The sequence below is a fragment of the Podarcis melisellensis genome (genome assembly GCF_964234715.1).
Source record: "Podarcis melisellensis genome assembly, chromosome: 3".
Classification (NCBI taxonomy): domain Eukaryota; kingdom Metazoa; phylum Chordata; class Lepidosauria; order Squamata; family Lacertidae; genus Podarcis; species Podarcis melisellensis.
Genome location: NC_138530.1, coordinates 56,780,008 through 56,850,482, shown reverse-complemented (window position 1 = coordinate 56,850,482; position 70,475 = coordinate 56,780,008). Strand labels below are relative to the sequence as shown.

At 41.5% G+C, this 70,475-nt stretch overlaps 4 protein-coding genes and 1 long non-coding RNA gene across 14 annotated transcripts in view; 3 read left to right on the top strand and 2 right to left on the bottom strand.

The window, feature by feature from the left end:
• Window positions 1-8,008, top strand: part of TAB2 (TGF-beta activated kinase 1 (MAP3K7) binding protein 2) — a 53,090-nt gene extending 45,082 nt beyond the window's left edge. For 3 of the 4 annotated variants that reach the window (XM_081905160.1, XM_081905162.1, XM_081905161.1), the window contains exons 4-7: window positions 3,375-3,535; window positions 4,361-4,454; window positions 5,793-5,873; window positions 6,308-8,008. In XM_081905160.1, coding sequence (XP_081761286.1) covers window positions 3,375-3,535; window positions 4,361-4,454; window positions 5,793-5,873; window positions 6,308-6,456 — 485 coding nt within the window. In that variant the 3' untranslated portion in view covers window positions 6,457-8,008. The remainder of the gene's footprint in view (window positions 1-3,374; window positions 3,536-4,360; window positions 4,455-5,792; window positions 5,874-6,307) is intronic. The other variant, XM_081905163.1, reaches the window with a different exon arrangement.
• An 8,342-nt stretch (window positions 8,009-16,350) lies between these two features.
• On the top strand, window positions 16,351-32,652 carry LOC309366553. Of its 5 annotated transcripts, none has more exons than XR_014166763.1 (4): window positions 16,351-16,682; window positions 25,084-25,205; window positions 26,549-26,625; window positions 32,278-32,652. It is a non-coding gene; the product is annotated as an uncharacterized lncRNA (long non-coding RNA). The 5 variants fall into 5 exon arrangements; XR_014166765.1 differs by lacking the exon at window positions 16,351-16,682 and adding an exon at window positions 16,699-17,318; XR_014166762.1 differs by lacking the exon at window positions 25,084-25,205.
• On the bottom strand, window positions 18,698-32,788 carry ZC3H12D (zinc finger CCCH-type containing 12D). Of its 2 annotated transcripts, none has more exons than XM_081905179.1 (6): window positions 29,287-29,509; window positions 28,256-28,676; window positions 25,520-25,659; window positions 23,731-23,965; window positions 23,253-23,359; window positions 18,698-21,692 (listed from the first exon to the last, which is right to left on the bottom strand). In XM_081905179.1, the coding sequence occupies exons 2-6, from the start codon at window positions 28,555-28,557 to the stop codon at window positions 20,662-20,664; spliced, it is 1,815 nt and encodes a 604-aa protein (XP_081761305.1). In that variant the 5' UTR covers window positions 28,558-28,676; window positions 29,287-29,509; the 3' UTR covers window positions 18,698-20,661. The 2 variants fall into 2 exon arrangements, with proteins under 2 accessions (XP_081761305.1, XP_081761304.1); XM_081905178.1 differs by lacking the exon at window positions 29,287-29,509 and adding an exon at window positions 32,651-32,788 and having other exon boundaries at window positions 20,064-21,692.
• Window positions 32,789-35,651: 2,863 nt separating this feature from the next.
• PPIL4 (peptidylprolyl isomerase like 4) lies at window positions 35,652-51,038 on the bottom strand. Of its 2 annotated transcripts, none has more exons than XM_081905193.1 (13): window positions 50,288-51,038; window positions 47,836-47,903; window positions 47,420-47,484; window positions 46,185-46,302; window positions 45,213-45,355; window positions 44,285-44,381; window positions 42,659-42,775; window positions 42,210-42,334; window positions 41,059-41,125; window positions 39,962-40,073; window positions 38,931-39,027; window positions 37,854-37,989; window positions 35,652-36,496 (listed from the first exon to the last, which is right to left on the bottom strand). In XM_081905193.1, exons 1-13 carry the CDS (start codon window positions 50,355-50,357, stop codon window positions 36,302-36,304), a joined length of 1,410 nt encoding a protein of 469 aa, XP_081761319.1. In that variant the 5' UTR covers window positions 50,358-51,038; the 3' UTR covers window positions 35,652-36,301. The 2 variants fall into 2 exon arrangements, with proteins under 2 accessions (XP_081761319.1, XP_081761320.1); XM_081905194.1 differs by having other exon boundaries at window positions 35,652-36,493; window positions 50,288-51,030.
• Window positions 51,039-53,103: 2,065 nt separating this feature from the next.
• Window positions 53,104-69,262, top strand: GINM1 (glycosylated integral membrane protein 1). The gene is made up of 8 exons (XM_081905226.1): window positions 53,104-53,262; window positions 57,420-57,470; window positions 58,040-58,136; window positions 60,463-60,614; window positions 64,564-64,720; window positions 65,260-65,390; window positions 67,775-67,938; window positions 68,362-69,262. Exons 1-8 carry the CDS (start codon window positions 53,143-53,145, stop codon window positions 68,462-68,464), a joined length of 975 nt encoding a protein of 324 aa, XP_081761352.1. The 5' UTR covers window positions 53,104-53,142; the 3' UTR covers window positions 68,465-69,262.
• The last annotated feature ends 1,213 nt before the right edge of the window (window positions 69,263-70,475 follow it).

The window sequence follows — 70,475 nt, the reverse complement described above, 5'->3', positions numbered from 1 at the left end:
CTCAACTATTTGCACTCTCCCTCTGCCCCCCCCTTCTCTTTTGCGCTCTGGCCCCACCTTACTTGGAGATGGATTTGCACCCCACTGGCCCTGGGCGGCACAGCTAGTAAGGCACTGGGTCGCTCATCCTCTGGTGTGTCCTTGGGAGGTGCTTTAGGACCCAGCAGCACAGCAGGCAGGCACTGATCCCATATGTGGTGGTAGCCCGCAGGGATGCATGGCTTGTGCAGCACATGGGTGAGTGCACACAGAGGGGATGGTGATGCTGACTGACTGCCTGCAGCTGGGACCAAGCTGGCATGTGGTGGGAGAGACACACACCCCACAGTGCTGTGAGTGGGGATCTGATTCGCAGGTAAAAGTGGCCAATTGATTGATTTCCTGGTGCTGCATGTATATGTAGTTGTGCATAAGTTTGGGCTTGGGGTGAGTGCCTGTGTTGAAAGAAATTGTCTGCTTGACACTCCATTTGTGGGTAGTTTGGAAAGCCATTTTGGTGATTTTTCAGAGGCAATTTTTTTCTTCCTCAAAGGATTCATTAGCCAACAACGGGGTGGTGGCCACCCATGCACAGTGGTGGCCTTTCATTCTTTTAAAATACTTATGTGGTGTTTCTCTCAGTGGCCACCATTTCTCTACAATGCCCCAAGCATTGTTCAGGCTTTCCATAATGCTCCCAGCACAGAACAGTACTGCATTCGAGGTGTCCTAGTGAAGGAAACAGGCACCTGCTGAAAAGAGGTCTGTCAAATTTTAATTAAAAAAAGAGAGTAAGAGGGCCTTGTCCTGCCTTGAAGCTAGCAATAAGCCTTCCATGAATCTTTTTTTTTTTTTTTAAGAAATGCTCTTCCCCTTACATAAAAAATGCTCCCAGTTTTTTTTTTTAGTCCTATCTTTTCTCTCCCATCCCAATTTAATTCCAGATATTGATTCTGGCATTGATGTCAACCCAATTCCCAGTGGTTGAGACCTAACCCCAAATTCTATAGCATCCTATCAAAAACCATGAGAAAGCTTTGAAATCTATCAAACTAGACATATTTGAGTCTTAAGATCTTTCCCATCTTATTTTCAAGCTCCGTATGTTTCTATGTATCTGTAAGAGCAAGAATGTTTCTTTATTCAAATAAAAGTTGAGAAGGACAGACATTTTAATGAGCTTTTAATCTGCATTGAATTGCTTGTGGCAGTATTTCTGGTACAGAAAGGCTTGAGCAAAATGTTTCCTGTTTAACTGAGGTATTTAGATAAGCTTTAAAATAAGTTGTGGACCTAGGAGCAATAAAATATATTCCTTAAGTATGTTGTTATTTATGCCACTTAAAGAGAATGTATGTCTCAAATAGACTTGATTGCTAATGTGGTCTTATGCAGAAAGCTGTATAAAACATTTTCAAAGCTTTATTTAGTAATCCGGTATATGTGTTTAGTACAGGTTTGACTTTCATTATATCTCCTGGAACGTCTTCCCCTGCTACACTGCATCTTGATTTGTATGGCCATGATTCTGAACCATGGCATACAAAGCAATCAGAATGTGCTGTTTCTACAATAAATGTCTTTATAAGATTCTGGCCAGATTCCATCTAGTTGCAATTTGAGCTTCAGTTTTTCATCATTAAGCCATAATTGCTGAATAACCAAGTTTTATATCTATAATTATGATGTTATCTATTCTAAACTTGGTTTGTGTATACAGTTATTTTTACAATATATTCTGAAATGACATTTGAAGTCAAAAGCAACAACCATTCAGTAGAATAAAAAATTATCAGGTTTCATCTTAACCTTTTTTTTTTAATGAAACCCATGGAGCTAATGAGTTGACATACCAATTCATTTTGGATTATTTCAAACTTTAATAAAATTGAATTTTAAATTGTCTAGATCTGTGATTGAAAGCATTTGATAGGTCTAATTCTGAAGCCTTAACTAGGATATGATTCTCGAAGCTGTATGTATTTCACCCAAGGCTTGGACTGCTGCTTTAAACCAGAAGTAGTTTAAAACTAAATGCCAGTATTTCTTTGAAACTAATTTAACATGGTTTTGAATAAATTGTTTTCCTTTAAATCTCTCTGTTCCACCAAATGAATGAATTTGCTGGACATCTTACCATATATAATGTAAGAATAGCACAAGAAAATAGTGTCTACATGTAATAAGTTTAAGAACAACCTGTCACCTGCAATGCTACCTTTGGCTGTAACTAAATCTGACGGTTTACGGGAAAGAGTGTAAGATTATTGAAAATCAGTTTTATTTCTGTATGCAGAATTCATAGGCCATTTTGACTGAGAGGCCTTTGCAAAAACAGTTCTGAGCTGTGGATAGGATTGGGATTGGGCAGGTGGAGAGAGAGAGAGAGATTGTAGGCTTAGAAACATAGTGGGAACACTATTAGATGGTATAGTTAAGGGACATTGGGCTCATGAAGAGTGGATAGACTCAGAAACTGAATAAGGAAGCAAGGGTGGAAGATGCAGAAAACTGAAAGGAATGTCAGGAATTTAAGAAAATAAGAGGGGTGTAGAGAAAAAGGACTTACAAAGGCTGATTACAGTGTTTGAAACTCCCATTCTAGACACATTTTGTGACAGGGAATTTCATTAGTGCAAGCAGTTTCTGAGCTCAGCGCAGTACTGCGCCTAAGATTTCAGATTAAAACCACAGAGTGGAAGGAAAGGAGCAGGTTCTTTTGCCTCCCCACTTCCAGCTACTCTCTGAAGACTGGAGAAGAGACCCTCTTAAGAATATTAGGGGAGTGAGCAGGGGAAGGACTAGACCATGTGTAAAATGAACATAATATTTTAGCTGCAGTTCATTCATTTTCAGCTTTGTATTCTTGTTATAAAAAAGCAAGGTTAGACATTCCATTGTGCGTCCATAGCCTAGGTTTGAGGTGCCATTTAGCTTCTAGCTTTCATCTTTCAGTTTCTAACACTGTCTGATTATCAGAAGATAAGGCAATTGTAGCCTGTGTGGTTCCTTAAAGATGTTGTGGGCTGCAGTTCCCATCAGCCTCAACCAGTATGGCCAATGGTCAGGGATGATGGGCAATCCTTGACCTAGGGAGTGGGGAGGGAGTGAGCCAGGAAGTGAACTAAGGAGGCCACATGGGAGGCGTCTAAACTTCACATGTCAATTTTCAGACCTTTAGCTGCACATCTGTCATACAGGTATGACTATTATAGGCAATCATCTGAATTCATGTTTCAAAGCAACTGTATGGTACACACAATCTTTATATAATTCAGTTTTGGTAAAGTGGGAGTTCTCATGAAATTGTTTGACCTGGGGTGCCCTATATTATATCAAATGATGCTGTGAAGAGAACAATACACTGATTAAAGAGATACCTTTATGTCCTTCAGCTTTGCTAGTACATCAGAAGGCTAGAATGGAACGGCTTCAACGAGAACTTGAGATTCAGAAGAAAAAGCTAGATAAACTAAAAACAGAAGTCAATGAAATGGAGAATAATCTAACACGAAGGCGCCTGAAAAGATCAAATTCTGCTTCCCAAATTCCTTCAGTAAGTCATAATTTCTGGAGGTTTTAGACATGTATAAGTCTGAAATAGAATTTCAGTTTAAAAATGGTAATGATACGTAAAATATACTTTGCTTACCTGTCACCTGGTTCATACATCATGGTAAGGCAAACTATGGCTCACTGGAAATGTGCAGGGACATGGAGGTGAGCTTACAGCCACTTTGCTCCTCCCTGTGCTGAGCTAAGATAAAGTTCGTTTTTGTGTTTCCAAACCTGAGTTTGTGGTTACATTATCTCCTCTCTAAAACCCAAGCTGTAACCAGGACTTAACTATGAGCCCAGGTTTGGATAAAACTTTGACTTAGCTCAGTGTGGCACAAAAGTTAAAACAAAAAGCCAGGGAGGAACAATGTGAACCCGTTTAGCTTACCATGATGCATGAACCAGGAGACCGAGAAGACAATTTTAAAAACGCAGTCATCTGTTCTGAATGGTCTTAAAAAGTACTGACTCTGGCAAGCCAGTTCTTTGCTTGACTGTGCTTATGTGATACACTTAGAATTATTTCCCAAAAGTATTTCCAAAATGATTTTTTTTTAAGGACTATCAACAAGGAAAAGTTATCACTGATTTCTGTGTATCAGCTGGTGCTTTTGTAATTTCAGTAATAATTTGAATTCAAAATTCAGTGACTAGACACCTCATGGGAATAAATACCCTCCTCTCAAGATCTGATGGGATTGTTCTTTAACAGTTTTGGGTTGAAGATGGCATGATTACGCTTAAATCACAGTCATCACTAAGTTTTGTTGTCCCACGTATAAAGTTAGTAATCTAATAGACAGCATTGTTCTGTGTTTTTCAGCTTGAAGAAATGCAACAGTTAAGAAGTTGTAACAGACAACTTCAGATAGACATAGATTGCCTAACCAAAGAGATTGATCTTTTTCAAGCAAGAGGTACTGTACTATCAGTATAAATAATAATTTTGCCCATTTAGCTAAACATTGAAGGTTTGAGGTTTATAGAACATGTAAATATTTGATTAATGCATTGTGTAATTCAGTTGTTGCTAACATTTTATTGAGCATTTTCATAGCAAACAAAATGCCCAACCTTGTCACTGTTTATCTGGGATTCTTTGTTTGTAAAAGATCAAGTCTACATATTTTCAGATAATGATGAAAATAAAACAAGGATTTAGATAAGCTTACATACAAAATATAATTTCTAAAGTTACTCTCTCACCCTACAAATAAAAGCCTTTAAGTTTAGCATAGAATAGAAAGCAGGAAGACAATGCAAAATCAGCCCTTTCCCCCATTCCTGATTCAGAATGGCTGGGGTTGTGGTGGCTGTTATTCCATTTCCTCTTCTTCAAAGCCTAAAAGCTATGTTTAGTTCTTCAGAAGAATAGGGCAGGGCTAGGTTTGAAAAAAAGACATGTTAAAAGACTTGTTCTTATCATTTTAGCAACCGGAGCACAAATAGACAAACATTAGCTTGGTGTTTTTCATATTTGTAGTTCAAAATAATACAAAAAAAATTCATGGTTCAGGGATTACGAACAGTTCTGAATATCCAGCTGAGCTCTCACCAGGTAAACATTATTTGAAAAAAATAATTCTTAAAATCAGTAGACCAAATTAAACCTGAATAAGACAAACAAGACAGCTGTTGGGCACTTAGGGTAAGACTTCCTATTGCTATATCTATATTCTGGATTACTTAGAGAGCTAAGCTTGTTTTAATCTAGTTATATAATTCTATGGTTCTATGATAAAATCCACCATATTCTATATGAACACAAACATATTTTAGTTTAGTTTGCATCCTATTGGTGAACTTCAATGTTAGTCATGTCTGAGTACACCCACTAAAATCAATGAATTTAAGTCCATTGATTTCAGTGGGTGTACTTTGGGTGATATCCAAAACATGTTTATTGTCTTGATTTAGCAAAGCAAAACCTAATATTATTGACGCTTCACCTGAGGTTTAATGTAAAACCTGAAGGTTGCTGCAGCCTGGCTCATCTTTCCATTGGACTGTTTTGACTGTCTTCAGCTTTCCCTGCCCCCACTCCATATTTTCAATTAGAAAATGGCACCTTTGAATGCTTTTTAGTGAGCCATATATGGAGGCACAAAATTGGTAGATTGCATTAGGTGACCTCAGAATTTTTCCTTCAACATCAGTGAATATCTTGTCTTACACATTCTGTAATGCTTCTGCTTTAGCTGCCTTTTTGTACTAACTCTTCCTTTCATTGTGTTGTGTTTTTTTCTGTTTTCCAGGACCACATTTTAATCCCAGTGCCATTCATAATTTTTATGATAATATTGGATTTCTAGGTCCTGTGGCACCAAAGCCTAAAGGTACTGCTGCTAAATTTTCTGTCTGTTAGCATCCCTGAAATTGAAACATTGAGCCCATTTATTGTAATATATACTGTCAGTTCTTCATCATAAAGTTACTTGAGGTCTGCAGCATACATGTAATCACTGTATCCATTTACTGTTCTCTGTTGCATGCAGACAGGTGGATCAGTTCTGCTCTGTCCATGTGCTGAAATTGCTTAATTTTTGTTCATTTTTAGAGATTGAGAGGATTGTCTAGCCTTAAGCATATGGAAGAGGAGGCCTTTTTTGCAATTGAGTAGTGGACTGAACTTTTAATAACACAGCAGTGGAAATAATCAACTTAATTCTACTGTGTAATACCGAATACTGCAGGGGGTGGGTGGGGAAAGCTTCACAGAATTTAATCTCTCCTGTTATTTGTATTTAAAAATTGTTCTCTTTCTCCTCAGCAGATCAGAGGTCCATTGTCAAAACACCAAAGACTGTACCTGATACGGAGGAATACGAGGGGAATCATTGGAGTTGTACTGCTTGTACTTTTTTAAATCACCCAGCCTTAAACCGTTGTGAACAGTGTGAGATGCCCAGGCATTTCTGAGCCAGGGAGGCTCACTTATCTTCTGTAAATCCAACCTTTTGACTATTGTGTCATTTCCTTGGGATAAATAATCATTTATGCATAGGATTTTGTAAAATTGAACGTGTGACAAGGTTTATTACTAATGTTAAATGTCATGCTACAGAGATAATACCTCAGTGTTGTGCTGCAGGCAGCTGAAATTCATCAGCTGGAAGGTAATCTCCTGAAAGACTTGGTTGCCAGCTGCCTGAATCATGTACAGTATTACCAGAACCCCAGTAAGAATAACTCTCATCATGTTCAGTGCTTGGGTGTTCCCCAACCGCCTTCCTCCACAGATGTCACTACTGAATTTTGACAGGGGAAGGGATTAGATTGATGGCTTTTGGGTTGTTTGTAAAGCTTTCAGTGAAACACTACATTCACCGAGGAAATGGAAAGGAACAAGCTGAAAGTGTGTTAAACTGTTTGCTGCCGCATAGGGATCGTGAATTGTAGAACTTCACAAATCAGTGGTACTCTTCGCCTTGTCTTTCCAGCAAAAACACAGCTCTGCTCTGTGAAGACGCAAATCAGTACAATCACGTCTGAAGATGAAAAAGAAACTGCATGCTTTGTCTGTACAATACTCACAGTGAATACCCCCAAAGCTTTTCCTACTGTACATAGCTCTAGAGCTGCTTTAAGTGCCTTTCTTTTCTTCACCTTTTATTATTTCTTGTACTTCTTAATGTATAGTGTAATAGTTTTTGTTAACTTTCTTTTTCCCTTTAAGTGATTATGCACGATCATGACCCTTTTTTAAAAAGCTTTTGATCTGAGAGAAGCGGTGCCTTAAAATAAGAGCAATAATAAACAATGCACAAATAGCTCTCCACTGCCTGTTCTGTACGTTGCTCTTGTAAATGCTGATGATCTGTGAAGATCTGCAGATGCAGCATGGTGAAAATGCAGGAAAAGTTGGAGTATATGCATATAGTTCACTCTGTACACTGATTTTTACGGTGGGTGACACAATGTAATATTTTTGTCTGGCACAAGGAAACAGAAGTTTAAAGTATGTTCAACCCACCAATGGATCAGCATCTTAATATGCTTGCTTCATCTGCTGGATATCTTGCAAATTCTTTAAGGGATTATTACTGGGGAAGTACATACAGTACACAAAACAGTAGCAGTAGCATAAAACATCAATGCTATCAATATCTTGGCAGCCAGTTTCTAAACCCGATTTGGTAGAGAATAGCAATAGTGTGAAATACAGGAAAAAAGAAATCAAGCAGACTTGAACACTGAAGCAATACTAAGCATCTCTCTTATTTTCATAGTCCTTGCTCTTTGATCTAAAGGAAAGCATTCAGGTGACAAGGAGACATAACTGAAACCACAAATGGTTTTTTTTTAATGCTCTCTTGCATACCACAAAAAAGATGTAGCATCTCTTAGGATAAGACAGGAGAGAGTGCTTAAATGTAGCAAGAGACAAAGTAGACTGTCACCCACTGTAAATAATTTCCAGTGGACATTTTTAACAGGAATTTTACAAGTGATCTATGAATACAAAGGCCTTTGTTTTAAAGGCTTTTAATTTTTTAAAATATGGGAATAAAATGACTGTCCCAAGTAATTAGTCAGTAGAACCAAAGTACTTGCATTGAATGCATTTTGTTTATTAAAAAAAAGAAGCCTTGTTTTTCAGCTTCATCTGCAGTTCTATGTGAAGATTGACAAATCAATTTTTACCTGTTTTATTAATAAAACCTAATTTGGATATCTTGAGTTGATGGTTTTGTGATTTAGCTGGGTAAACTGTCTTTGTAACAGATAAGTTATTTATAAAAATTAAAAAAAAATATATTGTAACCTATGGTTTTGTGTCTTTTTAACCTAGTAGTCAGGCTATAAATTCAGCCAAATAATAATTGAAGAGTGTAAACATCTTGTGAAGATAGGAACCTCTGAGATACACTTAACATTTCTGCTTCTGAGAAGAGGAATGCATAGATGATGATGAGACAGCTGTTGCTTTTCTTCAAAGAATTTATAGACTATTTATGACCAATGCAAGATTTTCCGTTTTGCTACTGCAATCCCTTAAGCTTTCCTCTGGATATTAGGTAATATTGCCCTTTAATGCTAGAATCTGGAATGACACCTTTAACTTGCAGTTTGAAATCAGTTCTACTATAGGACCCATAGTGAGGTTTGTCCAAACCACTTCAGGAGTTTTAGCACTTTTAAAATGAAGCACAAATCTCCATGTTTCTTTAAAAAAAAATAGAAGTGGTACGCTAAACAACTGAATCTGGTGCAAAATGAACTGCTGCTTTGTGTAACTGAGGGTAGCAAACTGATGCAAATGGACATCCTGAACAAACCCCAAGATAATCCTTTGGCTCACCATTGATCCTTCAATCTGGACTCTGTTTATCTTTGGAGTTGCCAACTTTTACAGCACAAACATATATGCATGGGTATCCAAAAGCCTTTCTGTGCAAAATAGTGGTCTTTCATGTAGGCAAGGATTTTCCTCAGACAGGGTCAGGCCCAGCCTTGTGGTAAGTGTTAGCAGAGTCCTAATTAGCGTGACTTTCAAGTGCTGAGAAGAAGCTCAATAGAATTGCAAACATGTAGCTTATATAGACAATATAACTCCCTAAACTAAAAGCGTTTGGAAGTATTGTGAATGAAATGTTGTAATGGCACTACTAATGCACTGAAAGCTTACATCTTCTGTCAAATGATGTTTCTGTGAATTCTACCTACTGTGAGTGTATTTTCCCTTCTGTAGGGTGGGGAATACGATCTTGTGTGGGTTGTCCCTGCCCATCTCACCACTGGCAGAAAATAACTTTTTTGAGAGAGAGTGTATACCTGGGGCAGGGACAACCCCTTTATCTCCAGTTCCAGCTTCCTGGCAGCCACTGGTGTGATGTCTTGCCAGCTTCTCTAGACACAGCAAAAGAGAAGAGGCAGGAACGCCATATTGGAAGGGATTTTTCTTTTGTTTACTCCTTGATCCCACTTCCGCTTCCTTCTGCTACTCCTACAGGGTTTTTGTTTTCTCCAGGCTGTATAGATCTCCTGCATGGTATCCATTGTCTGGGCCTTTTGTTTTGGGCCTACAGCCTGGGAGTCTTTCTGGATGTTCTTGGATGGGTGGGGAGCATTGGAAAGAGCTTAAACAGATGAAAAGGACTTCTCTCAGGAGGAGAGTTGTTTTTGGAGATGGAGTTACTGGGTGCCTGAGTAAGAGCTCCTGCAATCACCCTGACTCCAGTAGCAGCGAGTTCCTCAGCCATGCAGGTATGAGGGACCTGAAAAGCCTGCTCCAGCACTCCCAGAGGTTCTGGTAAGCTGGGGGAAGGGGACCACTCATGCCTACCCACCCCTTGCAGGATGCCTCCCTTTTGCTCTTGAAGGGCTGGCCTGTCTGGGACAGGCTCTGGGCATACCTGCAGCCTTCCTCCACCTGCCGCAGGCCCATCAGGGGCAGCAGCAGGGGAAGGGCCTAAGGAAAGCAGCCATGGGGTGGGTAAACAGAGGCCCAGGAGGCTCAGGGGACCTGGTTCAAGGAGGAAGCCATCCAATCCATCAACTGGTTGGAGCTCAGAGTAATCAGAAGGGTCTTTCATCACTTCAGGAGGCTGATGCCTATCCGCCCTGGCAACCGAGGCATATAGATGCAAGGAGGGTGGCAGCAAGGCTCAGACCCTCATGTAGGAGGCCACCATTCTTCTGCCTTGGATGCCCAGAATCCCTGTCAGCAGAGCCTCCAACACTTGAGCAGTTGGATAACCAATGTTTAGGCCAAGGGTCTGCCACTGATAGGGCCATGAGTTCTGCAAACCATGTCCTCCTTAACCAGAAGGGACTCCCTACAGTGATCTGACCTGGGGTCAATCTGACCCACTTGACAAATCTCTGAATAGGTACTGTGGAAGTAAAGGCTTACAGCCCCCCCCCCGACCAGGTAGGAGTCAGGGAACCTTAGCCCATCGCTCCACCCTTGGCCTAAACATTGCAGGAGCTACCTGTGGTGGCAGGCAACAATTGGACCTTCGCCTTCCACATTCATGAGTCATTACAAGCTAGATACTTACGCCTCAGCGGAGGTATCCTTGGGAGACAAGTGGTTCAAAAGGTGTTTAACACCAAAGAGGTAGGGCCCACAGCGACTCTCACTCGATTTGAGAACTGCTGAGATACATCCCACACAAGATCATATTTCCCTCCCTACAGGAGAAGTGTACATCGGTACTTGCCATGAAAGTTCCTTCTCTGTAGGGAGAAATATGATCCGGTCCTCCCAGGTACTGCTGTGTGCATGGGAGAGGTAATCAGACACAGAGCATGGGGGGGTGCCCAGGGGGCCAGGCATGCCTTCCCCCAATGCTCAGGGGCTTCCTATCTCCCTGCCCCTCTTGCTCTTTAGCACATAACAGGGGGTTCCCCCTTCTCCCCTCCACCTGTACTATCTAAAGGGGCCATTAGGGCAAGCTTGGGGGTCCAGGGAACAGAGAGGCATGCCCCACTGGGACCGCTGAATTTCCAGCTCATAACTATTTGGTTTCCTTCTGTTCATTCATTCCTGACTGTACAGTTACTTGTTTAAGCACAAATTGAACTGGAGATAAATGGGTTGTCCCAGCCCCAGGTATATGCTTTAAAACAAAAAAGTTACTTCCTGTCAGTGGTGAGATGGGCAGTGATAACCCACACAGGATTGTATTTCTCCCAACAGAGAAGGAACTTATCACAGTAAGTACCAACATACACTTTTATCCCCTGCAACCTCCCAGATCTTTTCCCCAACCCTCTGAGGGGGTGCAAAGGGGAGGAGAAGGGGAAGTCCCATGAGGCAAGCAGAAGTCCCAAATGGGTATCACTTCCTGAATTTAGTTTATTAAAGTTTAGTTTAAACTTTATTTATTTTGCTATTCATACTAGTGTTTGAAACGCACCATTTATTTGTAGCATGGCTTGTTTGTTTATTTTTTAAAATTAGCTTACACATTGAAGTTTGTCAAATTGTTGCACTTGGCAAATAGTTAATTTGCTCTTCTTAGGCTTCTCATAGCCTAGTCCTTTGTTTCTTTACTCTGAAAGGTAAGCCCTGCTGAACCCCTGCTTCCCTTTAAGTAGGCACATGACTGTAGCCATTGTCTTCAAAGGGTATATACATTGTTTTATATAGCATTTGAAATGTGTTTTCAAAGATTTTCAGGCTTTGGGAATGCCTGTGCAAGATGAGGGAGGGAGGTGTTTCTTCCAGGTGCCAGGCTGATATTTCTGGCTGTGGAGTGTCAACACTAACTCTGGCCTCCCCTCCCTTCCCCTCCCCTCCATGTTGGCACCATCTGTTTCTGACTGAGGTAGGGCCGCCAAAGAAAACCTGGCCTTGCATTCCCTTGCTGCCAGATCAGCCAGCTGAAAGGCTGGGAAAGGAGAGGTGGGGGGACGACACATTCAAATTCCTGGCTCTTGGAACCTGGGAACGCCTTGGCTCCATGCTACTTCCCACTCCACCCCATGAAAACTACAACCTGCAGTCACAGTTCAAAGACTGGTGTGGCTTAAGATCAGGATCACCAGTTCCATACAACAGTAAACCAGGAGATGGGTCTAGCTTGAGGTGGCTCGCTGTGCTTTTTGCCCATTTATTTTCATAAGCTCACGTGATTGGTTTATCTGTATTCAATAAAGTGATCAGGTCCCACAATTAGGCAGTTTCTGCTGAATGGGGAGCATCAGTAAGGTAAATGTACCATGTGGCCTGTCATGCAGCCATTACTTTACGTGTGGTGTAAAGACACTGGCATTTCAAGAGTTGAAGTAAAATTCAGCTGCCTGTCTGGTCCCCTCTTGTATGCAGAATGAGGTGGGGACACCATTATCAGCCAACAAAATGTCTTGGGCCATCTCCGAAACTTAACAACCCACTTTCTCCCAAGATTAGCTTCTGTCAGAAGCTTCTTTTCTGTTCTGGCGCAGATACCAACCAAGGGCTGTTTCACATGCCACTTGACAGTCAACGTGGTTTTGTCAGCCTTTTTCTTAACCCGTTCACCCCACTTAAATTAATGAGAAGGTGCCACAGCACTGCACTGGGGTCACTGCAGTGCTAGAGCAAGCAAAACAGAAGAGGAGTCCCACTGTGGGATGCTCTCTCCAAGAGAGATTGGCCTCACATCTTCCTTATCTTTTTGGCATCATCCCAACATTGTTGTTATTTAACCCTGCTGAATGTTCTGTGTGGCTTTTATTATTTTGTGGCCTCTTGGTTTATTAGATTTACATTTTAATTTATATATATATATTTAAGTCATTCTAGGAATATAATTGAAGGATGGCATAATAACAGATGGATAAATATAGCGGCTATTCACTAATAGGTAAAGGTAAAGGTACCCCTTACCGTTAGGTTCAGTCGCGAACGACTCTGGGGTTGCACGCTAATCTCACTCTATAGGCCAAGGGAACCATGTGGCCAGCAGGACTAAACTGCTTCTGGTGAGCAAGAGCACGGAAACATCGTTTACCTTCCCGCCAGAGCAGTACCTATTTATCTACTTGACTCTGATGTGCTTTCGAACTGCTAGGTTGGCAGGAGCAGGGACCGAGCAACGGGAGCTCACCCCATCGCGGGGATTCGAACTGCCGACCTTCTGATTAGCAAGCCCTAGGCTCTGTGGTTTAACCCACAGTGCCACCCGTTTCCCTTACAGAAAGTCTGCTCTATGACGTGTACTTCCAGGAATATGTCTAGATCCAGAGCCATTTTAGATGACTGATCTGCACCTTTGACAGAAAATCCCTTCCACTGCACGTAACTCTTTAGCACTAATTTAGCATGCAAGGGCCACAGCAACCATGTTCTCTTTAAAAATACTTTCACCAAAACTCATTAATGCTTAGTTTGCACACAATGGAGTATCTCCTAGCATACAGATGGTCTATCTGAGAACTGCTATATATTAAAGCCACATAGGTTTCTGCCTTACATTGACACAGACCATTGGTCAATCTAGCTCAGTACAGTGGTACCTCGGGTTAAGTACTTAATTCGTTCCAGAGGTCTGTACTTAACCTGAAACTGTTCTTAACCTGAAGCACCACTTTAGCTAATGGGGCCTCCTGCTGCCGCCACGCCGCCAGAGCGCGATTTCTGTTCTCATCCTGAAGCAAAGTTCTTAACCTGAAGCACTTTTTCTGGCTTAGTGGAGTGTGTAACCTGAAGCGTATGCAACCTGAAGCGTATGTAACCTGAGGTACCACTGTATTGTCTTTGCTTACTGGTAGTAGCTGAAGGTGGAACCAAGGGCTTTCTAAATGCAAAGCAGATGCTCTACCACTGAGCTACAGCACTCTCCTGGCAAAGTTGTGTGAGCAGAGCTTCATACTTTGCAGAGGTGATACTGTGTTTTTAAGCATCTGTTTTGCTCAGTTATGTAACTGGTAGTCCAGAACTACTGTCTTTATAGCTATTCAGATAAGCCTTTGGAAACTACGTAAGTTGCAGACATTGGCTGCTGTCAGGGCAAACTGCATTTCAATGATGCTTCAAAATGTGTTTTGATGTATTTTAAGAATTATTTTTAAGCAGCTTGCTTCTATTATTTTGTATTTTATGTTTTTAAATGTTGTAAACTGTCTTAAATACCACCTTGAGAGAAAGGCAGGCTTTAAGTGTGACTACTGCTAAAATATATTTATTCATGTTGAATTGCTACAGCCTCAACAGCTTTTTGCAATAGTGGGGGGGTTTTCTATCAAATGTATTAAGTTTGATGCCTTCACCCCCACAAAAACAAAAAGTTAAAATACACACAGGCCAAATATTAGATCCTGCCTTTGGCACTACTAGATACCTCCTGCCTTGCAGCTTCTGGTTTCTATATTGTAAGCTAGGGTGACACCACGTGGTTTTATGTGTGTACTCCACTTTAAATTTTATACTAACTAAATCACATATTGCTGTATGCTACTCGCACAAAGTAGGCTTCCAACATGCTTTTGGTCTTATATGCACAAAGTAGGAAGTGAATAAACACAGAGACTCTGTAAGCCAACTCTTCTAGTACTCCTTATCTACAAACTCATAATCTTGTCCTCCAGTTGTGAACTGGATGTGACCTTCATCTCAATACCCTTGTCACCTGTGACACATCATTTGATGGCAGAAAGAGGCTGTTGGTTTCTTTTCACCATCAGTGCATTCTAAAAACAGTTTGCATCTCATCAGTTATTGGTTGTTCATACCTGTAGAAAAGCAAAGTCCTGGGCCTTGAGCAAGTGTACATTTTTATAGCAACCTGGATGGAGGTCTAGGGAGGTTGGGGCAAATAGACAAGAAGCAGGCAAGTCACAAATACTGTATTGTAGTCTGCAGTGGATTCTACAGTCATCAAGTCCTCTGATCACTTATGTATTAGACCAGCCTTCTCCAACCTGATGCTCTCCAGATGTTTTGTACTACCACCTAAATGGGGATGATGGGGGTTGTAACCAAAACATCTGGAGGGCACCAGGATGGCAGAGGCCGTATTAGACAGGGTCAGATTTGCCAGCTATAAATCAACTGTTCTCTGTTGCTGATTTTCATTCCTTCTTCTTGTACAGCTTTTAAATTTGTAACTTTAACATGGAATTCATCCCATTGGTTAGAAAAGGAGTTCTGCATGTCACATAATGTACAATTATAATTGCATAGTGAATTAGGGGTTTTGTGGTTCCAAGTTCTTATCAAGACTATGTTTGCTTTACTGGAATAATATTTTTACTCGTTTCTGTAGCTTCTAAAATTGTATTATCTCATCCTTAGATGACCTCCTGTGGGAAGCACACACTTCTCATCTGATGTTGTTTCTGGTGCCAATAGTTCTGTGTATTTTGGCAATGTTGAACCATATCTTCCAAGTTCTCTTCCCCACTGTAATTTCTCCACCGCTGCTTGTGTGGTAGTAAATTATGGATCACAGTCTTCCATTTGTATTGAGTTTCCATACAGTAGCAGAGCCATCATCACTCTTTCTGAAGCACTGAATGATCTCAGTTCTCTGTTTGAGGGGGAAATTGACTTCAATTGTTTTTCCTTTAGTCTAGTTTCTCTACATAAGACAAATGCTCCACCTTTTTTCAATTACTCTAAAAATTTTGAAATGTCAACTGTTGAAGTGCCGTGATTCCTCTCTTACTGCAGTTCAAAAAAAGTATTAACACCTGGCTAGTTGTATGAGAATATGGATGGGAAGCCGGATTCAAATGCAACATGCTGCAAGGCACTGCCTACAAATACTGTTCAAATAAAGATTAAATACTTCAAAACTGAAAACTGTTTGGGTTTTTTTGTTCATACTTTTATAACTCTCTAAAATAAATGAAATAAAATTGGCCAGAACCCTTTTTGAACAGTTTAATTGACCATCTTTGGTCAAACAAGTTCCCAGATGTTAGCAAACACATAAAAAGCCAGTGGCACCTTTGCAGTAACAGTCTTACAAATATATGCAAAGGGTTGCTTATTTATTAGAACATTTTTTAAATGGCCAGTGATCCTGTCCTGTTAAAATCAATGAGAAATATATACTTGGAATTCTGCCCATGAAATGTTACTGGATTGTGGTTTATGGATATCAATAGTCTAATGTTGAATCAAATGCAAAAGTAATGAACCAGAAATGCTACCCTACACAGAGGGTCATATATTAGAATCCTATGAGAAATGGGTATCAAACATTCTATAGTTCAGTAGTTGCGTGGCGAATTCCCGCCCCCCCACCAAGGATAAATAAAGACACCAGACACCAGAATCTTTCTCGCGGGGCTGAAACCAGCCCCCACTCACGTGGGCTGGGCGTGAAGCCCGCAACCCCACCTCTTGGCCAGGTCCGGAAGTGGCTTTCCCAACAATACAGGACGCAGCATTTTACAGTGAAATATGGGATGATCCTGTATTATACAGGACAGGTGCCAACCCTAGCTGGGAAGAGCGAGACAAACTTAACAGTTTGACTGCAATAAGCGAAGAGCAATTAGTTGAGCTGGCAATCAACTGAATAAGGACTGGCGGAGGGAAAGAAGCAATTACGGGTGTAGTCAAGATTAATTTAGTAACTGAGCGCCAAAATGGGATCCGCTAAGCTAAAACGGCTCCCAAGAGAGCAGGCAGGAAAGCTCGCAAGAGACTGGCGCCCCAAGAACTCCCAGACCCGCGCGCAGGCGCAGAAATGCAGCACGCCTCTGTGAGTAGACCGAACACAAGGGAAAAGGGCGGGGAGGCGGGAAAGACATGCTGCTGCTACTGAAAGGCCTTTTGCAAAGTTGTGGAAATGGGCAGAAATTGGGGGAGGGGGCGGGGCAGAGGAGTCTTCCCGCTGAGTTCACGTGCTTGTTCCTGAAGCATGAAAGTGTAGGCCTGGCCATGCCTGCCCTCCCTGTCAGGGCGCCTCCTCTGCTCCTCCCAGACAAGAGAAAAATTGAAACCCTTAAACCTAAGAGGAGCAGCGAAGAATAACAAGCGCCCTTCCCCAATCGCCACCCTTCTCCTTTCGAAGCACACCCCCCCCCCGCCCTGTACCTACTATATTAATGTGAATATTTTGTGGAAGTGGGGCCTATAGTCAGGTCAATATAGTACATACCTGTCTGTAACACGCTAGATGAGAACAAAAGGCATCTGCAGCCCCTGCCGAGAGGGGCGAGGCCTCGCTGCAGCTCTCCGGCAGGTGGCAGGAACCTGGGCTTGTGGGGATGTAGATCCGCTGCTCCTTCCCTTCCCAAACTTCCCTTTTTAAGGCAAGCGTCTGGCAGGCAGTGTTGTACCAGTGCCTGTGACCCAAGGCCAGATTTAGGTTTGATGAGGCCCTAAGCTACTGAAGGTAATGGGGCCCTTTATATGTCCAGCTGTCCTTTGTCAACAACAAATTGTCGCTGTTTTTTGTGTTTAATATATGCTATATGGTAGATAGATAATTGATTACGGTCAAAGACCAGCTCACATAACATAACACAATAAAAAGAGTGTTCATAAAGATAAACTATACAATTGGAGCAGATTGCAGCAATAGCTCATGAGTTAAAATTGAAAGAAATACATACACCTATACAACTGAGATTTGGGCTACTATAAAAAAATTGACCCTTAGGCGCCCCAAAGGGCAACTTCAGCATTTCCCTTAAGATAAATACTATGGTAATTTATGGGCCTAATAGGTATCTAAAGCCGTTTGCACATAACAAAATATGTATTTTATCAAAGTAATTGTTGAACTGAAATACAATTAAGAAGAAGTATATAAATACTGAAATACAATTAAGAAGTATGTTAATAGTGAAAGAATTATTAAGCTCTAACTTAAAATGATTGGGGGCCCATTGCTTACATCATTGGAGCCTACACAACACAAAACACTGTTGCTGTATGTAGGTTTTATTTTATTTGTTTTTTATCTTATATTTTGGAAATGTACATCCAGTTTTGTTTTTCTTTAATTTTTTGGGGGCCCCCCAAGAGACTGGGGCCCGAAGCTATAGCTTGTTTAGCTTATACAGTATGTAAATCTGGCCCTGCTGTGACCCACTTTTGGATCCCAGCCTACAGGTTGGAAAGATGCTCCTCTAGCTGACCTTACCATAGCCTGCTTTTCATGCAACTGTAAACTAAGGTTAAAACAACCCTTAATCAACTTGGGTATTATGTGTGAGCCAAGCCTCAGTGCCTTAACTGTGGTTTGTTAACTAAAAGAAATCATGATATGTTGTGGGCTTGCTGGCATTAACGTTGGCTTAGCATCCAAACAGTACTTTAACTGGTTTAAGTGTGGCGTCTCCCCCCCCCCCCAACAGGCTTCAAGCTACTGTATAGAGATGCTAACCAAGAACGATTGAAAAATGAAACCACTTCCCATGCTTGGTAGTTCCCCCTAGCTGTGTTAACAGCAGTGTCATCTTTATCAAGTCTTGTATGCATGAAAGTGTTAACCTGAGCTCAGGTTGCCAGTGGGTGTGGCTTAGCAGGCTCTCAGCAGCATCTGACCCCGCCCCCTTTCTCCTCTTCCTGGAAGAAGCAAATAAAGAGCCATGCAGCTTGGCTCCCAACACAGCAAATGCTACTTAAAAGGAAATCTTACAGCCTATATATTTGCTAATTTAAAGATAGCACAATCATTTTTGTACGGAAACAAAGTACCTTTGGTTTTAAGTCATTTTGAACCTTCATCTTTATTTTACTGCTAGCAAATGGAGACTTGTTTGTTGTAACTTCTGGAAACTGTGTGTAAAATATTCACTTATTTACAAAGCTAAGAGTATGATTTATTCTAGCCTAAGTATTTTTGTGGGGACAATTTGTTTAAAGGCGGAGGAAGTCAGGTGTAAATCAAACCCAGTTTTATTGTGCTTGGAGCAATCTTCATTGTGCTAACTATGCTATGAGAGAGTAAAATCTCTTTTCCAAACCTCTGTATCCAACAGCAGGTGGGAAATACAAAATAGCTGGAAGGAAAACAAGTCAAGGTTTGTTTGATCATATGAACAGAGATTTATGGTTTGCTTAATAAACTATGGTTTAGTTTTGGCTTGTGTGAACCAGGTCTGTATATATTGCTATACTGAACATTCTGGTTATGTCCGCCCCCCCCCCCCAATTAGAAATTAACCTCTGACTGGACTTTTAGCACAAAAATACACATAAGTGTTGAGAAGTGTGATACCATCTCTATCTCTCTCCAAAGTTTTTGCAATATTAGTCATGGAGGAAGGGGCAGGATTGAGACCTGTGACTGTGTCCCTTGTGCTGGCTTCTGTTCAAACGATGGGTTAGCTGAATCCAAGCTATTATGTTTTTAGTAAGGACACACTGTGAAGGGAGAGAGTTAATTACCCCTAATCTCCTCTGTGGTCCAGTCCCATTCTGGATCGCTTTCCTCCCTACAGCCCCAGCTATTTCAAAAGCTTTTTAAAAGATGGAGATACTTTGACATATATCTATCGCCATATATCTCAGAGTATCTGAGTCAAATGAAATACACAAGGGATGTGTTGCTGGTTTGTTTATTTAATTAAAAAGATTTCTAGCCCACCCCTCTACCAATTGGTCTTCAAGGCAGCATATACATAAACTGCTAAAACAATGCAAGAAGAATATATAAAAACATTTTTAAATGGAGCAAAAGAGCTGCTACTATATTTTGGACCAGCTGCAGTTTCAAAAAACCATTTCAGAGGCAGTCTGATATATACTACATTATAATAATCTAACCTGGACATTACAAACTATGTCAAAATGCCACAACTGGAGCACCAGTCAAAGTTGGCAAAAGATGCTTCTGGTCACAGATGCCACACGAGCATCCAGACAGGACCTTGTTTGCCCAGTTGAGCATGTGTATTCTATACAAAGCACACTGAAGTGCATTTCTAAACATTACTTGGACATGCCAGTGAGGGCCCCCACCTGCAGGCCCATGCAGAGCTTGTCTGAGGCCCAGGACAGGAGTCTTGTTAGAATAAAGTTACACACTCAAACAAAAAAAGCAACCAGTTCCTGGCAGGGTCCCCCGAGGCCTGGGGAAAGTGTACCCTGCTGCCCATGCCCCTCTGCATGGGCTTGCACCCCATCAGCATTGCCCAACAACACATCCTCAAATATTTAGCTCTATATATTTTTCATCCACATCTTTATCACACCAGTATAACCTTGGTAAGGATAAGCTCTATACGGACCTCGGACACAGATAAGAAAAAGCTGAAAGATGGCTTTGTTTGTGGAGAAGGGGTTAACTGGAATTTAAACAGATTGTAACAGAGGAGGTTGTGGTGGTGATCTAGAACAGTGTTCTTCAACCTTAAGTCTCTGGGTGTTACTGGTTTACAATTCAAAACATCCCCAGCCAGTTTTGCCAATGGTCAAGGATGTTGGGAGTTGTAGTCTGGGGATCCATGGTTGAAGAACACTGATCTAGGAAAAGCTTTTTGGGAAGTGTGGCATGTGAGTAGTCTCTGGAAAGGAGAACACAAACTGGCTAGAGGGAGTGAAGGTCAGGATGTTGCTTGCAATGATGGCAGAAGAGAAGTCATGAGGAAGGTAGGGGATGTAGAATACAAACAAATCTCAAGGCCAGCATATAAATACTACTTTCCACTGAGAGACTTGTTCAGATTGAGCATGAAGGTGAATACTGGAGTCTTTGAATAGGGCATTACCAACTCCTCTCTTTCTCCTTACCATGGTTTTCTGTTAGGAGATCTGCTATGTAGGGTCCCATGCCATTGAACGAATGGCATTAAGTGTGTCGCATCTACAGTATCGGTGTAGGAGGAGGACACAGTTTGCTCTGCCACATTATATGGGAAGCCAAAGTACTGTGCTTGCTGGACATTTGCTTGCTCTCTAGGAAGTGACTGCAGAGTCAAATTCTGCTGGGCCTCAGTACCAGAAGGATGTGTGTAATGGTCTAGTGCATTAAATGAGCTGGAATCCATAAAAAATAATGGGTTGTAAGATTTGGTCTGCAGATTTCCAGGATATTTCATATCTCCATCCTTGTAGCCTGAAAACGACTCAGTCAAAGAAACCATAGAGCTATGTTGTCCTTCATGTTGGTCCTTCAAGCCATCCCTTAGCAAACTAGAAGGTGTTTGTGAGGTCGGGACTGACACTGCTGCTGTTTGCATTCTGTAACATCCTTGAAAATTACATATTTGTAAGCAAGGACAATCCCAGCACATACTGTGAGGAGACAGAGATGAAGTCTGGTTGTATTTGAGATAATGATCCCTACGTGGGTCACCCACTATGTCTTCATATTTACCAGGTCCAGCAAGAGTATTTCCAGAGTATTTGCTGGCACTGAGAGACAATGCAGTCAGTTGCTTTGACATGGCCCCTGCCTGATCTTGTTGTAATTCAGTTGATTCAGGCTGCCAGTTGTCTTGATGTATGTTTGTCCAGTCACTTGTTGCATCCCTGTTGTCTTCTCCTTCCCACTGTTGGGGATTACTGTGAAATGTTGCCAAGCTGTGTGCTGAGCTTCTCCTGCCAATAACACTACCACCGGTGAGACCAGGTAAATGTGATGTATTCCCATCTCTGTTCTTTACTGGGTTTACTCTTGTCTTCTCTTCTTCTGTCCTCTGAGCAAGTGAGTTGGTCTTTGTCTTAGCTCGGAGCTCATCAGCTACAGAGCGATGGTCCCAAGTCAGTCTTTCTGGGTGGTAATATTTGCACTTGATGCCATATGTGCATTTTTTGCCTGTTGGGGGAAAACGGAGCAGATAATTTGCTAAATACATGTTCAGTGGTATTCAACACAGGGTCGTGGAAGCATGCCTGCACAGTAGATAAAAGCCTGTTGGATGCTTTTGAGCTTATCAGTTTATAGAACAATTAATATTAAGAGAGAATGGTATGTTTTCCAGAAACTCATGTCATTGGCTGCTCTGGGTATGCCCAGAGTATTCTGATACTTCAGCTTTGTATCAGAAGGGCCATTCAGCCCCTTTGTGGCCACTGCCAGAACAGCACGCTTCTCCTAACTTGAGGATAGTTTTGCATGTGCAGTGAGAATGTGGCATGTATATTTCTCACACTGTGTGGTAATTCCTGCTATGCAAAGAAGGTACAACATGTGAAATGTGGGTTTCAAACCACAGGCTATTGTTTCACTTGGAAGACATGCAGAAGCGTATCATTATGCTTTGCTCAATAATAAACCCCCGTGTTCAATCTGTATGGTGAGATTCACTAGAAGGTCACCAGCAGGAGATAAAACAGCAGTTTTAGCAACCCCTCCAACTGAGTTTTAGCACCCCTCCAGCTGAGAGCCTTCCCTTCAGTTACCAGCAACAATCACAGGAGCCGTTGGAGGGAGAGAAAGCCGCAGAACCTTCCACTGTGCTTAGATCCAGCTCCATGACCTGCTGACATCTAGAACTAAGAGCTAATGTCTGAATTTGTTATGTTCCTCTACTCTTTTGTTCTCTCTGCTTATTTTCTTTCTCTTTTGCCAATTAATTTTTGATTTTTAACAAATTAACACCAAACTAATTCAAATTTAATACAAATTTCTTTTTATGCCCTGTCTTTTATGTAATTGTTACTGTCAGGCTTGCAGTCTTAGTATTGACCTCTGTAACCCACTCTAGGAGTCTTTTTGGGGGGGCTGAAGAGCAGGGTGAAAATACTTTAAATAGACAAACAAATTTAGAGTGGGGGAAAGTAACTATTACATTACATACTACCTGCTGTCTTTTGCAATGAAATGGGGGAGTACTTGCAATTGTTTTTAAGGTGGCAAAAAGTTGTGGCTTGCAGACCTGCTTTATGTGCTTCTGTTGTCACCTCTGTTGAAATATTTGTGAGCTCTGGAAGTTGAGGGAGCCTGAGCATTTCTGCATGAGGTTGATGCACATGTTCCCCATTTGGATTTTACGCTGAAAACATGAAAAGCAGGTGCATGAATCACCCACCAGAGGAATTAGAATTGCATGAGGGAGAGCTGGGATGAGCACACTAGGTGCATTTCCCCACTGCTTTTTTCATCATTCTCCACAAATTGGAGGCAAATGTCTGCAATGGAGACAAAAATAATGTGTGGCGTCTACATGAGTAGGGAAGTTTCCCCACTTTGGAATTTCTCTCCAACTTGAGTGGAGCAAGCGTGTATACATCTGCTCTCCTTGGTTGTATGAGAGATTGGAATGTCTGAATAACACTCATGTCTTGGTTCTTTCTCTAGAGCCTCAAGTTAATCTCCCTGTGGATCCCACTAGGGAGGCAGATAAAACTGTGTATGGCATTAAACAAAACCTACCATAAGGACAGAGCTGCCATTTTGGCTCGGGAATCTGTGGCATTTTGCTGAGAAAGCTGTCAAGAGAGGGTCCATGCCGGCCTAAGGGATCATCAGGAGGCATAAATCTAAAAAGGAAATGATCACAGTTTATTGGACAAACATCACCATATTTTCTGAATTGTATTTTAAGTTTACTGAAGGGATTCTTAGCAAAAAAGATTTGCAACATGTACACAGTTCCTCCACTGATGGGAAGATAGGTAGCATCTTATATCTAGCTGTATTAACTAGATAAAAAATGGGCAGAATTAACAATCTGTGGCAACATAGCTACATACAATTAAGTTACTTTTTTGGTTATGGCCAAGGTTACAAAAAGCTAAGTACTTTCCCCCCTTAATGTATTGAGAACTGCAACTGACCATACTAAGGTTCAGTTTCACTCAGATACGTGACCCAAGGTGAAATAATATTTGCAAACAGGCCAGTTTCTTACTTGTCATTGACAAAGGAGTACATCAGTAGTCGCTGTTCAATGAACCATTTCCACTCAGGATTTTCATTCTGCAGGTCCCGAAAGTTATCGTTGGAAACAATGATTCCATCTTGCTCATACGCCAGTTTAATTATGTACCGATCATCATAGCATACCAGCCTTTTGCCTTTCATTCTGCGGGATGGTGTGTACACAAGAATTGCTTCCTTTGCAAGTTTTTCAAGAACATGCTGATCTATGTAAAAATAAGAGAAGTGAATTAAACAAATAAAAAAGAATATCCCAAACAGAAGTTTGGAATAAGAACACCACCACAAATCATGCAGGGAATCCTCAAAAATGTGCTTAAAGGTTTCTCCATTCAAGTCACTATATTAGTAACTAACAGCAGAATCAGCTGCTCAAATTTAATTTAATTATTTGGATTCAATCCATTTTAATTCCATTGATTTCAGTGTAACTGGAATGTGAACTGGTCTGTAAATTACTTGATTAAATTTAAAGAGGGCCAGAACTCCACAATGTGGATTTTGCATGTTCAGCACTTAATAAACTGGACCAATCAAGAGCTCAAGTTGGCTTGTGGTAGGAGTGATGTCATCAGAGTAAAATGGTGGATTAATACCTGAGCTCTGCTCTAATCTGCACAATCAGTGATCTGATCTACCAGTTAATAAGCACAATTCAGGTCTACATTATCACCTTTCACTAGAGTGAGTTGGCTTGTGGTCCCAAGACAATAAAGCAGGTCATCAGTTTATGGAACAGACGGGAAGAGAACTAGGTGAATTACAGTGGTGCAGTTGAGGATGATGCATATAAATCTAAAAAATAGTTTGCTGTTCACATAGTAGAGTAGACCTTAACTTTGGGAAGCATAACATTCCACTATGAGTTGGAATTAATTTCTACAGGGATAAGCATAGACAGATAGGTTGAAACAAATGCCACTGACATGGGTGAGGATCTTCAGCTCATGAATCAAATACTGTACAACCCTCCTGGCTTCTCTTTCTGGCTCTTGAAATTCTCCTCCAGCCATAACCTTCACCTTCCTTAAGTGTTTTTGTGTATGTTTGTAGAAACATATTGTTTTGGGCTGTGCAAGAGTCACATCGGTTGCTCTGAGACTTCTTCTTCTGGACTAACCCACTACTGGCATGTGGCCCCAGGAAGATTGTCCATGAGGAAATGTGGCCCTTGGTTCCCTTGTCACTCTGTAGTCTAAAAATCACTTCCTCCATAACCATCCTTTAATGTTTTCATGTTATTAGTTAATGTGTTAGCTATTGAGTACCTGCAACATCCATGTGAATTATTAATGTGATATTCTTTCTTTTTTCTTTTTACCAGTGCCAGAGGGAAGAAGGGATGTTTTCATTCATGAGCTGCTAACCCTAGCCATTTACCTGGAGTCTCGTACATCTCAATATTAGTGATAGAAACACAAGGCAGAAAAAGATGCCAGGCTATTTGTAGGAGACATTTTTGTTGGGGAGACAGAATGAAAGTGATTGGCTCTCTTGCACTCTTTAAGCAATACAGCAAAGATTTGAAAGAAAAATATTTAAATACCGTACATCAAAGTCTGTGTTTATAACAGAAAATAATTCAGTTGTATCTACTCTATTTTGCCCATCTTATTCTCCTAGACCAGCCTTGGCAGAGTTTTCCAAAGCACACCTGTTTGCACCAACTCCTGTGGGATGTATCTGAACTAGGAGCCAAAATGGTGACCTAATATTTTGCAAGCTTTTATATCTAAAATATGTACGGGAGGCATGCCTACCTGTAATGGGGTTATCAAATCGGCTTGGTTCCTTTCTCCATGATGGGACAAAGACCTTGATATATTGATGACCTCTCTGTTTGAACCAGTCCACCACCAGCTGAATTCCCAAGCATGAAAACACTTCCTTATTTCCATGACTGGAAAAAAAAAAGAAAAGACAGAGAGACTGAGAGAAAGGAAGCATGTTTTAGGGTCAGAAAGTCTTGCTGCTTTTTGACAGTTTCTGCCTATGATATCTGCTCAGTTTACATGTGTTCTAGTATTTTGTATCATTGATATTCTGTAGGTATGTCTCATGAAAATGTGAGGGCAGAGGCAGCTATTATTGCTGACTGTTTCCTTCCCTTCTATGCCCCTGCTGTTCAGAAGTCACCTTGGAGATTGATGAGTCAGAGCTAGATTCTTTATCACGGCAAATCAGCTCAGAAATATATGTAGATGGAGGAAATTAAATAGGCAAGGATATTAAATAGGCAAGGCATGGAACCAAGTACAGTACAGGGATGAAAGAAATTTCTAAAGTAATTTTACTTCAGCCTCTACCATCATCATCATTTAATTTGTATGATGTCTTTCCATAGTTAAAATGATGCTCAAGGTGGCTGACAACATGACAAAATTTACATAATTAGAAACATAACAAAAAGTGACAAACAACACATCATTAAGTGTACAACCAAATTCAACAATTTCCCACATAAATCATAATGAGATCTAAAAACAAAAATTAACATCAACAACAACAACAAAAATCCCAACAAAACACCCTAAACAATGCCACAGCCCAAGAGTCTATTCAGTTGCTTTTTTGACTGGATTCAGTAAGGGCCGTGCTCTCCCAGGCCAGGTGCACTGGACTTTATGGTCACCAGACTTAAATGCTAATCTAAGCCAGCATCCTTATTACCTCTCTATCAAAGAGATTCTGCATGATCATAGAGTTGCCACCCCCAGGATTGTTGTCCTAGGTTGTTTCCCTTGCCTACCTATAGGAACAATTCTAAAATCATTGACTCTCATACGCAGGTCTGTGAGTTTATCTGAAACTGAACTTCACCCACAAAAGAAAGAAACCTTGCAGTTGTTTACCAGGATAAAAAGAGGTGAGTCATTGATTTTATTGGCATTTGTTTAATCTTTCAGGAGCCTGTTGAGTATGAAAACAAAGAAGTTTAATTTAGTTTAGGGCAACAGTATCCAACCTAGTCCAAAATATTTGGAGGGCACGAACTGCTTTAGGGCTTCCTGTCCCTGGATATTTGATCATTTAACAGCCATCACAAGATATATAAAAAGGACAAGGCAAAATGGAAAGTGTTAATAGTGGGAAGCCAGTAGTGGAGTTTGTGGCTCTAACAGCGATACTACAGGGGCAGGTTGTTGGTAGCTGAAACAGAAGTCACAGTGGCCCAGTTCATGTGCTATAGTATCATGAATGCAGCAATACAGGAAGGAGCTAAGTGGCTCATGAACAGTAAGCCATGGTTTATGGTCTATTATGATGTGCAGACACAGCCAAAATCTGCATAATTAAGGAGTAAATGAATACTTAGCCATAAAAAATTAAAATTAATATCCATTATATGCCAATTGTGCTGCCAAGCTTTCTCAAAAGAATCATGGAGATTGTAGTTTGGAGCAAGTGTTGCGGTTTCTTTGTTAGGGATCCCCAGTCCACTTTATAGAACTGCAATTCCTAGGAATCCTTGGGAAATTGGCATCATTGTTGAACTAAGGTTGCAAGCCTAACCCTGCTAGTCTGCACTGAATTCAGAAGGATTGACTTCTGAGTAGACATGGTTAGGATTATGCTGTAATTTAAGTCTGTAGATGAGATATACCTCTTAGGGAGTTCCTGTTTGGGAAGCAGAATTCTAGCATGCTAAAGAGATTGGTTGCATGTGTGCTTAATATGCAGACACAGCCAAGCCAATCTGTTTGTCCCTCTCTTCACATTTCCCCTTAAATGCAGCTCTTGCAGCTTTTCCCTGTCACCATCAACCAACCTCTGGCTTTATCATCAGGCAGCCGGCCGTTTGTATAGAGGCCTGTTACCATAACAAATAACTCTTATCTCCTTCTGGAGAACATAATTTTGCATCAAAGCAGTCAGCGGCACAGCAACTTCCTCATGTGCAAACTTCTGCATGGCTTACTTTAAAGGGATGAGAGAGATGAGATGCATGCCAGTTTGGGAAAATGAGGCAAATGGGATAGTTCACACATGCATGCTTATCTCTTGCTTGATGGCACATGCTTGTATGAATATGCCATCATCGATCAACCACCCCAAGAGAAGAACTTTCAGATCACCTCACTCTCGTCGCTCCAAACATGATGCAAATCAGTTATTCGGTTCACTTGGAAATGGGGGTGATGCTCCTCTGAACCCCATAGTGCACGGGTGTCAAACAGAAGGCCCGTGGGCCGAATCCGGCCCGCCAGCCTTCACCTTTTATTCTCGCTTTTTTTTTTTTGGACACAAGAAAGCCGCCTCTTCAGCACATGCGCGGCAGCCTACAAGCCAGAGAACATCTGCCCTCTAGCGGCGCCGGCCGTTCTAAACTGCTGATGCGGCCCCCGATGAATTTGAGTTTGACGCCCCTGCCATAGTGCATTTCCCATACCTCAGGTGTCCCATCTTATATCTACGGACAAGGTTTGGCTTGCACCACAGGGCAAGCTTAAGAAACAGAGAAGTCGCCGAGATAACAAAATGAAAAAGATGCTTGCCTCATAGCAACATTGCTGCCATCAATCACAATAGCTCTCAAGACACTGGAGGGATCATTTCCTTCCTCAGTAGACTGTCTGGAAAGTGGCAAAGGCCTGCATGATCCATGGGCAGGAGGGGTGGGGTGAAAACTTGGCGTCCAGTTCTCAGGCTCCTGAGGCCTGCTGCCTGCCTGAACCAACTCTTGTAGCAAATCGTTCTCTGAGGCGTCTTGACCTAGTTTCTCCAGCACTTGGCGGACTTGCTCCTTTCCATAGCCCAACTTGTGGAAAAATTCCAGCTTGCTCTGTTGCGCTTCCATTTCTTCTCCAAAGATAGGAAACTCTCAGGGGCACTTTAAAAATGGAGACCCTCCTGTGGTTTCGTGTGTGCTTGTTTGATGGCAGACTTCCAGTCAATGGTCCAACGCAGCCAGTTCAGCTTTAGAGAGGAAACAAAAGGAAAACACTCATTTAGTGATTTGTTGTTTAGCAAATACTAAAGATAGCAACCTTCCTTAGTCTTCAAAGTATGAACCATGTATCATTTAATGGATAATAAGCAGCTGTCATGGACTTGGAGAACGCTTGTCTGATTCCCTCCATTTATTGATGTATGCTTTCTTAAAAAGACAGTGTTTTTATAAATTATAATAAACAAGTAGTTACATCAGTATGTTGGCAGGATTTTGCAAGTAACATTAATATATCAATTAAACTTTTAAAAATAAAATATTCTATTTTATGTGTCCCTCCTGTTGCTAGCTTGCTGTTGAGCTAACAGATATTCCTGACTGGTGCAAATATGCACATTTTATGTGGATTAAATGATGCAGAGTTCCAAAATATTCCTGTTCTTAGAGACTTCAGCCCCCTTTTTCCTAATACTAGGGAGGAGTAATTTGCACCTTGAGAAGAATGAACAGTAAGTTGCCTTTCTAAGGCCAAAAGGGAGGCCATAAGGTTTAGTTTTCTGTTAAGAAAAGCTCATGAGGACATTTGAGAACCCTTGCTGCACAGAGCTCAGTTCATATCAGCTGCCTTTGACTTACCAAAAGACTCCAGCCTTTCTTCTGATATTCTGAGCACAAATGATCTCTTATTAAATATACCCTCTGGACAACCAATATTCGTCAGAACAGCAGGTATGTTCCTAAATAGGTGTGCAAGAGTGACGTATGCACAAGCCTATACATATGTGCATACGCACAAGCAGCTCAGGCTTATCTCTGATTGTAACATCCCAAAACAACGTAACTGAGGGATTGCACTTCTGCAGTGTGGTTAGTAAAATACAGATATCATCTCTCTTAGTTTGTGAAGCGGCTTCAAATGCCGCAAGTGCTTAGTAATTAACAAATCTTTTAAGCATTGAAAAACAAAAACAAATTCTGCCCAGCTTGTTGTGGTTATTCAGTTTCTTTGAGGATGTCTGGTCTGTGCTGGATTTTTTGGTTGTTGTTTTTTTTTGTATGACTACCACTGTTCATAATTGGAAGGGATGAGGTTATGAAACAGGATAAATACTTTACTTGTGGCATTTTGGGGGGGCAGCGGATTTACCTCCAAATGATGCCACCATGCACCCCAATCTCATCAGCTGCAATGCTTTGTGACTGAGGGGGAAACACCTGTATGATGGGGTCCAGCATTATCATGGAATTCAGGCTGCTACGGTGGTGCCATTGTGCCCTAGAGTCACTCTGGGGAAGCCACTGCAATTCTGTCTGTTCAGCATCATCTTGGAGATTTGTCTCACCAGCAACAGAAAGATTTAATAGACAATGAAAAGAAAACTGGGGCTCATCTTATACACAGGTAGTGCTGAGGGGTGTTTTCTTAATTTGGAGTCCCTAAAAATAGAGGGCGTCTTATACATGGGGGTGTCTTATACATGGAAAAATATGGTATGTAATACCTACCTCTAGGTATTGTATAACTCAGTGTTTCCCAAACTTTGGTCTCTCTCCAGCTTTTTTTTTGAACTACAGTTCCCATCAACGCTGACCACTGGTCCTGCTAGCTAGGGCTGGTGGGAGTAGATCAAAAACAGACCCAAGTTTGGGAAACACTGGCATAACTAAACACTAATAGCGATTGCAGCTACTTATTCAAAGGCTTTATCAAATGGCAGCCTCACAGGGTGAGAGCCAAACTACATGTTAAATGCGTATTTTGACCTTGCAGGTCTGATTTTTCTTTTTAAAATAGCAACCTTGAGTAGGGGAGGCATTAGGGTTTGGTGGGGGGGTCTAAAAAAACCCCAGCCAGCAGGTGGGTTGCACCAGCAGCAATGGCAGCTGCCCAATGCATATAAATCCCCTGAAGCTGCTATTTACATTGGGCGGTTGCCATTGCTGCTAATGTCTGCACTGACCTACAATCACTTTCAGAGCACCATTCACAGGGTCATTGCCCTGCTTGTATCTTCACCAAACATGCTCCCCAATGTTCGAGGGTTGTTGTTGTTGTTGTTTGACAATTCTGACAAAGGATGACGTCTGATTTAGGCCAGCAGCTGCAACAGTACATCAGATGTTGCCAAAGCAACTTCAAAATGACACAGAAAGGGTGAGCTCCTTATCTTCTTTGCAAAGAGGCTTGCACACGCGAGCTGTGTGCTGTGGTTTCCTTCTGGCCTGTAGTGTTTCCAGCACAAAACCGGAGCCTAGCAGGGGGAAGAGCTACCAGACTGCTCAGCTCACTACCTGGCTTCTAACACGTGCCTAATAGCAACGGGTGTGTGCACCTCTACACATTACTAACTGCAGAGGAGCTGAATCCATCCAGCTCTGCTCCAGCCCTTGGAGAAAAAGCTGCCTCATTTAAAGAATGAACCAAAATGGATAAAAATGCTTCCACTGGGCATGCAACTGGCCTTGGGGGCATAATAGGCATTGCTCACTCAGCATTTTACACTCCCTTTCCCATTATCTAGAGTCTTAGGAAGGGGGCTGCAGTGAGTGCAGCCCGCCTCAGGTGTCATGACTGAGAGGAGTGACAAAATGGCAGGTGAGTGGGCAGCAAACCTCATTCCCAGCAGCAGCAGCTCTTCTGACCCAGCAGCAGAGAGCAGCCCTCCTCAGCCGTGGCGAGCTGCACCTGGCTGCAGCAGCTCTGTTGCCAGGTCATGGCTGACCCAGTTGCAGAGAGCAGGAGCAGAGTGAGCAACAGCTTCCCTGCCACTCTCCTGCCTGAACTGTGGCGTGTGGGAGGGCACCCGTCGCCCCCCGCCCCCCTTGGGAGCGCGCCCTGCCCTGTGCAGCGCGAGCATATGCTCTGCCTCTGCCTTTATCTAATTGATTCACCTGTCTGCCAGGATAAGCTGGTCAACCTTCCCCCCCCCCACCTGGAGCCTTGGGATGTGGGAGAGGGCGAGCTGTGGGAAACCTAATGCCATGCTTAGGTTTGTGTGTGCTGTGATTGAGACAGCACTCAGTCCAATCAGTCAAGAGGAACTTCAAACTGCTTAAAAATTACTTTGAATTGGGGACATCAATCTGTGCAAGAATAAATGTTTAATATTGAGGATGTATCAGTCAAGCTGGTGGTGAAGTGAGGGGGTGGACAGATTAACTGAAACAATTACCAATTACTGTTGATTATGAAGATCTCAAGTTTTACACTTTTGCCCATCAAGGGTTATGCCATAATAATAAAAGTGTTAACTTTTATGGTGCTACACCCCTTTTTTTTTTTTTGGTCCACAACAGCCTAACATGGCTATCCACTTAGAAATGGTTACTTTCTATGGCCATTTCCTATCCTTGGCTCTCCCATCAGTGTTTTCTTCCTTTCTGTTGAAAATGAGGTAAGTTCCTGGTTAAAATGCATGGGGTGTGTGGGTGTATGCATACATTCAAGTTACTGTAGATAGTGCTGCATAATACAACAGCAACATCACACTTTGAGGTGAAACTCTCCCCCTTTTATTAATCTAGCTCCTAGTTTTAATGAACAGTAGCTGCCGATGGCACAATGCCACAGGTTACAGGCAGGCAAAGTAAATATGAGTATCTCTCACTTTCTGTTTTCCCTTGCAGTTGAAAGTGTGCAAAGCCACAATTTGGTTTTGCCTCCTATATGTTTCAGCAAGAGCTTTCTGATCAGAAGTAATGTTATCCAAAGGACATGGCACGCAACGAGGATGCAGTTTTGAATCCTTCAAGACGGAACAGTGCCTTGAAGATGGACCTTTTGACCTACAGAACCTCATCCCCAATTCCCTACGACTCAGTGGTAAAAAGCACTCTGCCTATGCTTGCAAGGATTATATTGGAAGGGCAGGAAACATATGTGGCAAACAGTACAAGTGGGGCAAAGTCCAAACCCTGGTTCACATTAAGCTCTGTTTTGCTTCGCTAACCCATCCAAGTGCATTTGCTAAACATGTTGAAAAAAATAGTTGGTACTCACAATGAAGTGCAATGCCTTCCCTCAGTGACCAGAGAAATGTGAGGCTGGATGGGCCATCGCTGTTATCCAGCAGCTCATTCAGCAGGCTACAGTCCATTTGCAATTCTGTGCACTCCAGGAAATGCTGCCTGTTTTTCAAGGCGCATTGTTATTGGTGCCAACTGAAAGTGCAATGTGCAAACTACAACTCATTTCATGGGAACATTTTCACTTCCTTAATTGGACATCTCATAAAATTTAACTCATTAGACTTTGCTTTTGCAAAATGAGACAAGGAGAGGGGTGTGTCAGGACAAAGGCCATAGCCATTTGGTGATAAGTACAGATATGGTTTATAAAAGCATGTTATTTTTTATTGGAACCTTTCTTAGCGTAAGCATATACAGAATTTTGTGTCACAAAAAACTTTTCATTGATTGTGTTCGAGCATTCAATTAAAATGGTAAACGTGGTTTTTCCCCAGTGTTTGAAACTCCCATTGTTCTAGGCGCCTTTTGTGACAAGGAATTTCATTAGTGTGAGTGGTTTCTGAGCTCTGGGTGCAGTACTGCACCTAAGATTTCAGATTAAAACTGCAGAGTGGAAGGAAAGGAGGAGCTTTTTCTGCCTCCCCACTTCCAGCTACTCTATGAAGACTAGAGAAGAGACCCTCTTAAGAATATAAGGGGGTGGGCAGGAGGACTAGACTATGTGAAAAATAAACATAAGATTTTAGCTGCAGTTCACTCATTTTCAGCTTTGTATTCTTGTTATAAAAAAGCGCACCTAGACATTCTGTTGTGCCAATAACCTAGATTTAAGGTGCCATTTAGCTCCTAGCTTTCATATCTCTGTTTCTAACACTGTTTTTTTCTATTACTATTGAGAGCTCTCCACTACAGATATAGCCATGCACCTTAGAGTATGCACCTCTTTAAAAAACAAAAACTGGTCACAGACCACTTTCTATACTCTCCAAGAGGAAAAGAAGAGGTCCACAGCTAGCAATATCAGAAGCTGTGTAAACTCACTGCATAGTCCTGTGGATCCCAGATGTTGGAAGCAATCAAGTGGTGGAAGAACCCAGGCTTCAGTGTGCTGCAAAATGAGAAACCTTACAAGATATTTTGAAATGGAATTGTGAATATTTCAGTACTTTGGAAGCAAAATTAACTTGTGCACACCTAGCCCCTACAAATGTCATGGCCTAGCATTAAGCTGGTTTGGTTTCTCATGAAGAAGTGCATTAAGCCCCTTTTGGAACTCCCACTGAAGGAAAACCCACCAGCTCCCTTTGCTGCTGCTAGTTAAGGACATGGCAGAAAACCAGTCTGCTTAGGCAGGCAGTTGGCAGGTGAAGACTTTTAGCTGCTAGACTGCCCTGATAAATCTGTTTCAGTTTTAAGCGTTTTAACATTTTTGTGTTATCTGAGTGTAAACTGATGTGCGAGTCTTCCCCTCCAGTTCAAAAAAGAGATCTTTAGGAGAAAGGCATTGAGGGGAACGAGTGCAATGGTTTCTGGAAACGTTTGTTTGTGTCTTGGTACCACCCAAATGTTCTGGATTCCCAGCTCCCACCAACCTTACGCAGGAAGGCGAAAGGTCAGAGATGAAGAAGAAGAAGGGGAGTCTGGACTTGATATCCCACTTTTCACTCCCTTTAAGGAGTCTCAAAGTGGCTAACCATCTCCTTTCCCTCCCTCCCCCACAACAAACACTCTGTGAGGTGAGTGGGGCTGAGAGACTTCAGAGAAGTGTGACTAGCCCAAGGTACACAGCAGCTGCATGTGGAGGAGCGGGGAAGCGAACCCGGTTCACCAGATTACGAGTCCACCACTATACCACGCTGTCTTGGTGTTGTAGTCCAAAAACATCTGGAAGACAGTAGGTTGGGGAAGTCTGGTCTAGAATGCTAAAAACAGTTCTCTCTTTAATAGGTAGGAACTGTCTGTCATGCATGGGAAGCTCATATTGGAGGAATAGCTTTCACCTGGAAAGCTTCACTTCTGTAAAGATTTTTTCTACAAAAACACTGGCAGCACATCTTTACAAAATATAGTATTTCAGGCACAGGGAGCTTGTGCTGGAAAGTTAAAAAGAATGTGGGAGTTTATGAAAGCTAAAGCACAACCCCATGCCAGTTTACAAAGCAGCAAATCCCACAGTATTCAATGGGTCTTCCACTCAAATCAATATAGAATTACAGCCTCTTTTATCCGGGGGGGGGGCATATATTCCTAAGCAAGAATGCATTACCGAGATAACATTTAAAAAACAGCTTAGTTACATCCCAACCTTTGAGAGATCTGCATATACATTACTGGCTTGTTGTTTTAATACATAACAGAGGAATACAAAGCATCTAAAAAAGAAAAAGATAAACACGTGGCAAAACTAATGTCAGTCCTCCCTACAAGTATTTTATACCTTGGGTTGTGGTTTAATAAGCATTTCCTTTCTATGCTGGCTTGGTTTTGCATGCAGCAACAAGTTCTGCTGGCTGTTTCAACTCAGACATTTCTTGTTTGTAACACTATGTTAGCTTTCTGCAGTAAAGGGGGGTTAATTACAATATTGAAGGCAGTAGAGAGAAACTTAATAGCCCTACTCTGATTCATATTTGTAAATTGTACCTGGTGGTGGTGGTTGTTTTTAACTTTAATAATTTATAGCATGGTGAAACACAACTGTTTGTGAAATGTTGTTCTAAGCTGAAATTTTCTTGGACTAAGCCAATCACCAGCAGGGCATGACTTGGTCTCTGTTTTCACTGCTACATCTTCTCAAATGAGATATTGTACCTTCTCTAATTCTGTTGTTGGCTTCTGAAAAAAGGATTCTTTTCTCATACCCTCTAAAGTGACATACAGAAACTTCAATGCTAGTGTGGAGTTTCCTTGTTGCTTGCCTTGCAATAACTACAAAGTGGAGAGACTTCTTCCTTCAATGAATCTAGATCTCTGCATATAGAAAACAGCTTCAGGGAGAAGTGTGTAGGTATTAACAAACAAACAAAACATGCTTCTGAATTATGAAATATGTATTGTAAAAGATGGCCTTTTAATGAAGGTCTCACACAACCAAAGGAATTTAGAGCTACTTTGCACGTGACAAAGTCTCTACTTGGATATCAGTTCTGTCTAGGAACTGGATGTACCAACTTTGTATACAGCATGTGTATACACGCAACACTACTTCAATACATGTAGCAGGAAGCCCCAAATGGAAGCAGGTTTCCATGGCAAAATCAAGCCCACTTCTGTCACACATAAAGACACACCCTTCAGTTGCATGCAGTTTCCTATACAGAAAACATAAAGTAGGAAATTAATTATGAATCAAGTAACTCTTAAGAGCGGACAAAAATAATGTTTTAAGTATGCCCTCTACCATTAACGGCTGACATTACTAAGGTTCCTTTTTGGTGGGTGGTGTCTGTAATAAATCAAATAATGTGGTGGTCTTGTCAACATTCCACCGTAAACTGAAAACAAAATGCTTTAACCCCCCCCCCCAGTCAAAATTCTACTAAATTCCACATTATAGGATGTCATCCTATAGAGCCCCAGGATCAAAAGTTAAAAAGGAAGACTGAAGGGTCTTTGGGGAGTGGCTGTAGGTCTCAAAGGCAGAAAAGCACTGGGGGAAGAGTTTGTTTTTCTTAATCCTCATTCATCTGTACTTGGACTTCTCCTTCTCTCTGGGTTTCTTAGGGCTTCTGGCTTTCCTCTTTTCCTCATGGTATTTGTCCTTTGACTTTCGGTATCGGTCATCTCTGTCCCAAGACTGGCTACGGCTACGGCTGCGCCGCCTCTCTCGCTTTTCGCTTTTTCTTTTCTCTTCTTTCTGCCTTCGGTCAAGGTCCTGCTTTAAGAAATGTACAGAGAGTTGTAAGGATTAGAAAGGGGCAGGAATGACACAACTTAATTTGAAAAGAATACACAAGCTTGCAATGACATAATTCAGAATCAGATGTAAATGCATTCAGAGGTTACAGCATTCTTTTTGGGGCTGTGGCAAAAGTTCAGTTGCATGAATAGCCTTCCTCTCAAACCATCTTTGGATACAACCTATTATCAGCAATGTGTGGCTGAATTAAAGTGGTTGCTTCATTCACCTGGTTGTTTAATCTTGTAAAGTTAGGTTTCTGCAGCAAGGACCACTTGCTTTAGCAAAAGAATACAGAAACAAAATTTATCATGGGCAATTTTAAAAACTTTAAAACTCTCCCTTCCTTATACAAGAATGTAGTTTCCTAATAATAAATTCACCCTATCTGTTATCTCTACCCCACCCCAAGTATTGTCATTAGTAAAATAGATTCAACCAACATAACTTGTATAAATAATGGATGAGGAAAGTATGCATGTTTCACAGGCTTTGTATGATTACATAAAAGCCCTTCCCTTTCCTTTGCTTCAGTCCAACAAAAGTGAAAAATCTAAGCCTGATTCCAAAAATCAAGCATGTTTTACAGGATCAAGAAATGTAATATATATCTATTATATTTTGTGACATGTGTACTCTGAACTTTTGATGCTGTTGTGCAACACTGTATTATTCAATGCCTTTGCTTTTAAAACAAATGAAGTCTGCTACTATTTTATTTAATTTGCTTGGTTTTGAAAAAGGACATGAAGAGATGGTATCAATAAATCATACAGGAAACATCCAGTAAAAGAAAGCAAGGGTGGAGTTGTTTGAGGCAGGAGACTTTCAGACAGCTGAGAATGGTGCAGCTGTAGGAGCCAAGATCATGGAAAAAATATATTGGGATATGAGAACAGAAAGTAAAGTGCTGGAATGGGAAAAGCGGATAAAGCTCAAACTCATGAACCAGAAAGCAAAAGGAGAAGAGAAACAGCAGCAAAGAGAAATGTGGCAGCAAAGAACCTTGGGTTAAGTACTTAATTCGTTCTGGAGGTCCGTTCTTAACCTGAAACTGTTCTTAACCTGAAGCACCACTTTAGCTAATGGGGCCTCCCGCTGCCGCCGCGCTGCCGGAACATGATTTCTGTTCTCATCCTGAAGAAAAGTTCTTAACCCGAGGTACTATTTCTGGGTTAGCAGTGTCTGTAACCTGAAGGGTATGTAACCCGAGGTACCACTGTATATCTACTGAGTGTTGACTGAAGTGTGATGAAAACATTCCATGCATCTGACCCAATGTTTCCCTGATGCAGCAACACATCATCATTAAACTGAAAGGACAAGAGCCCAGCACCTTAGACTTTTTGGATCTCTTCTCATCCTCATCGGTATCATCTGAATGGTGGCGTTTCTTCTTCTTTTTATCAGAGTGCCTGTGACTTGTTTTGCCATCATCCTCTTCCTCCTCCAATACAAGGTCATATCTTGAGCTAGAGCAGTCTGTTAAGGAAGGCTTGGGAGACAGATATTAGGGTTAGCCAACAAGTTGGCCAACAGAGTTAACACCTTGCAGCACTATCAGGCAAAAACATAAGCGAACTGGATCCAGGAGAATAAAATGACAAAGTAAAATGGTCCACTTCAGTGCACCTCTGGATTCATTTCTGGAAGGTGAAAGCCAGTGACTGCATATTATCATTTTAACTACATAACAAAAACAAATGCCACCCCCCCCCATTTTACTTCTGTTCTAAGGCACAATTCAAATGGCACAAGTAGGGCACAATAGCTGTCAAAATATATTTCTGCATAGAGATGATGGTTAGACTCCATGTCTCAGCATCTGTAATGGGTTTACTATGTGTATTGTAATGGGTTTACTATGTGTTTACTGTACAGATTGTACAGTAAGACGATCCAGGCAAGTATCAAGTCTGAGGGAGGCAGCACTGGCAGAGCAAGCAGAACACACAGAGCTCCCACTATATGAAAACATGCATTTTTAAAAGTTAACTACTCTGATTCGAACCACAGCCTGAGGATGGAGCTGCTCTGTTTTGAAGCCCAAATAGCTGGGGCTATTTTGTTTTGGTCAAGGAGTTGGAAACGCCAATTGAAAAGTGATTTCCACATTTCTAAATTCAACTAAGATTTTAACTAAATAAGTGAATTAAAATTTTACATGCACAGAGTTACATCGGCAAAGGAGTTTACATACAAAAACTACTAGTCTGAGAAACAGTTATTAGAAGTTAAGGTAATAAAAATCTATCTAACACAATAAAGGTAAAATGTTTTTGCAATCCCACTGCAAGATTCCAATAAACTAGAAACATATACCATACATATCCAGGTTGTAGGCTTTTTACTCATAAATAGTAAAATAGGAGTTTTAAAAAATAACATACAATTATTTAGTTGCAAAGGATACTCTTGCTTTGGCTTCACCTTCTCCTTCAAACTTAATTTAGGAGTTTTGTCACGGTCCTTTTCATATTCTTTGAAATCATCCTTAGTATACTTCCCACCTGTTTATAGGAAGAGAGATAAGCTGCCATTGATATTGAATGCAAGTAAGACATTGATATTGAATGCAAGTCACATCCACACCCCAAATTTGGAATTGTCAAAATAATAAATAATATAAAACTTTTTAAAATGTGGGAGAGAGGGAAAATTCACTGCTTAAATGAGTATCTTAGCTATGTGCTGCCACCTTATGGTTCCAGGTCACAAAATGCAAATGGCTAAATATTTTGTAGAGTTGAGGTTCCAAGCTTGCAAGAAAGGACTATTCAGCAAAGAAAGAGAATTGAGAGAAAGGACTCCTGCTAAAATAGTCATTAATGTCTCCCTTTCTTGGTCTACAGATTCTCATGCACAGCAGAGCATATGTGCAGCTGCACACCAAAACTCCACCACGTTCTCATCTGCCTAACAGAAGCTCTGAATATTTGGGTATGTCTGTGAGTCTCAGTACAAAGAATAAATAGATTTTTAGAAAGGTAGTCAATTCAAAAAGTTTGAGAAACATTCACTTTCAATGCTCATTGCCTCCCAGTTCCCCCAGCTTCTACTGGCTGCTACCATTGGGGATCCCTGATTGTGGCTCTCCTGACTGTCTGCATATTTGATGGCTAGCTGACTTGGCTAACAGAACTAGGGAGGGACACCTCTGTTCATTCTAACACCTTCCCACCAGCCTGGTGTAAGGGAGAGGGTTGGGTTGCTTTGCCCTTATTCTCCACCAGCACAAAATACTATACACTACCCAATTTGAGAAGCAGGGTATTTATAGGATGCTAACTGGGAAGAGATCACATTTTATGGTTGTTTGGCAGTTTCATAACTAGCAAACCTGAATGTGACTGCATCAAAAGCTAATGTTTGTCTGCTCTCCTAAAGGAGAACTGATGGTTATAATAAAAAAGAGTTATAGATATAATGTGTAAAATAAATTACCTTTTCCTTTCCATTTAATCTTTGCAACAGACTGGCTAAAATCCACATGTATCCGCCTGTCATCTATTAAAACATTATCCATCTTAAAGTAAGCTTTCTCACAATCTTCTTCCTGGTACACGTTTTGGAGAAATGTAAAGTTAAAATTAGAAGATGACATTTTTAAAAAAAACCAGCAACGGTAGTATATGAATGGAAAAAGTAAATTCCAGTAGCTTAAAAGTCCTCATGCTTCGGATGAGGAACACCAACTGTTGTGTTGGCACAGTGATATTGTGTCATCCATTATTGTAGAGATTTGTTTCAACTTAAAATGTTTGGTATCAAGTTTGCGTAATGAAACCCCAAATGTTTCTACATGGTGGTTATCCAAAAAAGCACTAATCTATCTGTATGGTCAAGGAATCCAAAACCATTTCTGCCACAGCCCTGTGCAACCTACACACCACAACATCACTACTATTCTATGTATTCATTTATGAGGAGAATTTAAGAGAAGCAAATCAAGAGCCTAGTTCTTCCCATGCATTAAGAACTGTCAAGCCATTTTCAATTTCTTAAATGCATAAACTAAACCAGAAACTGAAAGGAGCACAAGCAACATTTCTCCCAGGATAACCAACTGTGGAATCAGGCACCCAAACAGGATCTGACTTTCTGAAAGTTTAGGGAATATAACATTTACAACCATTAATTCTCTCACGAGCCCAGTGAAACTGGTCACTGTAAGCTATATTTTATGAACGGGGATCTAAAGCTGAGAGACAGCGACTTCCCGGAAGTCACAGAAATGAACCTACAGCAGAGCTCATTTGGATCTTCCTAGATGAGCATTACACACTATCCAGGACACCAGAACTGTTCCAGCAGAAAATACTTTCCTAAAACTCACAACAGAAGATTTGTCATAGATTTTGGGTGTGGGTGAGTTGTACTGTTGCTTTGAATGTCTTAAGCTGCTCCACCTTTGTAATTTTATTAGCAGCATTATAAAACCATTTCATAAGAGACAGGTAGAACACACCTTTAGGTTTTACCCTCATATAAAGATGCTACATAAAATGAACTGTGAGTACAGTTTTTGCGAGGCCACATACCTTTTCAAACTCGATGAAAGCATAGCAGAGGGATTCACCTGTCTTCCAATCTCGAATCACTTCACAACTGAAAAATGAGTAAAGCATTTTGTTCTGGAAATCGCAGGACAACAACAACAGTGGTATGATATCAATGGGCTGAAACCTTCTTCAAGAAGTCTCCAATAAAAACAGCTCTGTATCTGCTAACATGGACCACTTTTTCCATACTAGCCATCACTGTTAGGTCTAAGACCAGAAACAGAGGGCTGCCTTCTACATCACAAATTCTGGGTATAGAGTGGCTTCATAAGCAATTGTTGCATCAGAAGACGCAAAATGCATAAGGATATGTGTTAAAAATGCAGGTCTTGAGAAACTCAACATTATGATTTGGATCCAGACATCTTCATCTGTGAATGGAAGTGCATCTTCCATTTGCAGGTAGAACTCTGCTCCAGAAGAACCTCCTGCTTTTCTCTCTGGGTGCTCCAACTGGTGGAAGCAGTGAGGAGAGGAGATCTTTCCCAATCTTCCCTTCCCGCTACAGCCCTCTCCCATGAGGTCCCTCATGCAGGGGGCATATGGGGAAGGGAGATGAGCAAGAATTCCTTGCTCACTCCTTTTGCTTGTGGGATAATCCAGTGAGCAGAGTTCCACTCTGTCCTAACGAGGCATTGCATAGGTAAAGCCCCTTCTCTGTGCGCATACCTCCCTCCCCACTCTGTCCCATAGCCCCTGGGATACTCTTCTAGGGATCAGACAGCAGCATGCTTGAAAGAGGTAGAATTCAAAAGTGAATTGACAAGAAAAGGCAGGAAGAGAAGAGGAAGAAAAAGTGCATCTAGGGGGGGAAAGGACTCTTGGAAGGAGAGGGAAAGACGCTGCACAACTTCTTGTGACACCATGTTTCCCCGAACTTTGTTTCTACACATGCTGAAGGGGAGGGCAGCCAACAAGCACCTTCTTTCAGCCATAGTAAAATTCCTGACTCCCACCCACCAGGACCCGCCTCCGCTGTTCAAGTCTTAAAAATTTCTAAAATAGCCAAAGGTTGAAATAAAAGATTTATGACTGAAACAAACCAAAAGCAGAGCAATCAGTCCCAGAAAGGAAGAGTTTTAAAATTACTTGCAAACTTCTTGCTTTTTGTGCCGATTTTCAATAATTACCTTTTTATTGGTCCAAATCGGGAAAATATGATTTCAAGGTCTTCATCTGTTGTCACAGGATTAAGTTTGCAAACAAACAAGACATTTTCAGGAGGCTTGATGTCTGCATCAGGCAAGTCTCCAACCTGGAATACAAGTGTGATATGAGAGGAGATTTTAGTCCCACTTTACACAGAATCTCAGGCAAGTCACATTTAGACATGTTTTGACATGTAATTATTTAACATATACAACCTTTTAAGTATGCATAAAATCCTTCTGATTTATCTTTATGTCCCATTGCAAGATCAATTATTAGATTTTTTTTAAAAAATTGAACCTACATCTAGATTCAACAGACAGTCCTAGTAATCATCATATCTGATGCTGCGATAGCTTTATTTATATTCACAAAAAGCACATGCATATCTGCAAGGCTGACTTTGAGTTAAATAATTGAACATATTTACCATTTCCAAAAGAATAGCCTTAGTTTTTGCTTCTTTCTCTGCCAGAATTTCTTCCACTTCATCAACAGACCTTCCTTTGAAGTCATCAATCTCCTCATCAGCTCCTATTCTTCCACTCTGTCTTATATTTAAAACAAATAAAAGAAAAACAGCTATTTAATAATATTTAGCCAGTGAGTATATATTGTTGCTTTTTTTCAATCCATTTGTGACTCAGTGCATAGCTGAACTGAAACTAACTTTACTGCTTGAACACAAATTGTAAACATACACAGGAAGACATACAGAAGCACTTTACAATCATTATATAGATGTGAGTTCAAGCTTAAGAGATTGATTATAGTCCTGTCCACAGTACAGTCATACCTTGGCTCCTGAATAAATCGGCTCCCGAATGATCGAAACTCGGAAGTGAGTGTTCCGGTTTTTGAATGATTTTCGGAAGCCAAACATCCGGAAGTTGGAAGCCACGCTTTGGTTTCCGAACGTTTTGTAAGTCGGACGGACCTCCGGAACAGATTCCGTTCGACTTCCAAGGTACAACTGTACTGTGCAGCTTACCCTTTTTGAAATTATACACTCAGCAAAATGTAAGCCGTTAGCACAGGTTTACATATATCACAATAATCTATATTGTGAACCACCAGACACGAACATGCTTGATGACAATTGTAGCAGTTAATTTGTATTTTTCTCCTTCTGGTATGAGTTGCAGGATGACCCTTATTTTTCTCAATTCCACAATGAATGCACCAATTGTTCTCCCCATTTTCTTCACCTTTTAAAACCTGGAAGGGGAGGGGTGTAGATGCAGTTCCATTTCTGAAGTTCAAGGTAGCAGTGTATCTATAAAACTAAAGTTGCCTGCCATATTAATGCCTGAAGCACAGGCATATAAACCTGCGCCTTAGGAGGCATAGCTACATAATGTGGCATGGATAGCACATGTGCCTGTTTGCCTGTGAAGACACTTATCCTCCTCCTTATCTTTGGTCAGACATATGCCTCCTTTGGAAAATACACAGGTATATGTTTTACATTTCACATATTGCACCTCCATGTTTCTGCAGGCATTGGGTTGTGTGCAGCCATTCATTCCAAATAAAAATGGAAGATATACCCAGAAATAACAATTTTAATAATCTGTCTGCTTGAATGTTTCAGTCCTTGAAAATATAAATTCTTTCACATCGCAAAGTGTTAGCGCCAGTCTAACATAGTTTAACCAGAGATTGATGAATGCCTTTCAGGATAGGCTTTTTTTTATGACATTGCTTATTGAATTGGGAGGAAAGAAGCAGGTGGAGGGAGAATATCCTTCTGGGAACCATTCCTCATGCAAGTCAGAGCTCCAAAAAATGCACTCTGCTGAAACTGAAAAACACACATTACTATTGTCCTTGAAGAGGACACAGCTTGATTTTTGTTTCAGTAGTAAACTTTCCATCTCCACCAGTTCAGGTTCACTTTTTTCTTTTTGTTTTACTCTTCTTTTCATTTTGCATCTGTTGAATGGGCACCATGATTAAGGACTGAGGATTTGGGTGCTGGTGGTAAATATTCCTTGTTTATCTATTTTCTGATCTCCCTCTCCAGTATCAAAAGAAATTAAATAGCAATACTCACATCCAGCTGTTCCTTGGTAGGCTCTGGTGAACGATCTGGTATTGCCAAACCAGGGGGGTCATCAAATGGATCATCCAAGATCACTGTATGGTTTATCCTAGACAACAATTGCAGTAAAAGTAAAGGATAATTTCATGCATATGTGTGCATTGTGGCAACAAATGCATCAGTAAATTACACTCACACACTAACCTCCCAGATGGATAATCAGAATCTGTAAGAAAGTATTTATGTCAAGTATGGCACACAGCAAGAAAGGCAATGAACAGAGCATCACTGTATAGTGCAGGGCTCTTGCAGAGTTTCCCAAAAGCATGTGAGCTGGCTTTTGTTGGAGGAAGGTTCAGATCCTACTGCAGCATATGACTGCAGAGATATTCTCTTGGCTAAAAGAGAAGGCAAATCATATTTGGCCAGTTCATAAGACTGTCGCACTGAAAGCGCGTCCAAAATAGCCAAGAGCTGATGATCATACAACTGACTGGCAACGATTTCAGAACATACCCCCCAAAAGTTAAGAAAAATACCATCATGTAATACACAACTGAGGTCACCTGACAATGAAAAGCTGCATATAAACACATTAAATAATAAAAACATTATTTTGTGGAATTCACTGCTTCTGAAGATGGTCATTGTAACTAGTTTGATTGGCTTTGAAAGATGAATTCATTGAGGATGGGTCTAGCAAAAACATTTGGCATGATAGGCCAAATGGACCCTTCAGTGTCAGAGGTGGTATACCACTGATCAAAAGGTATTGGGATGCGGCAGTTGGGAACAGGTATTGATTGCTATGTCCTGCATGTGGGCCTCTCAAAAGAACCTGGCTGACCCCTGAGGGGGATGCTGGACTAGAAAGACCTTTGGGTCTGATCAAGCACGGATTTTCTGATATATGTAGCCTATAAAAGCAAAAGAGTCAAACCTGATGTCTTGATATGGAACAAAATCCTTGTCAACGAAGGCTTCATTAATTTTCATCAACACATCCATGCCTTCTGTTACTTCACCGAAGACTGTATGTACACCATTCAGGTAATCTAAGTTGTCTCCGGTAGTAATAAGAAACTAAAGAAAAACCACAAAAACTATTTTGAGTTAACTGCATGGTGGAAATCTCCAGGTATTTTAAGATGTTTCCTTTGAGACTGTTTGCTATCAACAGCAGCTTTCAATATCATCAATCATTGTATATTCTGAATGGGACTAGGAACTAGAGGCAATATATTGATTTTTCTGGAGGGCAGATTCCAGAAGAGAGGCGATTGTAATATGTTATGTGTTACATGTGGGGCTGCCTTTTAAGATGATTTGGAAACTTCAGCTAGGACAAAATATAGAAGCCTGCCTGTTAATAAGTGCAGACTGATATTCACATGCCTGTTTTGAAACATTTGCACTGGTTGCCATCCAGTACCATGTGGAAATATTGGTTCTCAGTTTAGGTCCTGACTCTCTCAGGGATCATTTCCCTCCCCTCCCAAAGATTACACATTTACATTTTTATGCCTTTCCAAACCTAAGAGTGCTAAAGTCATGTAAAAATCTAACACATTTTAAAATTTACATAATTGCCACAAGATTAAGAACCATCTCATCTTGCTTGACACTGTGAACAAGTAAAATAAAGACAATACTGTATAGGAATTTTGTGCATGTGCTTTATGGTGGTTTTTAGAGTCAATGCTCTTTTATTATCCACAATGTCAATCTATGTAAGTATTAGTTTTGGTTTTTAATGTTGTGGCAAGTCTTGTTAGTAGCTGTTCTTTAAGAACATATCTGTATCATGTGCATGGATTATGCCCAGTCAAATCGTTATTTTAATTCTTTGTGGCATCACTCCTTTCACTTATCCCAAGTTTCTTGTAAGACTCTTCCACTACTGTGGACTGACCTGAGATCCATGCTGATCACTGCCATTGTTCACCATTGACACTGTACCCCTTTTCTTGTGTTTAATTCTTGGCACTTTTTCTGTTTCAAAAAATCTAGCTTGGTCCCCATACAATTTGCTGAAACACACAAAGGTAATATTCAGACAAAAAAACTAAACAAATGTTATAGTCTACTTACATCTTTCCTCCACAAGAATAGAAAATGATCAGTTATTGGCGGTGCTTGTAATACTGCTAATTAGTGTTTTAAACTTCATTATAAGTGCCTCAGTCCAACAATCAGTTTAAAATGCTCCAATATGCATGCAAAGCTCTTCTATTAAAATCATCACTATTTGTTTCAATAGGAGACCAAGATGCAAACATATTCCTTTCAAATGAATAGTAAAGGTAAAGGTACCCCTGCCCGTACGGGCCAGTCTTGACAGACTCTAGGGTTGTGCGCTCATCTCACTCTAGAGGCCGGGAGCCAGCGCTGTCCGCAGACACTTCCGGGTCACGTGGCCAGCGTGACGAAGCTGCTCTGGCAAGCCGGCACCAGAGCAGCACACGGAATGCCGTTTACCTTCCCGCTATAAAGCGGTACCTATTTATCTACTTGCACTTAAGGGTGCTTTCGAACTGCTAGGTGGGCAGGAGCTGAGCCCAAACGATGGGAGCTCACCCCGCCGCGGGGATTTGAACCGCCGACCATGCGATCGGCAAGTCATAGGCACTGAGGTTTTACCCACAGCGCCACCCACGTCCCGTTCCTTCAAATGAATAGGGTACATCAAATAATGTAGGAGCTCTCTGTGCGCCTAAGAAACTCTTAATCAGGTAACTACACCCACGTTCACAAGCTTTTAGAAATGCTTTTAGAAAAACAATACATTTGCCTTGATCTGTCAAGCATGCATCTAGTTCCATGTGTTCAAAGGAGTGGTGTGAATCTTGTTGGATTGGCTACGGAGATGAGAAAAATATTCATTTCCATTTTTAAAAAGAGTAATGTTCCATACAAGGGAATCTCCCTTCTTTAGACAGCTGAACACAAAATTTGTCAGCATTACTGGAAGGGAAGAACACCTAAGATAGACAGTCCAGATAAGGTCTATTGGTCTTTCTGCTGGGTTTAATTACCCAATGAATTGTCCATTCCAATGCATGTTTACTTGGGCAAAGGTCCCACAGTGTCCAAAGAGACTCACTTCCTGGTAAGCATACATAGACTCAAGATCTAAATGAAACTCACCAAAAAATTGATTCACCTCCACGGCCAGTCCCCTGTGGGTCTCCAGTTTGTATGATAAAATCTCTCTGAATGAATACAAAGCACATATAAAAAGTTCTTTAATGTTACCTATCACCATAGTTTATTATTATTATTTATTAAATTTATATACCACCCCTTTATCCAAAGATCAGAGGGCAGTTACGAGTTTTAGAAAAATAGGTTTATTAAAATTTATTGCTTGCACTGACATTTGTATGATGCAGACTGCAAAGCTATTATTTCTAATATACAGGTGAAGTGAGCTAAGATCTCCTAGATCCTTCAACTCTCTTTATCAACTGTATAGCACAAAATCTTTAAAGTGTTTAGTGATTTAAATGTTCAGTTAAAAAAATAAAAACCATGACAAATACTAATCAATCATAAATACTTACTTGTATATTATGTATAAGGCAGTAATTGTAGTACTTGATTTTGCAGAGCTTCAGAAAATTCAGGCAAGCTGCAAGAAATTTAAAGCAAATGAACCAGTCTCCATGTTTTGCTTAATAAAAGAAACTTTCACTGTTCCTCCATTATACAGTACGTAAGAACAACAAAATCCACAGCACATCAAGGCCTGTAATAAGAGGCTAGTAGAAACAAACCCTGTGCCAAGGTTGTCACTCTAGTCAACCCTTAACGAAATTTCAGAATAAAGAAGTCATCCTAAGTAAAATAACAGTGAAAGGATGGTGTTCAGATGTTAAATGGGGTTGCACTCCCTTTAAAGGAGCAGGTGTGCAGTTTAGGAATGCTTCTGGAACCACGGCTGTCATTGGAGGCACAAGTAGCCTGGATGGTGCAGCATCTTCCACCAGCTTTGGCCTAGATTAGGGGTCGGCAAGGTTTACCTCACTTGGGCTGGTTCACTCCAGCAGAAATCCCTCTGTGGGCCAGATCACACGCGCGGTCGTGATTTCTGGCGTCTGCACAGACATGATTTCTGGTGTCTGCATAGATGCGATTTTTGGCACCTGAGCATGTGATTTCCAGCACTGCAGAAGCGAGTCCCCGTGCTGTACTGGTTTAGCGCAGTGCATGGGGACTCGCCGAGCAAGCGGCTTGGTGGCGGCTTGTGGGCTGGTTAAACGACCCCTGTGGGCCACTTGTGGCCCATGAGCCTTAGGTTGTCTACCTCTGGCCTAGATGCTACTCTATCTGGACAGAGATAACCTAGATTCAATTATTTATATGCTGGTAACCTCTAGGTTAAACTACTACAATGCTTTATACATGGGGCTGCCTCTGAAAACAGTTCAGAAGTCACACTGTTGCAAAATTTAGTGGCCAGATTACTGAGACCAGAAGGTCTGAATAAAGGTAAAGGTAAAGGGACCCCTGACCATTAGGTCCAGTCGCGGACGACTCTGGGGTTGCGGTGTGCATCTCGCTTTACTGGCCAAGGGAGCCGGCGTACAGCTTCCTGGTCATGTGGCCAGCATGACTACGACGCTTCTGGCAAACCAGAGCAGCCCACAGAAACATCGTTTACCTTCCCGCAGCAGAATGAGGAGCAAAGCAATTTCCCTTCAAATCTGCTCTGGAAAGTCCCCAGCCCTCCAGATTAATTTAGGAGGGATGTGCAGGGGGGGAGATGCTGCTTCCCTCCCTATTCTGCTGACAGACTCCTTATGGTCAGCTGAGCAACACTCAACACAATCCTAAAGGTAAAGTTACCCCTGACCATTAGGTCCAGTCACAGACGACTCTGGGGTTGCGGCGCTCATCTCGCTCTATTGGCCAAGGGAGATGGCGTTTGTCCGCAGCCAGCTTCTGGGTCATGTGGCCAGTAAGACTAAGCCGCATCTGGCAAACCAGAGCAGCACACGGAAATGCCATTTACCTTCCCGCCGTTTACCTATTTATCTACTTGCACTTCGTGCTTTCGAACTGCTAGGTTGGTAGGAGCAGGGACCGGGAGCTCACCCCGTTGCAGGGATTCAAACCCGTGACCTCCTGATCGGCAAGCCCTAGGCTCTGTGGTTTAATCCACAGTGCCACCTGAGTCCCTTACAGAAGGTCTGAGTACAGTGCACCAATTCTGTCCAGATTGCAATAGCTAATGATTAGTTTCTGTAATCAATTCAAAGTGCTTATTTTGCCTAGCAAGCCCTATAATTCAGGACCTCAAGGACCGCCTCTTCCCACATGAATAAATGCAGACTTTTAAGTATTTATCATATTCACATAGATAAACAATTAGAAAAACTTCAGTTCCTTAATCTTTGGGTGTCAAGCTACTGCCATAGGCATGAGGCAAAACCAATAAACGAAGCAAAAGAAAGACTTAGTTGGTCTTTAAGGTACTACTGGAAGGAATTTTTTTTGCATTTTAAAAATAATCCTGGTAGGACTCCTGAAGAATCAACGAAAATTGTCTCCTGGAAGCAACTGTACTTGTAGAAATATATATCCCAAGAGAGACTGTGCTAGAAGGTCTACGCTTTGCTCTCAGTATCTACAACATTGCAAAGGATGTTGTTTTGCTTCCAGACTGCAGAGTCTAGCCCAGCCTTTCCCGACTTGGTATCCTCTAAATTTGGGGGCCACAACTCCCTTCAGCCCCAGCCAACATGGACTACGGGAGCTCTAGTCCAAACCATCTGGATGACACCCTCCCACCCCCAAAGGTGGGAGAAGGCAGGTCGAGCCACTTGGAGGCACACCAACTAGCACCGGTCCTGCGGGGCGGTGTGCAGAAACCCAACCGGTGCAGCGCAGAAATGCAACGAGGGAGGAAAAACTCCATGGCGGCTCCTGATGCCGCGCCGAAGAGGGACACTCGGGAGAGGCACCCGCAGCCTGTTCAGCCTTCTGCTGGCGGACGCCGGAGCTTCCTCTCACCTCTCGGCCTCTCCTCCGTGTACAAGTCGATCACCAGGTCTCCCAGCGTGGTTTCCAGGAGCACCGCCATGGCGCCTCGCTCCGCTTCCCGGCGGCCTCCCTCGCCCCGGAAGGAGCCGCCTCAGCGCCGCTCCGCCTTTTCCTCTCCTGCTTGGCAACAGACTCACGCGCTCAGAAGCCGCCTCCTCCGTTGACTTTAGGCACCATTTTGTGGCGGTGGTAAAAAACCGCCCGGAGAAAACACTGGGTTTTCCATAGGTCTGACTGGCCGAAGCGGGACCGGGACCAGCCTGTTCCCCATAAAACAGGTCGCAGCAGAGGCAGAAGCTTCTCCTCTTTCCGGCGAGGCAGGTCGTGCTTTGCGTGGTGAAGGCGCAGCGCCCCTGCCTGGAAGTGACTGCAGCGCGAAACTTCTGCCTTGCAGTTCTGACCGGCGATCCGCTCGAGCGGGGTTGCTTGAATTACCTGCGCGGACCTTGGCTGCAAGTGCAACCCGAGAACTGCCTTATCCCTACCTCTAACCTGCGATAGAGTGGTGATTTTCATTGAGCTCCTGGAAGTCGCTTTCCACCACAGACTATAGACCCCATAGTATAATTGCATTGGCATTGGTGGGGCAAAGTTTCAAATGCTTTAAACTTACAAAAACACTTTTAAAAAAACCACTATGACATAAATCCTTCCTTTCGCCCACTCACAACTGTTCGGAATTTCTCCAATGCAGTCCATTGGCAGCTCTAACTTCTTTCTCCTGGAATTAAACAGCTGCAGAAGGAGCCTGGATCTTATGTCTCACTGCTCTATAACTCTAACTAAACTCCCTATCTCTATGGCTACAGCAGCTGGAAGCAGTGCCTGCAGCGCCGCGGCCAAACAAACCTCTCTGAACGCGCATAAATTGGGGAGGGGGCGCTGCCTGTACCTAACAGTAAATTGTGCTTTGTGGAGGGCATACACATATTTCACAAGAACATCACTGAACCTGCAATTTGCTGTTTCCCTTTCAATTGCTCCTTCCCTCTGAGCCACCAGGCATAGAAAAATTCAGGAGTTAAACCATAGGCGTAGCCAGGATTTTTGTTAGGGGGGGCTGGACTTTTCGGGGTGGGTGAAGAACCGACGTAATGTTCAGTTTGTTAAGTATTTCTATTGTTTTACTGTGCTTGATGTAGGGGGGTGCAGCTGCCCCCCCACTGGCTATGCTCATGAGTTAAACTGAGCAATGAAGGAGTAATGGCTAAGTAATTATTCATATGTCCCCATCAACATTCAGCATAGCAACTGTAAATCATTCACTAAACAAATGGAAAGAGATCCCAGTAGGAATTGATTTGACAGAACAAAGTGGTTTAGGAGGAGTTATTGCCATCAATCCCATCCACAAATGAATCAACTGCATTACATTCACAAATTCTCAAAATACGTTTTTATTCTTGACAAGTTTAGATTCCCAGGTGGGGTGGGGATAAAGTAACTTCTTTCCAGCCACACCTGGATTTTAATTACTACAGTACTTTCGTCCCATTAATAGACTGGCTTTATGCAGCACATTGATTTCAATGGGATTAGGCAATTTGGATCATGCAGCAAGGTGATTCATGTCCTGATAGTTAGTCCATGTGAAATGGATTAACATGCATTTTGCTTCATAGTAAATTTTTTTAAAACAAAAAACCTGATTTTTAGTGTGCTTTTTTAGACCCTCATGAAATGGCGAAACAGCCAAGTGTTGCACTCTTTTCAGAGAGGCAACCATACCCGCCTTTAGAATAACAACTTACTCATTAACCCATTGCATTGGTAAGTGTGTTCATTGGGGTTCACTCTCAGGATTGCAGCATCACAGCCTCTTAAAAACATAAGAGCCATCCGCTGGATCAGGCCAAGGGCCCATCTAGTCCAGCCTCCTGTTCTCACAGTGGCCAACCAGTTGCCTGCAGGAAATCCGCAAGAAGGACTAGAGCAAGAGCACTCTCCCCTCCTGCAGTGTCCAGCAGCTGGCATTCAGAAGCAGTTGCCTCTCACCTTAGAGAGCAATAGCCATCATGGCTAGTCGCCACTGCATTGTTTACTCTTCCAGGTTCCTCTGCAATTACAACAGCCGACTACCACAGAGATGGCTTTCCCATGGTGACATTTCAGCTTTGCAATTCTCTGCCCAGAGAAGCTTGCTTGGTGCCCACACTAATGTATTTCTGGTGCCAAGGAAAAACGTTTTTTGAACTCCCAGGCTTTTAAACTTTATCTGTTTTATTTGATTTGTTTTGTTTTCCAAATAAAAATGCTGCCTTTTGCTTTGTTTCAACTTTCTGTTTTGTTTTTAGCATTATTCATTTCTGCTGTTTTTAACCCCACCTAAATAATATTCGAAGGCGGGGGGGGGGGGGAAACTCTGTATGGTAATACAGAAAAAGATAATGCTCTGGTGGGCATTATCAAGGGATGGATGCTGAGGAGCCTTCAGTGGTACCGTATGCACACTGAATAAAGCGGGATTTATTGGTGACTAAACCTGCATGCCTATTCTCATCTCTGCTAATTTGAGGAAGGAGGACTAATTTATTTGAGACAGGTTGCTCTTTCCCCCGCGCAAATCTCCTCTGGGCTGTTTGGCTCCAACTCCTAAGCCTTTCCCAAGGGAAACCTTTTTGACACGGCCTTTCTCCTGCCTTCAGCAGCACCTCTCCTAATCCTGCATCTTTCCCGGTTGTTTTGTTGTTGCTGCTGCTACTGTCTCCTCCTCTCCTCTCCTCTCCCCTCCCCTCCCCTGCCGGACTCCTCCCCGCCTCTGCTCCGCCTGCCGCCTCCTCTGGCTTTGTTGATGTTTCACTTTGTTTTAATTCCCGGCTCCCAAGATGGAGGCGGCGCTGGGGCCACGCGAGTTCCTGCGGCTGCTCCCGGGGCTCCTTCTGCTGCTGCCCTCCTGCCTGGCCGCCCCGGAGCCGACAGCCGCTTTCTCCCAGCTCGATAGCCAGGTAAGGGAGAGGAAGGGTCTCCGGGCAGCCTCATCTTTATTCTGACGGCACCAGGACGGAGAGTACGCGGAGGGAGTGGGGAAGAGGGGCGAGCAAAGTGGACACCTCGGAGGAGTCCGATAAAATCAAGAAACAAGAAATGCAGTGGGTTGGCCCCTAATCTTCCGTGCTCAGCAGCCCCTTAATTCGGAGTAAGGACTCGACATGCTGCTGTAGATAGGCGCGGCGGCGTTGCATTGTTTGTGTCTTGTCTAAGGAGCCGTGGGAGTGTGCAAGACTGAGTGTGACGTGCAGGAGCTTCGTGTGGACATCTCGAGATGGTGCCCTAGTGCCTACCTGTGTGAAATGCTCAGGCTTGTACACTTTGAAGGTGTGTGTGTGGGGGGGTTTCTTCCTCCCCCACGCCCAGCCCCGTGAAGGAGCGATTTGTATATTAATATGTATGCAGAATTGCATAAGATGTGGTATCAGGCCTTGTGTGGCTTGAATGTTGGTATGAAGTACGTCAGCTGCGTGCTTGCTATATATGCATACAGGCATATGCTATGGACCGAATGGATATGCGGTGAGAATACAGGATGTCCATTGGGCTAGGTAACACCAAGATTAGATTTTATTTGTCTGATTTGAACTTTGGGATTGAGTGCTTTCTTTAATGCATCTGGTCTGCATTGAGAGAAGAGCATGATATTTTCAACTGTTTCTGTGCGGAAGCCTTTAATGATAAGCTATCCAACAAAAACAAATTGCTTTTGAGTGGAAAATAAAGAGGAATGTTTAAGTGATTTGTAGGTGTTACAAATCCTGTCATTTGTGGGTGTTACTAGTAGTTTCTTTAAGTTAATCACATGTTATAGCTGTGTTAGCTTGAAGCACAGGAGTGGTTTTGGTACAGTGTCCTTTTCAAGCACTTAAGATGCTACTTCATTCAACTTCTGATAGCTAGCTAATTGCTAAGAGAGCTAACTCAAAATCTCCATCACAAACATCTGAACAAGCAACGATTAGATTTGGATTAACTTTATCCCTGGTTTTCAGTGTGATGGAAAGATATGGAAAGATCCACTTAATGAAGAACTAGCAAAGTAAATACCTCAAGTGGGTGTTTATAAGACACACACTCACTCTATGTTTTTTATATCGTTTATGAAGTTTCACATGAATATGCTGTACTAGAAAAGTCAATAACTTTGCTTCTTGAAAGCATTTTTTATTTTAGAAAAGGAAGGTGCAAGAGTCTTTAAAAGAGTGGTGCATATTTACTCTTCTGGTGGTAATTCTCTTCACTACTAGGGTGATGGCTACTTGCAAGAAACAGTGGGAAATGCGAGAATCGCCCTCTGTGTCTTTGTGTACGTAATGCACAAAGAGCAAAGGAATAGTTGACACATCATAAAACTTTGATATAAAGAATGCACTTATTTCTTAATAACCCCTAAGAAGTAGATGTGCTTGCATAAACATAAGGGTAAAAAGATTTTGATCAGTACAGGTGTTCATGACTTGCTAAGGGTCTGGACTGCCAAAAAGAAGTATTTTTGAGGTTCTTTTGTGATTTGTTTTCCTCTATAGCTATCTCAGTGATTCCTAGGAACTATAAAATCAACAGGAGAATATCTAAGAGGAAAGTGGTCAGAAGTTCTGTCCTTCAGGCAAAACACTGCTAGTGTTCATTCCATGAATCTGGAATGATCTTCCTTCAGTTGTTCTACTACTTCCCTACCTCCCTCTTCCCCAAAGAATTCTCATTTTCACCCTTAACATGTAATCTTTACATCTTATATTTTAAAGCCTCCAGAAAGGCTTATTGCACCACTAGAACCTGCTGGTAGAAGTTTACCTTCAGAATACAATTATTTTAGAAATATATCTTCTTGAAAAATTGTTAGAGGAAAGGACTAAGAAAGAAAGATATTGAAAGGCAAAATAATAAAATGTCTGTTCAGTCATTTGCTTATGGTGCAATCCTCCTACATGACCACTATTGCACAATTTCTTGAAATTTTTCTAAACTACGTAGAATATGCTCCACAGTTGACTCCCCCCCACTTTGTTCTGTCGAAATTACTCATTCTTTGCATTCATCACAAAGGGAACATTGTGAACTCTGGCCTTTTTGTCATAATTTTGCGGAATAGAGAGTTTTGAACTGAAGGGTCATTAAGTGCACCCAAGAAATACTCGACCCAGCCATGCAGTGTGTGTATTTGGCAGGGCAAAAAATGCTGGGACACCCAAGAGATGTGTAGTGTGTGTGAAAATAATATAATGTGTGAAAAGTACTGTTTTTTATTGATTTGTACTTTTTATTATTTAAAGTTTTATCACAACATTCACATTATGTGCCAGCATAAAAGGAGGGGAGGGGAAAAGAGTGCTGGGCGGGGTGACAGTTAAAGGAAATATAAACCAGGTTATACATACAAAGCCAGCATACCATCAGCTGAAGCACATATGCAGGCTAGTATACATTTGGTAAAATTCAGACCTAAGATGTTCATTGAAACTGCTGTACCTCAGTGAATTATTGTAAGGATAAATGAGCTTGGTGGTAGGGCTGGGTGATACCTGGTTTTCAACATCACGATATACCAATATATCACAATGTCTGAAATAAGGGTGAAGCTATGTAGAGGCATTGGCTGGCTTCATGGTTTTCCCCACATTGTGATTTTTGCATAGGGCACGCACACCCCCCCCCCCATGATTTGTGATAAATTGCCAGGTCAAAAATTAAGAAACCATATCATGGTATGGACTCTGCCCAGCTCTTCTTGGTGGTTAGGAAATCATGCACATTCTCCTAAGCGTCTTGGAGGAAAGATAGGACATAAATGCAAATAAACAAATAAACAATAAATAAATGAAGGAGTTCCAGAGAGGTTATGCAAACTTAGGTTTGCTAGCTGCAAACCACCCTAAGGGCTTTTTATTTTGTTTTCCTGAAAATATAAATGCCAGCAGTAATTTGGATTCCATCTCTGGTGCTAATTGAATTGTAAGGCAGAGAGCAGAAGTAAAGTATTGGTTAAACTTTTGATAAGTTAGACATTTGTCACAGTGTGGCACGTGCTCTCTATTCATGGCACTCTCACGCACTATGTTCTCATATATATAGCTTATAAGCAGTTGGTTGCCTTAATTTTTTTAATTAAAATATAAAGCAGGTGTGGGGAACCTTTGGCTTGTTAGCCCCAGCAATCATGGCCAATGGCTAGGGATGGTGGGAGATGTAGCACTGCAACATCTGGAGAGCCAAAAGTTCCTCACACATGAGCTAAAGGATAATGTGAACATACAACAAATAAGGATATAGTTAATATACCATCATTTTGACAGTTGTTTTAATATAGGAAAACCTGGATGTGGAATACAACTGGTGTAATACCTATTCCGGCGCTGTGGGTTAAACCACAGAGCCTAGGACTTGCCAATCAGAAGGTTGGTGGTTCAAATCCCCGCGACGGGGTGAGCTCCGGTTGCTCAGTCCCTGCTCCTGCCCACCTAGCAGTTCGAAAGCACATCAAAGTGCAAGTAGATAAACAGGCACCGCTCCGGCGGGAAGGTAAACGGCGTTTCAGTGCGCTGCTCTGGTTCGCCAGAAGCGGCTTAGTCATGCTGGCCACATGACCCGGAAGCTGTACGCCGGCTCCCTCGGCCACTAAAGCGAGATGAGCGCCGCAACCCCAGAGTCGGTCATGACTGGACCTAATGGTCAGGGGTCCCTTTAAAAAAAAAACCTATTCCAGCAACTCAGATGAGAACCTGTTGTGCATTGTAGAATGCAATGTTTATTATTACTCAATATCTGGGGCACAGATCAGGATAAACTGCAGAAAGTGGAAGTGACTTGGTGCCTTTTCATCAGATTATACGTTTTTTTTACCAACCACACCATGATCAACTGACTGCTAGATCTCACAGCTTTTGAAAACTTGGTTGTATTCAGTTCTTCATAATCTAAAGGTCTGTTATCTAGTTTTTATAAAATTATATTCTACTTTTTGAATATATAGGAAACACGGATAGATTAAAACTGGTATTGGAAAGGGTTTTGGAACTGGAAATAGAACCAGCTACCTAGTTGATGTCATATTGAGGAATCTGTAACATGTTTCTTTCTTTGAAACCTCTTCCTCCTTCTCTCACACTTGCAGGAAAGCATCAAGATTAAAGTTACAATGCTGGAAAACAACAGGGATGGGCAGGTATGTCAGACTTCCTGTACTTGCTTTAGCTTAGCCTTTTATCTTGTGATTGTGATCAGTCAGTGGAAATCAAGCATGTATTTAGGGTCTAACTAATCTGTGATAGATACAGAGTAGAAGGAACCGTTGATGGTAGCAAGTGATGGCACCATGTGACTTCTTGTTTTGCTCCCCTAAAAGATTATTGTGATCAGTGGGAATTGCTTGTGCCTACTGAATGGTTGGTGTAGCTTTGCAAAGCATTTTGGGGTGTCTCCAGGGAATACAGAGGTGAGAGGATGCAGAATCCTGTGGATCCTCAGCCTCGCTCACTCCATTTTGACCACTACCACCAGCAAAACATCTACACCTGCAGAGCTTTCCAGACATGTACTGGGGGACCTCTGGTGCCAGCTGCATCCCATAACCAGTTGAATGTCAGTTCCATGATTGCAGCCTTAACTTCTTAATGTCTGAATTTTGGTAATTGCTAAAATGATTATTTAGATCAAATAATCTTAACAATTGTGCTTGACCTTGTATTACAAAATGTGGACATTTAACATGTTTGATTCTGTTATTTTCTTTAGGTCATCCTTAATATTACCTATGTAAATGGTCAGGTGTATGTAAATGACTTTCCGCTGAAGAGTGGAGTTGCTCGGATTAAATGTCAGACTTTAATATGTAAGTATTGTTTAATTCCTTACCTGTGCTGTGTGCCCCCATGCAGTTCACCACTCATGAATAATGGTATAATAAATAAGTAACACTATACTATATACGCATCTGTACTGTTAAAAATAAATCTCCACTGTTAAGGTATATTTAAAATAGAAAAAATATGAAATGGAGTGCCCTCTCTATTTCTCATCCACAGTGCTCATATATTCTGCCCATAAAAAATAATGAGTTCAAACCTTCCCTTTCTGGAACAGTTAGCGAAGTTCCTGTTCAGTTAATTTATTTGCTAAAGGCAAAGAATTTGTGCCGTAGACTAGGCAGTATAAATGCAAGGATGTGACTCCACCCTGATAAGTCCTGTCTGTCTCCTTTCTTAAACTGGCATATATCCAGATACAGTTGTGTAAAAGAAAGAATAATAATAGAATGTTGGGAGAGTCTTTCCGATAATCTTTGCAAAACACTTCTCCTGTAGACTTTCTTAGTTTAAGTTCAATCTCTGCTAGAACTAGAGATTTGATTGAAAAGATTTCCTAGTAATTTTTATAATGTAGTTATTGAAAATGGAAATACTGTTTCCCCACCCCCTCCCAATCTGCTTTGTCCTGGACAGAAACATCCTGATTTGGGTATACAGGCAACATTTTACATAATGAATGAAGCTAAAGCAATTACTTTCCATGGAAGAACATTTTATGCACAGAGTAGTCTCTTGATGCACTGGTTATGGGTGGTCTCAAGGTGAAGTTCTGAGATCATCTACCCTTTATGATCAGCTCTTGCACTAAGGGCATGCTAATGTGTTTTAAGCATTGGCTTTTGAAAGCCTAAAACATTATGCATTAATAACTAAACATGGTTTACTTTAAGGAGACCAGGCAGTGGCTCATCATGGTTTAGATGTAGCAAAAGTGCTCCTATGCTTTAAAAAATTAGTATAGATCTTCTAAAGGAAGTAAGTTCTCTTGAACTGAGCAGGGCGTATGTCTCAATAACCATATTTAGAAATGAGCTCTCATTGTTCTTTACTCAGATGCAGTCAACTCTCAAACCGTCACAATACAAATTTGTATTGATTTAATATAAAATCTAACTGCTGTTGGTTCTGTAAGCCTTACGTTTGAGTTTCTGTTAAATTTCCAAGATAAGAATATAAAATGGTTCTGGGGTTGTATAATAAGAGTGCATGTTATTACTTCCCACAATGCATTCAGACATCCACTTTGCCTTACTGGAGGGATGGAGGGAGGTCAGGGTAGGAGGGGGTCTCAACTGACACTAAATACCCCAAGACTGATTTGACTTGTGTATTGTGGATAGAAGCTGCCTACATATTACCAACAGGGTTGGACGCATGCATGTGCAAAGCCAGCAAGACAGCCGCTCCTTCCCTAACAGAAATGTCCATAGGAGCAAGGATATAGTACTTGCCCCTGGGGCAGGGAGTTTGGATGATTGAATGGAAGCAAGTGTCCTATCGTTTGCTTTCCTTCATTTTTGTGCCAAAAAGTTGTGGGGAGATTGGTCTTGGTAGACATGGTACACGCGGGTGGCGCTGTGGTCTAAACCACTGAGACTCTCGGGCTTGCCGATCAGAAGGTCAGTAGTTTGAATCCCCATGATGGGGTGAGCTCCTGTTGCTCTGCCCCAGCTCCTGCCAACCTAGCAGTTCGAAAGCACACCAGTGCAAGCAGATAAATAGTTATCACTGTGGCGGGAAGGTAAATGGCGTTTCCGTGCGCTCTGGTTTCCATCACAGTGTCCTGTTGCACCAGAAGCGGTTTAGTCCTGCTGGCCACATGACCAGGAAAGCTGTCCATGGACAAATGCCAGCTCCCTTGGCCTGAAAGCGAGATGAGCTCTGCAACCCCATAGTCGCCTTGGACTGGACTTAACCGTCCAGGGGTACTTTACCTTTACCTAGACACTTGCTGTGTGCACTTATCTGAACACTATACCTGCTCCCCTTTCTCTGCTACCAATTTTCACAAGTCCAAGCTTTAGTGGGAATGCAGTGCTGAACTCAGTTCTTGGGAACCCTATGGAATGAAGGAGGCTGCTTGTGTTTCCACTTGATCTTTAGGAAAACAAATACGCAGGTGATAAAAAGTATTCTTGTTTGCATTCAGGAAAACCTTTGTACTCTCTTGGCCCATGACCACTTCTTTTGAAAGCTGCCTTGAATCCAGCAACAAGCAGTTCTGTTCCAGTGCAGTGAGGAGCCAAATCTAATCTGAAATGCACCGATCACCCATTTATGTGTACCTTGTTTATAGAGATCATATCTCTCTATATAACCACTATATGACACACAGTTCTTCATTGATAGTGGAGAGTAGTAACTCTGAAACACTACAGGAAGAGGAGCGATTAGGAATTGTCAGCGTTCGCATTATGGTCCACGAATGGCCGATGGCATCCAGATCCAACTTGCGATTGATTGTTGTTCAAGAGGAAGTGACAGAAATTGATGAAAAGCGGGTAAGTCATACCACTTTAAATTATTGTATTTGTTGGCCAGTTTTTAAATTCATTGGAGCACTTTGTTCCACCGTGAATGGGTAGTTTAGTTGTATGATATGATACAGTGTCCGATGTTTATGCTATTATATGTCCTCTTTGGGCAGTGGACCCCAAGTACATTATTTATTTACTTTAAGTATATTCTGCTCCGTATTTAAACAAAAACATTGAAGCTGTTTACTAAAGGAATCAATCTAAAAAAATGCAATACAAATTCCACATTTAAAACTAAACAGCAGCAGCAACAGTCACCCCACATTTTGAGTAACATAAGCAACAATAAATATCTTTTAAAATATACATAAGTAAAAGAACTAAAAACCACAAAACAAATAGGATTTAAAAAGAAACCATAACACCACAACAATATATACTGTATATCATCACCAAACAGGGCTTTCCAGGGACAGGGAGAAGACAGGGCTCATCTAGGCTGGGACCCATTGGAAAGCCAGCCCTGCTGCTGTCACATAATGATATTGACCTAATACCTGTTAACAGAATTTCTAGTATACAGCTCTTTTCAACTGTAGTCTGATCTTATTGTAAAATCCACTCCTGTACTGCAGAAATTAATGATTATAATCAAGAAACTGTCAAAAGAGACACTCTCTTTCTTCTTGTTGCCACACACATTTAGTAACAGTGCTTTCAAAGAAAAAGGGTTCTGAGTTCTATAAAAGTGACAAAACTCTTCCTCTCAAATAGTTCTGGTATCCTGGTGATTTACTTAAAATGTATGGTGTTTTTAAATTTTCAGCATGAGATAACTTGCCACACCCAGTTGAGTATTGTGTACCACTGTGTACAGTACAGTACTGTTTACAGTAGTTCTGTGTTGTATTGTGTTTAGTGCTCTAATTGTTTTATACAATATGCTCAGAAATGTGAAATGAACTAAGTGTGAAGTGAACTACTAGGTATTGTTTGCTTCAACTCTACTGTTCAATGCTCAAGTCTAAGTTTCAACAGAAGTGTCAGTGTGGATATGTAATTCTTGATTATGTCAGCATTCCAGCTTGGGCACCTGAAAGCCTGGCAGAGGGCTGAACGATAAAACTTACACCAACAAACGGCATCCTGCTACATTCCTCTTCATTGACATGTCTCTAAATTGTTAGGGTTTAGCACTTTACAGTCAGATTGGATTCCACCCCCTCTTCACAACTCATCATGTAAGTGTTGGCATCAGGTAGTATGATCTGAATTACTAGTGACAAAAGGGCAGGAAAATAAACAAACCAGTTCTGTAATTAATATATGACGGTGCTCTAATTTTGGTGCCAAGACTTATTCAGTGAGCACTCATGGCATCCCATCTCCTCCTAAAGAGTTAATAGATTGGTGATTTGTTTAGAAAGTTTTGTTTTCTGAATTCCAGCATTAGAGAACTTTCCCCATCCAGTTGCATTCTATGCATAATGGGGAATTGTTGCCCAGTAAGTCTGTGTTGTGTTATTTTTAGCACTCCCATTGTTTTATGCACTACACTCAGTCTGCTGCTTATTTCTGAGTGTGATAAATGCAGCCATTAGTTTGTTTAAATACATTTTTTTCAGCTGAAGAGTAGGGTAAAAATACTTCAAAATACATATGCCTGTTCTTTCTCTTCCTTTTTAAGGGAGAACCAGTCAGGATATTAAGTACAATTACTGAAGCTTAAATGACAGCAACAGACACTTTGGAAACAAGTTCTACTGATTCAGAGTCATTTACTTCCTATTAATCACACTTGGTAGAGTTTACACATCATTTATTAAAGATTTCTCATTACCATACTATTCCAGGCGACGTGATTCACAAGAGGCCTGTCTCATTTTTATCCCCATTGACTTTTGTAAATTGTACCACACTGTTGCAAGCAACAAATGGCATAAAGACTTCACAGCAGAATGACAAATTCTATTCTGCATTGAGTTCAGAATGTGGCATATTACAACAAAAATCCTACACCTTTATAGTGACAACTTGGGGGTGGGAAACACCTTGAGGCCTTGGTAAAAAGCCCCTGTGAAAATCAGCCCGACACTTGGTGGCAACTGAAAGGGCAACTTCATTGTTATGAGTGATCAGAAAAGGGAACTTTGTGGGGCTGTATGTTAATATAACCATAGAAAAGCTCAGGACGTTACTGGTTCAAATCCACACAGAGGCAGAAACATTTTAGGGAGATGGGTGCAGTCCAGGTAGGTCGGAGAAGCACTGGTGTCAGCAGCTCTGAAGAGCTACTTCCAGTCAGTATTGACCGAGCAGTTAACATGCTACTCTCCATATGCCATGGACTATAACTTCCAACTTTCCTGACCATTGGCCATGCTGGAGCCCAACAACATCTGACGCATAGCTGTCAATGTTTCCCTTTTTTAAAAGGAAATTCCCTTATTCTGAATAGGATTCCTCGCAAGAAAAGGGAAAAGTTGACAGCTATGATCTGACAGGCACTATGATAGCTGTAAACAATACTGAGCTGGATGGACAAATAATCTGACTCGGTATAAGGCAACTTATACTATATATTTTTCCAGTTTCACAGAACTGAAAATAAAAGGGTGCCATTATTTAAGTCTCTGGGATATTCCTTCCTTATCTGAGTGCAGTCATGGTGGTAGAGGGTCCTGTGTTTGGATTAGAATGAAGGGGCAGATTCCTTCCATCCCATGATTTTGGAACTCAGGAGGCAGAACTTTCCAGGAATTGGTGTGTTCATGGTCAGTCATGTCCACGTATGGGAGCATCATTTGGAAGGGAGGGGGAAGGAGCAAGCCATTCATTCATTCCCTCCCATCCAGTCAAACAGAGGCAGCTCCTTTCTTCATCAGTTAGGCCACAGCTAACAGATGCTGTTCTGTGGATAGTTCTATTAGCCAGATGCACGAAATACTAGCATTGAGATCATCAGATGAAACTGACAGCTCATACAGGAATTAATATTTGGCACAGAATTATTCGCGATTCTCTTCTTCAATTACTTTAAAACAAAACAGCATTCCCATACCACATGACACTGCTGCTTTTTCATACTTCCCCACATTGGCCCTCATTCTAGAGAGATGATGTTCAGCATGTTTATGTTGTAGTGGGTAGGCCCCATTTCCTGGTAATGTTTTAATGAAAGATTAGGATCATGGGTTTGTTGGCTATTTGCAGATTAGTTGCACTGCAGAAAGCTTGTTGGGGAGACCACACATTACAAGGAACACAAAATAACTTTAGCTAGGTTTTAATAACAAAAACAAAAACTTTTTACATTAAATATATCAAATGTAACCCAACCACCAGGGTACCGCAAGAGCTAGGTGCTGCTCTTTATATACTATACCCAATTGTTGACACAGCTTAATTAACAGAACTTAACAGCACCTGCTATACTGCTTCACAGCTGTAAAACTAGGTCACGTAATTTGCTCTGGCCCTTAAAGAAATACACATCTTGTGGAACAATAATGAACCTTCAAATTTCAAGAGACAATTCAACAGGATTGCTCTTTAGAAGAGAGTTGATATCACATTCTGCCCTTCACCTTAATATCTCTTTAGTGAGACTCCAAAAAGGGCTACAGTGAGTGGAATCTTTATTTAACGAGGAAGAACCATGGTTCACTGGTAGAGCATCTGCATGGCCTGGAAAGGTATGAGGTTCAGTCCCCAGCATCTCCAGTTTGGGCTGGGAATGGCTCCTGCCTGAAGAGTGGCTACTGGTCAGTGTTGACAATATTGCGCTAGATGGACCATTGGTCTGGCTCAGTATAAGGCAGCTTCCTATGTTCCTAAATCAAACAGACTTTTCATCTTGGCATTCTGTTTATCTTTTATACATCTGCCTTTTTGTTTTCACCATTTCAAAAAAGCACCTACCGCTCTGGTTTCAAGAGGATTGCTCATAAATAGTTATACTTCTCTTTTGCAGGTTCAGCAAGATGAAGTGACTGAAATAGACATCTTGGTAAAGGACTTAAGAGTCCTTAGGCACTCAAATTACACTGTTCCTTTGAAGGAGAGCATGCTGTATTCCATCCCCAGAGACAATGATATCTTGTTCACACTTCCAAACATTGCAGGAAAAGGTATGCAGTGATGCTGATCTCTGACAAACCGGTTTGACTTCTTCATTACAGAAAGTGTTGCCATAATTTTTTGCCTTTTCATTTAAGTTTTCCTGTATTACTTTTCAGTATCCATACACCGAAAGGGAGAACATCCAATCTATTTTAAGTTGATTGATTTTAAAATGTCTATAGGCTGCTTTTCCGATGTTCTAAGTGGTGTGCATCATTTAAGAACAACTTGGTAAATGAAAGCAGCAAATAATGATAAAACAATCCCCAAACTAGTGAATCAGCCAAAATGCCAGCTAAGAAGTCTTTCAAGTCTTATGGGAAATGGCCAGAAATTGACTCCTCAATTTTAAAGGCAGGTCAAATTTGTTTGTCATTCTTTTTAGTATGTTGTATTGTGAAACAAAATGCACAAGTATATTTGGATATACTCAAAATGTAGCATTACTTTGTTATTTTGCTTGCTTGCTTTCCCCTGGAATTATCTATGGAGGTGGGGAGGCATCTACTTGTTAAGCTAACCTCTTTCTTTTCTTTTTAAAAAATAGATATTGAAAGCCCACTACAAACAACCAGTCACTACCTTCTAAGACAAGTAGAAACTACAGTGGATGAAGAGACAATGCCTGGCAAGTTGCCAGAGACTCCTCTCAGAACAGAGCCTCCATCCTCTTATAAGGTCTTTTCTGTTACTGTTACACCACTATTGTAGGGTGGGGCATTCTCGTGAGACATTCCAGGAGCCTAAATTATGTGGGGGACAACAAAACAGCAGGGCAGAGTACTGCTGGGACAGAGGAAACTGCTCCCTACCCTTTCCAAATAATATCATAGAGTTATTCTGATTGCAGAAGGGACTTCAACCCAAAACCCCAATGGTAGGGAAGGCCAAGAGCTGGGTATATATGCACCTTTCAGAGATGAGAATTCACAGTGCCCGAGGCCAAGCTTGTGTGTTCTCAGCTCCTTTCCTCCAGGGATATGAGAGCAGAGGTGCCTTTTTTACACATTCAGCTGAACTCTTACTGGTTGGGAGCATGGCCTGTGGGCATGGTCTTCCTCCTGCTCTACAAGATGATTGAACATATGTCATGTTCATCAAGGAGCTGAATGTTTCTTGGCTGTAACTGAACACAAAATAGAAATGTTAATTTAAACATGAAAAAGAAAACATGAAACCAAACTAATAACCAAATGTATTATAGTCAAAATTGTGTGCAAAAAAAGACATATATACCTTGAGCTAAAATGTATTGGTATTTGTATACTAATTCTAGAAGTTTCAGATCCAAGATAAGCAAATTAAAAGTTCCAGGAATTAAAGAAAAGCATATATTTAAAACATAGTTAAAATATGAGAAACCTAATGGTGATAATCTATTTCCTACTCCTGGGTATAAAAATCCACAGGCCCCACTTGGAGTGGTGTTAGGGAAAGGTAAAGGGACCCTTGACCATTAGGTCCAGTCGTGACCGACTCTGGGGTTGTGGCGCTCATCTCGCTGTATTGGCCGAGGGAGCCGGCGTACAGCTTCCGGGTCATGTGGTCAGCATGACTAAGCCGCTTCTGGCAAACCAGAGCAGGGCACGGAAACGCCGTTTGCCTTCCCACCGGAGTGGTACCTATTTATCTACTTGAACTAGTGTGCTTTCGAACTGCTAGGTTGGCAGGAGCAGGGACTGAGCAACGGGAGCTCACCCCGTCGCGGGGATTTGAACCGCCAACCTTCTGATCGGCAAGTCCTAGGCTCTGTGGTTTAACCCACAGCGCCACCCGCGTCCCTCTTGGAGTGGTGTTAGTCTGCATCAAAGAGGACATTACATATAATAAATTTAAAATCATAAAAGAAGAAATCCATTCACAGAAATACCAGGCCTCCAAAATAATATATTATGAACATGTTATTATGCTCCTGACCAAAATTCTGATGATGATTTTCAGACAGACAAGCCGGGTAGGCAGCCAAAGGAGAAACTATTGTGATAATGGACAACTTAAATTATCCTCACTCTGGGTAAATATCAGGTCATAACAAAAAGACAAATTTCTAGATACAATAAATACTTGTGTCTCAAATTCAGCATTTCATAATCAGCTTTCCCAGAAAGTGCAGTAGCGTGGCATTCAGTTTCAGAAGAGGAAGTGTCTAAAAATGAGAGGTTAGTTACAAAGGAAGTTGAAAAATTTCTGCTTACTGCTGCAGTTCCCAGAGCCATTTTCCATACTCTCACCAATGGTCTCCCAAGTCTCTGGAACAGATTTTTGAGGGACATGGCAGGGTTATAGAGAGAAGAAGTAAATTGGCACAAACGACTTCTCCTTCTCTTATATAAACAGACCACTCTGCTAGATCAAAAGCTGTTCCCGTATCACCCAATAATTATAACAGAGTCAGATAAAAATGTACAGGTGCAAACGAGTCCAAGAGAACGGCAGTGTGGTTAAATAGCAACATCAAGGAAGCTGTCAAAGGCGAGTTAGTATCCTTTTTGAACAAAGGAGGGAAACAAAACAAAATTGGCTGAAACAAGTGTAAATTTATGAGGCAAGCACAGAAGGAATTTGAGAAGTTTCAGGCAACTGGGGGTGGGAGAGGGGAAGAGAAACTTTCCTTCCATGATCTTCTTTTTGCTCACTTATCTTAAGATCTAAGTATCTGTGTGGATTCAGCATATATATCATGTGCTGAAGGCATAGAAGAGTAAAAAGCTGCTGCCGCCAGGCTGTGCTTGCAAACTTCTCCTCTAAACTGGCCACTGTTGGATAGAGTGCAGGGTTAGAGCCACCAGTCTGATCCACCCCCGCTAGTCTTGATTTCTCAATGGGATGTGAAATATGCTTTATTAAGAGTGACTCATGCCCACCTTTTACTGTCAGCCCACTGTTTATTTATCAGTAAATAAATAGTGGTTGAGAGCTAAAAAGATCATTTAAATTGTAGCAGTTGGGCTTCCGAAGAGGATCTATGGTCTGAGATTTGAAGCAGATATACCACCTTCTGTGTTTAGTGGATCAGGGCATCAGTGATGGGTATTTAACTGGCAGTATTGTTGCATTTGCAGGTGATGTGCCAGTGGGTGGAATACCTGAGAAAAGAGCTCTGCAGGTTCTGGCTCCAGTCCTTTCCAGTGTTCTTTGATCTAATGTTGGTCATTGTTGTTGGAGTTGTTGGAGCAGCTTTAATCATCAAAGTCTTAAAAGTGTTTTGCCCCTCATGTGAACCCAGGTAAATGCCTTTCTACGTTTCATTCTGTAGAAGCAAACTTCAGAAAAAAGGAGCTTATTTCTGACTACTGTTTTCTTTCCCTGCTAAAATTCTAGTGAGCATAGTCCAGTTCCACAAATGTAGCTCTCCTAAAATATTATAATATATTGACCCTTTTAAAACCATTCTTCTGTATTTCAGGTGCAGCTGTTTTGAACAGTTGCCCTTCCTAATAGGCACTATAAATATAAATGTAGAAGACAAACTTTTTTTTAACAGTCTTAGCTTACCATGCTTACATATCTGTTGAAGTAAACTTGTTTTTGTTGTACAGTTTTCAGTTCTGATGCTGAAACAACACTATTAAACTGGGCATGACAACTGGTAAGAAAAACCTTGAATTTCTGAAGTCTAGATTTTAATGACTACCTGCTTCTTTTTCAGGGGAGTCCTTCAGGTTGATCTCAGTGTCGTCCCTGTGGTTGCGATCAGCTTACTTCCAGATATTCCAGAGAAGACAGATAATATAGAGGAAAAATGTATTTAAACACATTCACCTTAATTGTATGAATTTGTTGACATGGTATTTGACACTTGATTCTTAATATATTGTGTACCCTTTCCTATACAGACTATGAACTATCAATGTTTTAAAATGTTTTAAGAGGCCCCAAAGACTACATCTCCACTTCAACTACCTTAATAAGTTATTGACAGAAGGGGGGAAATAGCAGTTTCCTTCCATAAGGACTTCAGCAAGTTCTAACTTCTATGAAGTAATTTTCCATCTCCTCATAAAATCACCCCGACTACACTGGTTGCATGAACCTGCCACACTAATCTAAATAACCTGCTGCCTTGAAACATCCTGAGATTTCAGTAATGATACGGGAACATAATTAAGACTGCAGCCTTAAGCTCCACAGAGCAATGAAAATAATTAGTGATTAGACCCCAGCAACATGGAACAGCATGGACAGAATTGTACACACCTGTGAGAAAAGGAAAGCTAATTTAGGCCTGCTGTCCTTAAGCGTGCCTTATGGGAGAGGTCGAGAGATAGCTTTCATCCTGCTCTTACAACAAATTCAGTATTGGTGCGGTGCTTTTTGGTGCATGAAAGGCAATCTAACATTACAAGCACTTTATTCAGTCATTTTTTTTAAAAGGCCTCTTCCCACTAAAAGTTGAGTTTGTAAAACTGTACTTCTTGAAGTTGCAGTACAGTATAAATGCCTCTTAGCCAAGAGAAAATGTCTTCAAGATCCCGATTTACTAAGAATTGTTTTACATATGGATTTGTACGATCACAGCTTTACAATAAATCCTTATCTGTTGAGAGAAACTGGAGGCCTTGTATCATTCATGTCTATCAAGGAGAGCAAGGCCTGACACTTGCAAAACTGGTTTGCTTCGTATATTTTAAAGGGGGTGGTTTATTTCACAGAGTTGCTAAGCTACCCTTCAGCATTACTGCTCCGAACATGCCTAACAAAAACACACCAGATGTATTTAACTGCTTAGAGGCGAAGAAAGCAGCAATGTAAAATAAATTCTCAGCAGCAGATAAAAAACCCAATCACAGATTTAAAAAGCTTTAGGATTGTGTTGAAGGGACGCGGGTGGCGCTGTGGTCTAAACCACTGAGCCTAGGGCTTCCCAATCAGAAGGTCGGCAGTTCGAATCCCCGCGACGGGGTGAGCTCCCATTGTTTGGTCCCAGCTCCTGCCAACCTAGCAGTTCGAAAGCACAAAGTGCAAGTAGATAAATAGGTACCGCTCCGGCGGGAAGGTAAACGGCATTTCCGTGTGCTGCTCTGGTTTGCCAGAAGCGGCTTAGTCTTACTGGCCATATGACCCAGAAGCTGTCTGTGGACAAACACTGTCTCCCTCGGCCAATAGAGCGAGATGAGCGCCACAACCCCAGAGTCGTCTGTGACTGGACCTAATGGTCAGGGGTAACTTTACCTTTAGGATTGTGTTGAGTGTTGCTCAGCTGACCATAAGGAGTCTGTCAGCAGAATAGGGAGGGAAGCAGCATCTCCTCCCCTGCACATCCCTCCTAAATTAATCTGGAGGGCTGGGGACTTTCCAGAGCAGATTTGGAGAGAAGAAGGGAAATTGCTTTGCTCCTCATTCTGCTGCTGGAAGCCTTACATTCAGCCAAGCAACACCACTGAATACAGCTGAATGATCAAATGCTACTTTGGGGGCTCTTTCTACAGCTGAAAGATGGCACATAAATGCCTTTATAACATGAAAGCTAAAAGGCCTGGGGAAATAAAAAATATATTTGCTTGGTGCCAGAAAGATAACGGAGGATGCAACAACTGAAAAAGCCCACATCCTAGCTGCTGCCTGCATTACCTTTGGAGATGGGAGGACCCTCATCTCAGCATGAGGGCAGGTTCATGTGGCTATCAAGCCTATGACTTCACGTGAAAAGAATGCCTTCAAATATTTTATATTGAAAAGTACTCCACTTTTGAGATAACTGCCATGCTAGAACACAAAGCACTACATATTCATAATACTGAAATGCTACTGCTGCTTGGTGAA

Coding starts and splice junctions, on each gene's coding strand:
- PPIL4 (XM_081905193.1), bottom strand. CDS start 50,357: ATGGCGGTGCTCCTGGAAACCACGCTGGGAGACCTGGTGATCGACTTG. Junction 47,904..50,287: donor CACGGAGGAGAGGCCGAGAG/GTGAGAGGAAGC, acceptor AATTTCTTGCAG/CTTGCCTGAATTTTCTGAAG. Junction 36,497..37,853: donor AGAGATCCAAAAAGTCTAAG/GTGCTGGGCTCT, acceptor CATTTCTTAAAG/CAGGACCTTGACCGAAGGCA.
- GINM1 (XM_081905226.1), top strand. CDS start 53,143: ATGGAGGCGGCGCTGGGGCCACGCGAGTTCCTGCGGCTGCTCCCGGGG. Junction 53,263..57,419: donor TCTCCCAGCTCGATAGCCAG/GTAAGGGAGAGG, acceptor TCACACTTGCAG/GAAAGCATCAAGATTAAAGT. Junction 57,471..58,039: donor AAAACAACAGGGATGGGCAG/GTATGTCAGACT, acceptor TATTTTCTTTAG/GTCATCCTTAATATTACCTA.
- ZC3H12D (XM_081905178.1), bottom strand. CDS start 28,557: ATGGAAGCGCAACAGAGCAAGCTGGAATTTTTCCACAAGTTGGGCTAT. Junction 23,360..23,730: donor TACTCCTTTGTCAATGACAA/GTAAGAAACTGG, acceptor TTTCCTTTTTAG/ATTTATGCCTCCTGATGATC. Junction 21,693..23,252: donor ATGGCAGCTCTGTCCTTATG/GTAGGTTTTGTT, acceptor TTCCCCCAACAG/GCAAAAAATGCACATATGGC.